The sequence below is a fragment of the Gymnoscopelus microlampas genome (genome assembly GCF_963454915.1).
Source record: "Gymnoscopelus microlampas genome assembly, chromosome: 17".
Lineage (NCBI taxonomy): Eukaryota > Metazoa > Chordata > Actinopteri > Myctophiformes > Myctophidae > Gymnoscopelus > Gymnoscopelus microlampas.
Window position 1 is genome coordinate 22378365 of NC_139954.1, and position 63906 is coordinate 22442270.

Genomic DNA, 63906 nt, shown 5'->3' on the forward strand with positions numbered 1-63906 from the left:
CAGCTGTTCTGTGCGCATGCGCACATGTAGGCGCGCGCGTGCATGTGACGTCATTAAAATATAAATAACATTCCGCCGAAGAAAAAAATCACCATTACACCACTGTACTTCACTCTAATGGTCCAGTTTAATGCTGGTTCAGCGTGACCTGCGTAAAATAGTCAAAGGGCAAAGGCTAAGGTTCACTCTTCTGGGCACAAAGGCAAGAGGTCAAAATTGTAAAACAGTGAAAACGAGGAAATCAGTCAGAGAGTGTTGAGTTGTGTTAGAGTTGGACAGCCAAGATCAATCTACTGTCCAGAGTACCAACAGATATGTCATAGGTGACATCATGGAGAGTTACATGTTACGGCCGATCTACACCAGACTTTTCAAAGCGTGCGAATGCGTGGCGCGTACAGCGCGTTTGTTTAGATCCAATTGATTATCAGTGATACCGGCTACACCAGGTGCGCGGATACGCGAGTCCCGCATATGCAGACTTTAAAATGGGACTGGATCTAAAAGCGCGTGTGTGCGTATATGCGTGTGTGTGTGCAAAAATTCTCTGGTGTAGATTGGCCGTTAGCCTGTAACAGGAAGTAGCTCAGGAATCTGTCTTGAGGGCCATCAATACTTGTCAGAAAGTGGGCCAATTTGTAACAAAAGAGGGCTCTCTTTGATGCTGATAACATGGTTTTACTGGCTTCAAAGCTGAGAGAGTGACTGTCCCAAGTGCCCCATGTTGGCAGCGGAAATGGGGTGAGCAATTTGGGAACTAATCGTTGGTACATTTTGGGGTTATGTGAGCTGATAGCCACACTCGTCAGCTCCCTGAGTGTCCTTCCTTCCCTGTTGACAATGTGACAGGGACATCGGGGACGTTGACCTCTCTGTTTGCCTTTGCAGATTCCAAGGTTGCCACACAGAGAACGGGAAAGGAGGCAGGAATGTGAAAGCCTTACAAAGGCTGATGTCATAAACTCATCTAAAGCTGGGACTGGACCGCGAGATGGCATCTCAGAAACTATTAAAGACAGGTTCTCAACATTACGTTGCTACGGCCATGGCCTCATTGCCTCAGCTCTATGATTGTAAAATGTGAACATGTTGTTATGCAAATACTTGAAACTGCAGCTATAGTCTGTCTCTTACTTTCTCTCCTTCTGTGCATGTGCTAACACACACACACACACACACACACACACAGAGAAAGGAGGGTGCCGAGAATGGTGCCTGAGAGTGGGTGACAAAGAGCATGAGACAGACTTTGACAAATGACAGACTACACAAAGATTGTTTCATAGGGTATAAATACAGCCATTAAAAACAATTCATTAAGAACAACACAGACACCCATATATACACATTCACATGCATACTGTCTGTGTATTCTGTCCACATGCCATTCAGTCTGCCTTCTGCTTGTTCCGATAGTTAATAACCGGTATATATATATTTTTTTTTACTTGGATCGAGTGAGTTGTTTTTGTTCGGCCTCTAAATAGCGCTCATATAGGGCACGCTCAGGCAAAAACACAAACACCTACTGTAGCTCTCATCAGGGGCCCTGGACAACGTCACACATAATACGCATCGTAAACTTTCTCAGGACACTGAGGAGGCATGCTGAGGGGTGGGAAAAAATGAAATTTGCGTGTGCGTTCGTGCGTGCATGTGTGTGAAGAATACATTGCACAATACTGAGTGTTAATTTCACAATCAATACACACAGTTACATATTAGTTACATATCTGTGTGTGTGTGTGTGTGTGTGTGTGTGTGTGTGTGTGTGTGTGTGTGTGTGTGTGTGTGTGTGTGTGTGTGTGTGTGTGTGTGTGTGTGTGCGTGCGTGCGTGCGTGCGTGCGTGCGTGCGTGCGTGCGCGCGCGCGTGCGTATATGCGTGCCTACGCTGTAAGATCAGGGTACATTTGGTTACATTTGTACACTCAGAGTTAAAAATGGATAAATTATCACTGAGGGATTTCAGCGTGTGTGGGCAAACGTGTGTGTGTGTGTGTGTGTGTGTGTGTGTGTGTGTGTGTGTGTGTGTGTGTGTGTGTGTGTGTGTGTGTGTGTGTGTGTGCGCGCATAAATACACGTAAGTGCATGCATGTGTGGATTCAGGGTCACCCGGGCATGGTCTGAGGGGCAGGCTGAGAGATTATAGGAATCCGATGACCGGAGCCTTCACACGGTCCCTTGCAGTGACTCAAACACAGCAGTGGAAAGTGAGTACATGTACTCAAGTACAATTTTGAGTTGTTTTTCTTTACTTCACTTGAATCTTTCCAATTTTTTATACTTTTACTTCTACCTTATCTCAGAGGAAAACACTCCAGACTCCACTACAATGATTTGAAAAGTTTAGTTACTAGTTACTTTGCGTATTTGAATGATTATGTTAAAAAACATAGTTAACCACCTACAGTAAGCCCTATTTCATACCTAGGATGTTTGAAAATAGCCCATCCATGGTACAAGCTCACAACGTGTCGTACATGTCTTATTCACATGGAGCCAGTGGTAGAAAAAGTACTCAAATGTTTTACTTAAGTAAAAAATACTGCAATGTAGAAGTACTCTGTTACAAGTAAAAGTCCGGAATTAAAAATGCACTTGAGTAAGAGTACCAAAGTATTAGTATCAAAATGTACTTAAAGTACCAAAAGTAAAAGTACTAAAATGTTTGAAAATAGCAGATCTACAAGCTCACAACGCGTCGCGATGCGACGCGTTGTGAGCTTGTAGATCGGCTATCTTCAAAAAGCCTACAGGTATAAAATAGGGCTAAAGTGGTCAATGTATGTTTTATAATGTAATAATTTATATTTGCAAAGTAAGTAGTAAATAAAGTTTTCAAATAATTGTAGTGGAGTAAAAGTACAATATTTGTCTCTGAGATGTAGTGGAGTAGAAGTAAAAGCACTGAAAATACCTCAAAATACCTCAAAGTTGTACTTAAAGGACAACTTTGTTTTTTTACAACCAATGTTTATATTTTAGATTGTAATTAAAGTAAATAAAAGATGAGTGTTAACATTTTTAAATTTACTGCTTTCTATAGTTTTAGCAATTTTCACAATCTTTTTTACAGTGTTTTCACAGTGGGCGGGGGCATTCTGTCCGGTGGCTAAATATGCATTTTTTTAACACATTAACCCAGCGTTTTCTTTATTATTATTTACAGTAGCTCTTCTAGCCCCCAATAACTCACATCTGGCCATCTCAGACAGCCAGACCTTTTTTATTGTGTAAAAAAGGCATATTTAGCCACCGGACAGAATGCCCCCGCCCACTGTATAAAATATCGCAAAAAATGCTAAAACTATAGAAAGCAGTAAATGAAAAAAAAATTACACTCATCATTTATTTACTTTAATTACAAGCTAAAATATAAACCTTGGTTGTAAAAAAACAAAGTTGTCCTTTAAGTACAGTAGTTGAGTAAATGTACTTGTAGTTACTTTATACCACTGAGTACAGTACAATACGGTACATACACAGTATATGTCTTATTCACATGGCGCAGAGTGCACAGTATACTGTGAGCCTGCCTGGTTCTCATTACTGCTCACACATGCTTCTAATCCCCTGGCTGTAGCCATGTGGGATACATACTGTACGGTTTCAGTCCTCTAATGTGATAATAAGCTGCTGAAACCTCCCCGATTGCCCTCAATACTCCTCTGTCTGCCCCCAATGCTTGAATGAAAGCTTCTAGTCTATCACCTCTTTTCTTTTCTTTGTTTTCTCAGAAGGCAGATCCCTCCTATATTAGCAACACGTCTAAATTGTCGCCACTGATCTTTGTTCGTGATCTTTTGTATGCCATTTTGCGATAGATCTATCTAATCTATCTAGATTCTACTCTATCTATCTATCTATCTATCTATCTATCTATCTATCTATCTATCTATCTATCTATCTATCTGCAGGTCGGTCTGTTTGTATTTTTTCTGTTTTTATGTGGTCAGCTAAGCTGTCCCACCTACACTGTACAGTACAAAGCACTAACTAAAAAGTCAACTGAGCTGAGTGCCTTGGATCTTTCGTAAGTTCACCTGTTTTTCACACTTGGATGTCAGCCTACTACAAGGGAAGGAACTTAAATGTGTTGATGCACTAATGTTTTGTTTGAATCATCTCTTGAACATCCTGAATGAATGAAGTAATGAATGACTGGGAAAGGTAGCAGTACATGTGAGAGATCACACTCTGGTCACTGTTATTATAAACACTGAACAGTGTCCAGCCAAAGCCTTGTGAGTCATCGGTGACTTCACTAGAACTTAGCAGACATAACCCACACTTTCTGTCATAACCATTATTAACAACCCATTAAGTACAAGTGGAGTTAGGAATGAGAGCTGCGAGACTCCAGTGTGGGTTGTACAGCAGAATGGGACAGGTGCAAGACTGATGGTATAGGAGGCCTGTGAGGCCAATTGAGGCTTCATTAATGACACAGGAAGAGAATTGAAGCACGACAAGAGCAAACATGCTAACTCATTACCCCTTGACTAACGTGTACCTTTCACACTGTTGCTCTAAAGTGTGTGTGTGTGTGTGTGTGTGTGTGTGTGTGTGTGTGTGTGTGTGTGTGTGTGTGTGTGTGTGTGTGTGTACCTTTGTATTTACTAGGCTATGTGACATTGCTCTGGTAGGTGATAATATAAACATGTAGCTTCATGGATGCAGTTAACAGGATTCTGTCTTGAATTGAATGGATGAACACTCATTTTATCCAGTTTTTTTTACTGACGTTCTTGACACAAAGAACAGATTATAGCGATTCAGCAGCTTGTTGGCAAATATAATTCCAGTATAACTAGGTCCAAAAGAATGACGTCATTGGCCAAACCTGAACAAGAGCAGCAAGCTGACTTAGCTGGCAGTTGGCTGTTGAAGATAGGACATGACAGACAGACACACACACACACACACACACACACACACACACACACACACACACACACACACACACACACACACACACACACACACACACACACACACACACACACACACACACACACACACACACACACAATCAGCCACCAACAGATGGGACACAGTGCTGGCCTCTGTGCTGTCTAAAAAACCATGATGGAAAAAGAAAAACAGCCCGAGCGGGTGAAGACATGGTCAGGAAAGGGAACACCTTTTCATAAACACATAGATGAGAAGAACCAAAAAGACAGACAGTAACAGAAGTATCGATGTACTCAGCAAAATTGACAATTTAACACTCTCAGTGTTACAAATGGGATTTTACGATGTAGAAAGTTGTCTGACACGTCTGAGAGTTACTCAGGTAGAGTGGCTGTTGCACACAGGTGTCAGAACCTCCCTGGAGAAAGTCTGTCATCAACAGCTGACAAAAAGTATTTTTGGAAACCTTTTTCTCTTTTTAACTACAGACTGGGCAATGTCTGCATACTGAACATCTGCTTTGTTTAATTTGTGACATGGGACATTATACTTTCTTCACAATGTCGAAAAATCTTTAATTGACCAAATGAACCTCAGCATCCCTTTTCTGTGCATTCATAATAGGTGAAAACAGCATATACTTATACAAGCTCACAACACATTAGATCTGCTACCTTCAGCTGAAGGTAGCAGATCTATGATCTGCTACCTCAATGAAGTATACAGTAAATGTAGAGTTTTAAGTGTTAAATACTGGTGGTAATTCTTCATTACTCTGTGACAGTGATTTCTGGCAGACTTCTTTGAAGAAGAAGAGTCTGATTGTTTCTTCATGTCACGTGTGACCACCCAGATTGAAACCCGGGTCGCCTGTTCGGGACACCTGTGTGTGTGTGTGTGTGTGTGTGTGTGTGTGTGTGTGTGTGTGTGTGTGTGTGTGTGTGTGTGTGTGTGTGTGTGTGTGTGTGTGTGTGTGTGTGTGTGTGTGTGTGTGTGTGACCCTGACTCAGCTATAGTTGCAATAGTTCAAAGGCAGCCTGTGCCAGAACAGGGGACTAGAGCACTGGTTCTCAACGTGGGGTCCATGAGGGGGTTCCAAGCTAAAATGTTGGATAGTTAGGAACCAAATGGGCCCATACTGGTCTGTAACTCTGAGAATGTACAGCTTTAACCAAATGAACAGGGTATTTTACAGTGTAGGTTGGGGTCACAGAGATGAAAAAAGTATCAAATGGGGGGTCCGTGCCGTGGCCTAATGCTTATCAGACTGGGGGTCCTTGAAATTGAAATGGTTAAGAGTAACTGGCTTGGAGCAACCAGGCCCAGGTGGTCAGAGTGTGTCTGGAGTCTGGACTCACTCTCAAGTTGATGAATCACCTCACTTTTTTAGTCCACACAGCAGTACACAATGGCCAGTAGACCGAGGCATTAATAATACCCTGTTTATCGTTACCATCCAGCACGGGCACCGATGCCTGGAAAATAAGCAGTATTTGCCTGAGGAGGTCGCATGATTCTTTTTGGGGGTTCTTGTCTGCTTTCACCACTCGAGGCCTCTCTCTCTCTCATAGCAACAATCAGCCTCTCTTGCTCTCCTCTCTCTCCGCCCCTCCCAGTGGCTCCACCCTGCAGCAGATATAACCACGGTCCATGCTGTGTAAGTCTGTTCAGAGCACGTATCCCAAGGTTCTCCTTATCTACTTGTCTGTCTAGCATTCTGGCTGTGGGTGTGTGTGTCTCTCTCTCTGCAGTGATTATTTCTCCATAAACGGCCCCTCACAGAGAAAGGTAAGTTCAGATCCACTATGTTTAGCATCACTCTCCTGTATAGTGTGGCATTGTAATGACATTATCACACAGAGGGCATAATGATGATTTGAATTTGAAATAGTTGTTTGTGTCTTTGTGTGATTTCTATTGGCATAGATGTAAATAGGCTGTTTAGATGTTGCTTCATTATTTTATCATTAGCTAATTTGTCAATCCAGTGGATTTCAAATGCCATCTGGTATTGTTGCTATTGTGTTCAACATCCCTTGTAATGTAGGCTCATTTCTCTAGTTGTGTTTTGTCAAAGGTGCATGGTAAAATCAAATGATTTGCACTGAAATCAGTGATCACACATTTGCAACTCTGCAATGTTCCAGACATTCATATTGTACGTAATTCCTTGAACCCTGTTTGTGGACTTTGTGGACAGTAATATCTTATGAAAAAAAGCCATTTGAAACTGAACTAAATTATAGCTAAGTTCTGGCTAATGTTTAGTGTATTCACCAATGTAATCATTATTGGTGTTTTGTGTATGACGGTATAAATATATGTTGTTGTATAATTGATCAGTGGCTAGACATTTGTCTGCTTGGATCTTTAGACAAGGACCAGTAGAGAACATCTTTCTAGCAGGAGATACAATAGTGTCTTCTTGGGTGTGTGTGTGTGTGTGTGTGTGTGTGTGTGTGTGTGTGTGTGTGTGTGTGTGTGTGTGTGTGTGTGTGTGTGTTTTTGTGTGTGTGTGTGTGTGTGCGTGTGCGTGTGCGTGTGCGTGTGCGTGTGCGTGTGCGTGTGCGTGTGTGTGTGTGTGTGTGTGTGTGTGTGTGTGTGTGTGTGTGTGTGTGTGTGTGTGTGCGCATGAGGCTGAAGCCAAACTGTCAGGTCTACAGTATGTGATGGGGCCAAGAGCATCAGCTTGGTGAGAAGAGAGAACAGAGTAAACACTGCCATTGGCTGTGAGCAGTTATTTCTCTCAGGGATTATGACAGCTCTTTGGTTGAACGATGATGATATCTCTGTGACTCTGTCTGAGAAAGTTCATTGGTTTACTGCAGTGTTTCTCAAACATAGGCTCACTGACCCTTTAACCTTTCCTACTATTGTATTTTATTTTATTTCCCCCCAAATATTATTTTTTCCCCCAAAAGAATAGTTAAAATAACAAATCTACACTATGCATTTTTTTTTATATCATGTCAAACAGTTTGAAAATCAGACAATGAACTCGTCAGGGTGTGGAAAAGATTTTTGTTACCTTGGTATATTCAAGATTAAAATGCTTGGGATATTCCCATTCCTCTCACAGTTGTTACTACAGATCCTCACCTGATTAGTACTATTAGTAGTTATAGTAATATGCAATCTATCTATGGTGGTGATATAGTGTGCACTGTGCACTCACTGACATTAGTCTCTAGCATTATTTCTTAACGTCGATGTTGGGTGGAAGCCAAACCCGTTTTCTTTTTTTCAGAAAATGTGTTCCAATGGACCATTATTGTAGTAATTATTATTTAGTCTCAAGCTTATGTTAATATTTTTCATTGGTTAAATATATACAAAACCCACAGAAAGACATAACCACTTTCATTTAAAAACAACATTTTAACTTTCAAAGATTTGAGATCTATAAGCTGGCAATTTTTTCACAACACTCTTGTACTGTACTGTACGATAAAATAGGCCATTCATTTTCCATATTACAAAAATGTAATATGGAGATACAAGGTTTCTGCCCGACAACAATATTATGTAATCGTCAAGGTACTCTATACCTCAAACACAGTGTGTGAATTAAATATATTATTTTAGTTTTCAAACAATTCATTCCCTCACTGCTTTTCTCTGGGACATGGTGTATTTTCCACAGTTCCTCTGATTATAAATTCCTCTCCACTTATTTATGCACATGGAGGCCAGGCCAGCTTCCTCTATTCTCTCTCTTTCCCCATTGGCTTGTGCTTAGGACAAAATATTCAGGCCGAGGTGTACCCCTGTGTTCACTTTATGCAGGTTATCTTGATTTATACGTGTAGATCGGTGACAATAGCTGATCTACAAGCTCACAACATTATGTGAGCTTGTAGATCTGCTATTTCCGGTGCCCGACACTGCGCACAACCAAGTATAAATCAGGGGTTAGTGTGCCAGAGCCCTACCAGGTGTGAGCAACGTGTGTTTAAGAACTACTTTTAAGCAGGTTAGTGTGCCAGACAGGGTATGAGAACCACAAACACAGCTGACCATTCTGTGTGCCTCCAGTTGGGCACAATGGGTGAAGGGTCAAAGAGGTTATGTGCGTATAATTGCGCACGCGCACCGTCGTGTGTGTGTGTGTGTGTGTGTGTGTGTGTGTGTGTGTGTGTGTGTGTGTGTGTGTGTGTGTGTGTGTGTGTGTGTGTGTGTGTGTGTGTGTGTGTGTGTGTGTGTGTGTGTGTGTACATTGCCTGTATTCATTCTTCAGAAAAACTTCAGGAATGCTGGATTCAAAGGAACAAAAGAACCCCAAAAGAAAGCGAGAATGATAGCGGACAAAAAGAGAGGGAAAGAATCCGTAAACAGCTTGGTCATTTAGGTTCACAGCTGTGTGTGTGTGTGTGTGTGTGTGTGTGTGTGTGTGTGTGTGTGTGTGTGTGTGTGTGTGTGTGTGTGTGTGTGGTGGTAGTAGTAGCCATATTACTACTCTTTGTGTATTTGGGTTTGTTTAAACAAGAGCTTTGCCGTGTGACTTGAAGAGGTGTTAATTTTACGGGGTGTGCTTTGTGATAAAGGCAGCGTTTAAGCAGCTTTGGAGCTGCAAAGGTTTTTCTCATTTCATTGAGACTCCAGAGCACCATGGCACTGTCAGTTTTTACCATGAAGAAATACAACCCTGAAAGAGGTGTGTTTAAGTGTGCGTGCGTGCGTGCGTGCGTGCGTGCGTGCGTGCGTGTGTGTGTGTACTGTATGTGTATTTTAGTGCTGGAGTGAGTATATTTGGAGGATCAACCAACAGTGAATGCATGGGTAGATTATGGGTGAGGTATCTGTGAAGGATTGTGGTGCAGGGAGCAGAATGAGAAGGCTCAGCGGTTTGCTAAACATGCTCAGTGGGATTGGAACATTGTCATTTTGGTCAGGCAGCAATTTTGCTGACATGCAGCAAGAAAAAGAGAGAACCTTTTTTTTTACTGAACTTAAATAATAATTGCAGCTCTCCTGATTCAACTGAACGAGTCAAGTTTGACTGAATAAGGCAATGTTTTAGATTTTAAAGACTGACGTCACACCACTCTCCAAACAAATGCAAAACGACAAACATACACAGACATAGGCTACAGTAAATTCATTGATACGTAAAGGCATACACACATACCCTTACATATAAGGCTTACAATACACACACACACACACACACACACACACACACACACACACACACACGCACACGCACACGCACACGCACGCACACGCATATGCACATATTCACATGCACACGTACTGTAGAGCAGGGTTTCACACAGAGTGCCGTGATGCCAGTCCATATAATATTTGGAATTCATCAATATAACTTATACAATTATTTTATGTGAGTTTAAGCGTTTCTCAATATCACTTGATTATTTTATGAGTTTAAATGTCAAGTACAACATAATTTTCAAACAGTTCTAAACAAAACAGATATTCTCTCTCAGTGGTGTGTTCTATGTTTTTTCGGAGGGCATACGATATGCTCGACATGCGTGTGGTTGTGGTCAATGAATGAAATGGTTAGTAGAGGCCTACGCTTTTTTTCAGCTGGTCATACTATGTATATACTGTAGCGTAACACGGTAGAACACACCACTGTTCTCTCTCAAGTTTTCCATAGTGATATACGCGCTCTTCCTAACATTACCTGTCCGTAGATAGATGAAAGGGAAATGTGGATAGGTATCTTAAGAGAACAAGTAACGCTGTACCCATTTGACACTGGAGGCCGTGTCTGATATGACACCCCGGGGCCCACCCAGCATACATGTCAAAGTGTCCCTGAGCAAGACACTTAACCCCTAACAGCTCCCCACCGAGCGCTCATCATGACCATCTGAGCAGCCATCAGCTGGCTGAAGCTGAATCTGTTTTTCCCTCGGCCTCGCAGCATTATTAAAGGTCTACCTTAACCAGGTGGTTTCTCTATCTCTCTCCCAATCAACCCCGGTAACAAGGTGGGTTCTCTGTGTTACTTCTAACTACACTGGCAACTAGGTGGTTTCACTTGCTTCCTCTTCCTTTCACCTCCATGGGGAACTGCCGGGTCATCGAGTGGCTTTAGGTCACTGACCAAGGATGTGTCCAATGGAGGAGGAGGCAAAGAGAGGTGGGAAGAGAGAGCTAGAGGAAGGAAGGTGGGTGGGGGGGCTATGGAACAGACATTGCTCTGTTCAAAATTGAGTAAGAGGAAGAAGCGGAGACAGCGAGAAGCGAAATGTTTGTATCTGAGAGGAGACAGGGAGGACAGACAGATGTGTCTGGAGGTGCAGCACTGGCGGCTGGGTATACAGAGATATCATTTCCATTACCGTCTAATGCATGAGTTAGAGGGAGGAAAAGGTATGTTTTTAGGGGAAATGTTTTACAGCGCTCAGTGGTGTGCTCTGACAAATCTGCTGATATTCCGCCATCAGTGTATGTGTGTGTTGGCTTGAGTGTTTTTGTGTCTGTGGGCAATAGTTTTAGTGTGCTCAATTTTAGAGTGTGTGCCTGGAAATTATAGATCCAGGTGTGTTTCCATAAGTTATACAGGAGCCACTCCCTTTTTAAACCTTGTACATAAAGGTGGTGTGTAAGTGATATTATTTTGTTCAAATTAGTGTTAAAAAGCTCTATATTCCAATAATAATTATTGTTATACAGTGTTTGTTTAGTGACAGTGTTCTTACCGTCTCTCAGCTCTTTAGTAAACAGAAAATACATTTCAAGTCGGGATACCAATTTCATCCAATCAGGAGACAGAACTAATACAGGATAAAACCAAAAAATAGCAGACAATATTGGAACTGGAATGCTATAAAGTTGAAGCTGATAAATGGGTTCTCTCTACGGATTGGATGAAATTGGTGACCCGCATGAAAATGTTTTCACTGTTTACTGAAGAGGTGGAGAGATGGGGTGACTGCTGTTACTTAACAAACACTATAGCAATAGAGTGCTTGTTTAACCACAATAGATAAATTAAGTACCTATAATAAAGGTGAAGTAAATATTCCATCAGCGGATAAACAGATTAATATTACCTTTCTGTAATATGACAGTAAGAGCCAACAATCATGATTGATGGTACTTTAAGCCTGTCTTTCTCTATTACTAAAATGAATGTGTCTGCATATACTGTACAGTACAGTGTACTAGATGTACCTTCTATACTCTACAAAGCAGAAATATTCCATATATAATTTACCAGTAGCTAATACGTCCCCAAACTATTTCCTTTCCCTCTCTTCATGACTCTTGCCACAGACTCCTGCCAGACTTTAGAATGATGAAATCACGAGTCTATCGCAGCCCAAATGTGACTTTTAATGAGACAGTGTGGTTCTGTGGAGCCATAAGCTCTGCATGGAATCTATCTTTAATGTTTTCAACGAGCATTCCTCCCTTAAGTTCATGACAGCCTAATGGAAATCCTGGTTGTCGAGATATGTCGTCCCATCCAACCGGCAATGGGGAAATCAGGAGCAATGCGAGGAAATGAGAAGCTCTGGCAGATTTAGATGTACTGTAGCAATGCCTTGCATCTCCCATGGTTTTGATACCATGGTGGAGACGGCAGCCTATATATAGCGCCTGAACACCTCTCGCATCTCCTGGGCAAAGCTTAACTCAGCACAAGAAGCAGCTTACAGACACATGCGACCCATGCGTGCTGTACATCACACACCTGATGGACAATTCCCTACACGTCTATTTATGTAAAATGTCAGAATGATGGACATCTGGAAGTAGTCATGGGAAGCACACACATGTGCACACACATGCACATGCACACAATGTAGACTACATGGAGAAGCTTTGCTTATTTTTTATTCTGTCTGGGCCAGGCGGGGCATGCTGAGAGCTCACTGGTGTGTGACCAACCACACATGGCTCTTGGCAACAGATGTCAAACCTCAGATATCTATGATCACCCCCCACCCCCCTATATCAGCCGTATCATCCAGTGGTTAATGGCAGCTTACTGGATCGGTTGTCAGAGTGTCAAACCTCATTGGCAGTTAGTGTGTGCATGCGTTTGTATGTACATGCATGCATGTGTGTGTGTGTGTGTGTGTGTGTGTGTGTGTGTGTGTGTGTGTGTGTGTGTGTGTGTGTGCGTGTGCGTGTGCGTGTGCGTGTGCGGGTGGGGGTGTGTGGGTGTGGGTGTGTGTGTGGAGGATAATTCTGTTAACTACTGTAAGAGTACTGTAGCAGTGTCTGTTACCCGGCCAGTATGGAAAGTGTGGTAAATAAATGTTGTAAAAAATACAGAACATCGTTCTTGTTCTTGTTCTCAGTTACACTCCATAAAGCCTGACTGCTTGTCAGAAAGTGGTGACAGAAAGTGTTCAAGTGCAACGGTCTGTAAAAGAAATCAACCCACTGAGTGAGATGTATATGAGAAACAGATCACATGACATCACCCATGCTGTGATTAATTTACACGTTACCAACCAAGTTATACATCGATTATTGTGTTTGCTATTAATATATAGATTTTTTCAACTTTTTCAATCAATTGAATAACGGATAACCGTGTTTTTATATCAACGAATTAACGTGAATACATTTGATTTTTTTTGTTATATTCGACTAAATCGGTTAACCACTTAAGCCTGTTTTATACTTTCTTGTACACCGGTGTTGTGCAAAAATAGAGGAAAATTGCCGACCTACAAGCTTAACGTATTGCATCGCGACTCGTTGTGAGCTTGTAGATCATCTATTTTCAAAATGATTTACTTTACTTTATTTGTTTATTTGGAGCAGAGCATACAGAGCATATTAATGGACGTCACATGGACGTAAATACACCGGATTTAGCAAAGACGCTAATTTTCATCCGCAGACCTCACACAAAACATACAATCTGAAAACATACAGACAAACGGTGGAATACATTTACATAACATTACATAGGGAACACAGCATAAAAATAAACCTAAAACATGATCACAAATGGTTGCAGCTTTGGTTTTCAAGCAACCATCTTTTCAGATTTAATTTAAAAGATGGAAATGTAGCACAATCCCTTATATGCAGAGGAAGGCCATTCCATGCTACACAACCCGGTACTGAGAGGACATTTTGACCGGAAAACTGGTACCAGCACTGAAAAGGCATTGGAAGCTATGTGAGATGTTCATTATGGTTAGAACCTTGAATAATAGACCACACCTTGTCAATTGTAAGTTAGTCGCAAAGCAGGCGACATTATGTTCAACAACATAAGGCTAGTTAAGTATTCTGGGTAAGAACATATGGTATTTCCATCAGCCTCATGTCTCTATGACAAAGTTACGTTGTCGTTATGTGACACTGAACAGAACCTTGCTTGTTCTTGACCGACAGTCACTATGATCTGTAACCCCATGTGCTGACAGAACATTTCTCCTCACTTCTACACACACCTATTCACACAGTCATAAATAGTTACACACATGCACACATGCACGCAATGGCAGCCGGCCAGGCCAGACTTTTGGCCAGATTGCATTTACTGTACGTACAGTATATCCACAGTATTAATGGTTTACACATTACGCTAACCCGATCAGTCCAAGTGTAGATGGCCAGGCCAGATTTTAAATATAGTTTTAATATTCTTATCTTATTTTGAATTGTTACTTTAATTGTTATCTCTCTTAAATGTATCTGCGTTTCATGCCTACTTTCGTGCTGCTATGACACCTCAATTCAATAAAGGTTCATCTACATAAAAGTTCAAATGGATCATTAAATTTGTATGATTTCAGTTATGGCAGATTTACAAGCTCACAATACATTGCAATGCAACTCGTTCCAAAGATATTTGAGGGTGAAATTAGGGGGGATAGTATAGAGCCCTGGGGGACCATGTCAAAAAAAAAATGTTTTATGTGCAGAGAGAAAGAGAATGATGTTTTTGATAATGAGTGATTGTTTTCTATGTTCATACTATATCAATTAGTTCCCAACCAGCCCACTCTCCCACAAAACACCAAGAAATTCATTCTAGCAGATTGATACTATTAGGAGATGGAATAAAACAAGATAAGGAGCATGAAGTCCCTGTTTAATATTGTTTTAGATTAATGACGTGAGTTGCGGCTATGGGGGAAAATGAATGGAGAGTCTATTGTGAACCTTACGTTTTTTGTGTTGTTGAATGATAATAAAGGACAAATATTGTTTAGATCAGTTTAGAAGCCATACCAACCCTCAACATCAAATTCACCATCAAATGTGTTAGTGCTAGAGTGCTAGTTAAATCCTGATTTTTTTTTATTTTTACACTTAAAGAGTAAAATTAACACTAAAGGATGTTACTGTGTAGCTGACTTCTGGGCCCATCCCTCTAACTTTGAAGCCTATAGGTGTATTGTTGACAAGGATATAAAGGCTGTTTTATGCTTTGTTGGGCACCAGTGTTGTACTCCGAGCAGATCTACAAGCTCACATGCTTATAAATCTGCTATTTTCGGCACGTGACACCGTCGTATGACGAGGTATAAATTAAAGACTTCAGGGGCAGAAATAGCTCCAGACCCTACTTGGGAAAACTGAGCAGCATTCCTTTGGACCTGTTGGCATGTCAGACTTCCATCTTTGCGGAAACGAGATGGGCCTCCTTCAAAGGCACGAGACGGCCAGCTCTCATGGGGGGAGAGAGAGTGGCACCGCCATGTTAAAATCACCAGCTGCCTGAGAAACGGCCAAAGGGCAAAAGCTGATGCTTGTCCATCTGTGGAGCTGACGGCAGAGCAGGCGATGAGGATGTGGCATGGATTCCAGATTAGAATTAGGGGCAGAGCACGTCGACTCTCTAAAGACTGATTTAAGCCTAATTCATTCTTTGTCACTTCCACCAAAAAATTGCGTCACATTTTTCATTTGAAAATCAGTTATTTTTGGTGAGTGACACATGGCACATTGACACTTTTTTTTACTCGAGGGATAAATCAGGTTTAAGTATGAACTGAAACAGGGGCTGGGACTGGAGAGTGATTGACACTGGATTGAGTCTGTGAGAAGAGCTTTGGCAGAGGCAGAGGCAGAGGATGGCTTGGCTGGGCATGGATGGGCTGGCTGGTATGACTTATAGGCTGGAGACAGGCTGTTTGTTTGAATCAGAACTAGACCTCAGAGGGTGAGATGGGCTTTCACACTACAGTACCAAACCAAAATCCTTCCACCTGGACCAGACAACCAAAGCAAACTGTGGCATCTTGTGTTACAGGCCATTTGAAAGGGAATGCACAGTGGTCGGATAATAGGTGTAAGACTAGAACGTGGTCTGGACGGCCCAGCTGCAGCATTATTCTGTTGGCTCACAGCTGTGCTGGTTGGACCTGACTTTTGTGTTCTGACTGGAAGGAATCAAGCAGTTGAGCAGGCAGACACACAGGGTTCAATTTGCTGTGGGTTGCCTCTGCTTTTGATATCTCCACTCTAGTAATTCATATTTATAGCCAGTGGGGATATGTTTTATCCTTGCTTCTGGTCTTATGGGAAATGTAGACTGTCTAATATGTTTGATATTTAAATTTGATGATATCACAATTGAACAATGTAATAAAAAACAACCCTGGCATCGGTATTTGGTGCAAATTTTCAAAATGAAAAAAGGCAAAACATTTCAAAATTACTGAATTGTTTTAAAACATTTTCAAAAATAGCAAAAATAGGCGATCAACAAGCTCATCAACTTGTAGATTGTCTAATTTGCTATTTGTTGTTATTTGTCTTTCAGTGAAGTATATAGGGCTTAAGTGGTTAAGAAAACTACCATTCTTTATGAATCGAACCCTGCAGAGTGCAGACACACATACACACATGACCCCATGAGGAGGCATTAGGTCAGTATTTTTTTTAAGATGATTTAGTCAAGTTTAGGTGCAATTTAAAGATCCTTATCGTTTATGCCGGATCGCAGCTGCAGCTATATAATGACATCTTAATGTCATCTTCTTTTTGTAATCTTGGATTTTTAAGCTGTTGTTTTTATGTTTTTATTGTAGTGGAGCTTCCCAGCTTAAGATTTTCACATGTAGGTCTATGTACCTTACCAGTGCAAAAGTGACATTAAAACTGAATCAGAATCTATCTTTTTGTATCAAAGTTGTGCCATGGTGGAGGGACAGCTTCTCGATTGTAGCTTAAGTGCAGACACAATTTTGTTCTGTCTTCCCTGCTTTCTTTGCTTAACACAAAGACATGACCAGATATGGAGGGGTTACATTCAAAATGTAATTGATTGGTAAAAGATTACTAATGATCTTATTGTAATTATAATCAGTAACCTAGTAGGTAATGTTTGTATTGCAAAAGTCAATAGAACACACCACCACATTAACATTTACTGAGTCTTTTGTATGCAACTCAGACAATTTACAAGTTGCTTGATTCAATATTCAGATATTTGATATACATTTTTTACAAGCCCCCTCCTATATAAACCCATTTAAACTTATTGAAAACACTCGTCCCTGGTTCTAGTGACTGATCGTTCTTCTAATGCATAATGGGGGGTGTGAATTACTCTTTTCATGGTTTTGTAATACAAAAAATAAGTTAAATATAAAAATATGAATTAAATACATGAAAAAAGGACTTGAAGAAACACATAGTTCTGGTGACTGATATCCTTCTTCTAATGATTAAAAGAAGGATTTCAGTCACCAGAACCAGGGTTTTGTGTTTTCGATGAGTCTAGTTGACTGCTTAAAATAGAGTTTAAAGTTCATAAAATGAATATCAAATATCTACATGTTGAATCAAGCAACTTAAAAACTGTCTGGGGTGCACACAAAAGCCAGAGTAGATGTTAAAATGACAGAAGTACATTCTGAATTGTACATTACCAATCCTGGAAATTATATAAGTGTGTTTTATTCAAAGAAACTATTACTTAATGAAATCACTGAATAAATGAACAAATATGTATTTAATCCAAGTATTTGGGGTAAAGAATACCTTTGCTTGGTTAGGAATACGATTAGTGGGCATGCTGTGGACGTGATTTGATCATAGGGTAATAGCTGACGGAAGGGATGCTCTCGCTGTACAAGCTAGTTCCTGCATGGCGCGCCAGTGAGTTAGCTGAGGGGTGACAGACATACTTCACACTCTTGTAAAATGACTTTTGAGTGGCAGGCAATGAATGCATGTTCACTCTCTTTTACTCGATACTTGTTTTGCCTTTTAATTTCAATGTTTTCATTGCTTAGTTTTTGCCTTTTAACTAGTTATTATCTTAATAAAGTCGTTTTTTTGTTTGTTCAGTCTTGTAAAGCGACTTTGAGTACCAAGAAAAGCGCTAAATAAATTGGATGAATCATTATTATTATTATGCTGTTCATACAAGCAATAAATGGCAATCATGTTCATGCCACGAGCGTGTACATAATAGCCATGAATCTGACAACATGTGTTGCACAGTGGGATAATGCTAGCCTGGTAAACCCCCCCCCCCCCCCACTTCCGGAAATCTCATTTGCATTTGATTAAATGAGATATCTGGAAGGAAGGGTTTACCAGGATAATGCAGGTACAGGCTACAGTGCATCCCGATGAGCGGTGTAGTTAAGCCCTATTATGCCCTGTTGTATGACAGTGTCATGCAAAAATAGCAGATCCACAAGCTTGATGTGACACGTTGTGAGCTTGTAGATTAGCTATTTTAACAATTTTCGAACATTTTATAATCTTAAAGTCTAAAATGACATGCCGACAGGTTGCAAGTGGTTGAGTTACTGTTAAGCTGTACTTCTTTTGGGAACCTGTTCATCATGGAAACCGACATACAGTTCTGTTTTGTGCTTAAAGGAAAGTAGCATCTGCCTGCAAGTAGCTGAGATTTTGTTAGAGGTCAGCACAGAGGGCAGCCTTAGCCTTGGATTTAGCAACGTTTAATGTGGCTCCCTCTGGTGTCTGGTTACTGTCTGTACAGGAATTAACCCAACTACTCAGACTTGGGCACAGGTAGGCTTAATGCAAAAGGGGGTCATGCATTCTCAAACATTATATTTCAGATTACTCAGCAGTAAATAAAACATTTCATGAATAATTTACGATGAAACTGCTGAGCCAGTAGAATATTGAATTTGAAGCCATTGGCTATAACCCGATCGCAAATAGAGAAAAAGGTGAGCTGCTGCTCTAGTAACTGAGTCATTTGTATATGCTAAAACTGAATATCAGTTGTTGCTGAGGTGGCATAGAGAGACGGCACTAGAAACAATATTAATTTAACAGCACTTTGATGGACTGAATAAAGGTGTCATCGTCTATTCTCTATGTCATCAGTTAGTCTTGATGGAGTATATTCACTTTAGCATTTGGGAAAGTTCAAAAGAATAATTTACATCAAAGGGCCTGGCCAGCAGACCATAGTGTGATTACGTCTTTCATTTGTTGAGGAGGGGGAGAGAAAACAGGAATGGGCCTGAACTCACATTACACAGAGAGGGGGGGGGGCAGGGAGAGCAAGGGGGAAAATCTAACAAGTAAAGAAAAACATGTCAAGGAGAGGAAAAAATCTAACATATCTACATAATATACACATAGCATAAACCAGAAAGTACAGTACGTACATGAGGTTAGACATAAAGTGTGAGGTGGTGACGCTTCAGTAGGTCCACATAAGCAGCAGGTATGTACATGAGATTAGACATTAAGGTGCAAAAGAGTATCAACGCATGCATTGTACATGAGATTAAACATATAATTATCAACGCATTGTCAGGTTCACATAGGATGGAAGTCCAAATAGGGTAATAACTCTCACAGGTAAAATCCACATTGTAGATCCACAAGGAAAAGTAAAATGGCCTGGTGACAGCAGGAAGTGGCCAGGCCATGTTCAACAGTCCTGATGGTAGCCTTTCATCTCAAGCTGCCTTCTCAGGATTCAAAAATGAATCGATTTTAGTTATTTGTTTGGTTAATCCTCAAAAACTCCTTGAAGGCAAAAGTATTAAAATTGCTTTGAAATTTCATTTACTTTTCTTTCTCTCTCTCTTTCTTTTTTTTTAGAAAGATAGGTGATATTCTCTTCCAAATGGTGAATAGCTCATTGTTGAATGAAACCTTTCAAAAATTAATTCAGCAGCAACAGATCACTTTGTTTCTTCAATGATGATTATAATAGTATTTGTAAATGCTTTTGAAGCATATTAAGAATTACTATACTAATAATTTGCCTGAACAACTAAGACGTTTTCCGAGTTCCAAATTGAGGAACCAAGGAACAACAAAAGTGGATTATTTTTGCATTGTAAAGAGTGTGAGAATGTGTCGAACAGCTCCATATTCCAAGTCTATGATATGTTGTTTTGTGTGACTCCTTGAGTCACTGGCCATATGAATCAAGGAGTCAAGGAATGCATATCTCCGTCCAGTTAGACTTAGGACTAAAGTAATAATGTAAATTGAAAAGCCTTCATCAATCCTGTGTATTTTGTTTAATACAGAATATTTGGTGTACAGAGAACAATTTTGTGGTGGAAAAGAGCAATGTACAAGTGTATAATCTGAACGCAGCTACAAAATAACCCAAATTGCCTAATCATGACTACTAATAGACGGGTTTCCTGTTAGTAAACATGAGAGGAATATGACCGCGCAGCTGCGGGGGGAAGCCTATGGGTGCGTTTGGAAATTACGCACCGGAGCACACTCGCCTATTAGTTTGTATTGGCCAGTGCGCTCACTGCCGCTCAGGGCTGTATTTTCGAACGCGCCTTTCCCCCAGGCATGCGCAGATTGCGCATTCTGCTCTGTGATGACGTCGCGCGGAAATCCGTCTATATTACAGACATAACATTGGAAAAAGATGGCACACAGACTCTGGCTTGTATTTTGTAGTTCTGTCTCTAGCAAATAAAAACAGAACATTGTTAGTTTAGTTTTAGTTAAGCAGTGACTTCCAGTTGATGGTACTTTAAAACAAAACTTGTCTTTTGTTGACACAATGGATATACAAATCAAATGAAGGCATGGTAGGGTTGTTCAATTGCAGAATTTTCGACAAAAGTGTTAAAAGAGTTCAATTCAACTACACATTTAGACTAATTGTTTGTCCTCTCTTTCCTTCCTTCAGGCTATTATGGCCATGCCTCCCCTCCTGAACCCCTTCCTCCTGGCACTGTTACAGCTGGTCGTGTTAACTCATGTTCATGGAGGGGCATACTATGGACACAAGCAGCATCCTCAGCAGCATCACCAGCCCATACAACACGTCACACAGCACATGGGCATGGTCAAAGAGGGCTACCCACAGCAACAGTACCTTGGCAAGGAGATGCCCTATATGCCATTATACCCCCAGTACAGGAAGGAGCCTCCCCAGATGCCTGTGCATATGGGCAAGGAGAACCCTCGTAAGGGTGGTATCTTTAATAAAGGTGGACAGGACAAAGGTGAGTCTACCTACCATTTCAAGCTATAAACTATCATCAACAGTCATTGGCTATATTAACCACATGAACCCTCGTGTCCCTATTCTGGGCCAAATATTCTGTGAAAATAGCAGATCTACAAGCTCACTACTTGTCTTCTTGTGAGTGAGCTTGTGTTCGGCTATTTTCTGTGAAGAGATTTGGTGTAGACAATACAAGTGGATCCAGTATAGAGCACTTGGGGAACCCCTGTCAAATATAGGGTGTAAAGACCAGCTGAAACTAAAACTTTTTTTCCCACACTTTTAGAACATATCCGTGGTCATAATGGGGACATAGTTAACAACATTTGATCAAAATAAAATATATATATATTTCAAAAGTCCAATCTTAATTACTTCCTGTCAAACAAATGTACAACGTAATGCTTGATAACATCGGCAGGTACTAACCAATTTCAATGAATAATATTATGACAAGTAGCACTAGTGCCGGTGTTTCTCTGTTGAATAATATCAAAGATGGTGCATGCAGCGCTTACAGCCTTCGCCAAATGTATAATTCCTCATTCTGGCAAGACCCACCCTTAGACCCACCCTACCTGCTGCCAATTGGCTTCTTGGCAGAAAGGGCCGTCCTAACCTTCAAATAACATCCAAAACTGTCACAGAACAGTGAGCTTGATAGCTCTTGATAGTAAAGAGAGTAGGTTTATGTTCCCAAGACTATGGTTATGAATCCCACCGCCGTGTACATTTCCACACAAATAAAAAAATTCAGTGAGTAAAGAGAAAGGTTTACGTTCCCAAGACTATGGTTATGAATCCCACTGCGGATGTACTTTTCCACACAATTACGTTAGTGTGATTAGGCATAGTTTTTCGTGAGGTTAAGGTTAGGGTTAAGGTTAGGGTGAGGCATATTGCAAAAGTGTAAGGAAGAAGTTGAATACAAGGAAGAAATATAGCTGCAAGCAGCGATAATACGGGGCCAGTGAATAGAGAGAGAGAGAGAGAGACATGGAAACGGAATAGATTGAAGAGAGAGAGAGTGACATGGAAACAATAGATTGATGAGAGAGAGAGATGGAAACATAATGGTTTGATTGGACATCTCAACCTACTGCCATTAACAGGATTCGAACTCTCAACCTTCAGACTAATAGGCTGCAACACTACCTATAGTGCTATAGCTTTGTCCAGGCTGATATTGTCTGTTGAAGATCATAAACTCTTGCCTTCTTTCATGAACCAAGCCCCTGTTTCACTAACACTAAGATCACTCGTTCACAAACCATTTACCAATGAAGAAATTGTACATCTCCTCAGAACCAAAACTAGTGAAAGTAGCCGATCTACAAGCTCACAAACCATGAGAAGTTGTGAGATTGTAGATCAGCTATTTTCAGAATGAAGTATGTCATACGTTGAAAAAACGTACTCTCAAATAAGCATTTCAGGTTATCTTTACCATTTGCATATGTATTCATTGATACAGTCATGTTGTTTGCAATTCAACTTAAATTAAGTCTGCATCAAGTGAGGCTTGAACTGGCAACCTTGAGATTGTGAGGCATTCATTTAAGGGAGACACCATTGGCCCAACAGACAAGTAACTGTGAAAAAGGAGATCACACAGATGATACAGTTTCACGCAAATAGCTGAAAAATCCTGGGTTTAAGTGTTTTTCAAACTGTTCAAAATTGCGGACAATCTAAGGGCGGCACTTACTGGTCAAAGCGATAGATGTGTTCCTCATAAGTCAAGGCACATGTGTAAGCAAGTTTCACGACTTTCGGCCAAACGAGGCATGACTTATGCCTGTTTAAAGTCTGCCTTTTCAAAAAATTGCTATAGCGCCCCCTTTTGGCCAATTGGAGTAAGATTGGTTTCAGTGATATTTGGAATGACCCTGTACATTTCTGCAAAGTTTCAAAGAAATGTGAGTCTGCATGTATGTTTTAGGCACAGATGAATAATTTTCATAAAACTGTAATAGTTAAAATCTATCTCCTCCTGGGATTTTTGAGCAATCTGCACGAAACGTTTAACACTTGAACTTTGGACCTCTGCATACAAAAATTTCCAACGGATTTTCCATAAGTGAAAAAATGCAGAAGTTAGGAGCCAATGACTGTTTTTCATATAATTCAAAATGGTGGGCGATCTAAAGGTCAGAGGTCAAAAGTCAGACCACGAAAGTTGTCGGGCATGAAGAGACGCATGTGTGTATCGAAGTTTCATGGTTGTAGGTCAAACAGGGCATGAGTTGTACCTGGTCAAAGTTTGCACTCTCAATTCAGTGCTATAGCGCCACCCTTTGACGAATGAGTGTGAGAATTATTTCTTGGTAGTTTTTCATGAGCATCTACCATATGGCCGAGTTTCGTAAAAAGCGTATGCACGGTTAAGCCAGAACTGGCAAAAACAAGTATTTTTCAAACTGCTCAAAATTGCGGAAAATCTAAGGGCGGAGCTTAATGGTCAAATCGATACGTGTGTTCCTCATGAGTCAAGGCACATGTGTAAGCAAGTTTCACGACTTTCGGCCAAACGAGGCATGACTTATGCCTGTTTAAAGTCTGCCTTTTAAAAAAATTGCTATAGCGCCCCCTTTTGGCCAATTGGAGTAAGATTGGTTTCAGTGATATTTGGAATGACCCTCTACATTTCTGCAAAGTTTCAAAGAAATGTGAGTCTGCATGTATGTTTTAGGCACAGATGAATAATTTTCATAAAACTGTAATAGTTAAAATCTATCTCCTCCTGGGATTTTTGAGCAATCTGCACGAAACGTTTCACACTTGAACTTTGGACCACTTTCTACAAAAAATTCCAACGGATTTTCCATAAGTGAAAAAATGCAGAAGTTAGGAGCCAATGACTGTTTTTCATATAATTCAAAATGGTGGGAGATCTAAAGGTCAGAGGTCAAAAGTCAGAGTGTGAAAGTTGTTCAGCATGAGGAGACGCATATGTGTATCCAAGTTTCATGGCTGTAGGTCAAACAGGGCATGAGTTGTACCTGTTCAAAGTTGGCATTTTTCAATTGAGTGCTATAGCGCCACCTTTTGACAAATGAGTGTGAGAATTATTTCTTGATCGTTTTTCATGACCATCTACCATATGGCCGAGTTTCGTAAAAAGCGACTACACGGTTCAGCCAGAACTGCGAAAAGTGGCAGAAGAAGTGACAGAATAATGCGAATAACAATACGTGTCCAGAGCAGAGCTCTGGCCCCGTAACTAGGAACAAGTGCCAGTCACAGAGACTACTGGCCAATCACAACAGGTCTTGCCAGAATGAGGGCTCAGAAAAGAATAACCCTTTACAAACAGACACAGCTAAATAAACGTTTATGTTACGGCAACCCCAAGGAAAAACTCTTTGAGGAAAAACTCCCCAAAGACAATGATCATGGGCGGGAAGCTGACAAGAGCTCATGTTCTCGTTTCTGTCCTAGAGACCCCTGCTGGTTGGTCAAGGTGCCTGTTCAATGAGGGGATCTGGGGAGAGATAGCGTGAACCACTGCACACATAATGCTTGTAATGGATTTTTTTTTTATCCATACAGGGTGAAGGCATTAGACAAACTTTTATTAACTCAGCCTCTTATTGCAGCTTATAGCCCAAAAAGGGCCTCATGGCCTAGAACAAGCTCCAACCCTTTCCTCTGTCTTGAGTCTTTCTCAGTTATCTCTGACTCCCAAAATGTGATGTCAAAGACTTCTTATAGTATCCCTTGCACACAGAGAAGCAGCCCTTAAATGGTCATATTCTATATGTAGGCAATAATAGACATCAATACATAAGTGGTTAAGCTGACAGGTTAAGTTGTGTATAGGAGTGTAGAGCAGTCCTTGTATGGAATCAGCCTGCGATCAGCCTGGGATCTATGCAGTGGATCAGAACAGTCTAGTCTAGTACCTCTAATACAAAGTTTTGCATAGAATGAATAGTTACACATACAAGTGAATACATAATGCGTGATTACATTGGTAGGTACTAACCAATTTCAATGAATTTATGACAAATAGCACTAGACTCTAGTGACTAGAGGATGGTGTTTTAGTTTTATACGGATTATACCATATTTAGATTGCAATAAAATAACACCTATCTAAATGTTTAACTGTGCATTGATGTGTAAATGATAAATATTTATATATTAAGTATTTCTGCCATTGCCAACAGGTCTCACTATCCCCAGCGGGCCTGAGGGAATTCCTCAAGGTGAACAAGGCCCAGTGGGACCAATTGGACCAAAGGGACCTGTTGGACCTCCAGGACCTCCAGGGATTGGACAGCCAGGACCTGCTGGACAACCGGGCACTCCTGGTCCACAAGGGGAACCTGGTGTAGGAAAACCAGGTTTACCAGGACCACCAGGAAACCCAGGAGTAAATGGTGAGCCAGGACCACAAGGAGAAATGGGCCCTGGTGGTGGAGAGGGGCCAGAGGGACAGCCAGGGTCTCAGGGCCCCCCTGGGCCTCCTGGACTGCCAGGGATAGGTAAACCAGGAGGTCAAGGACTACCAGGCCAGCCAGGTCCACGAGCAGAGCCAGGGCACAAAGGTCTGCCAGGACTTCCAGGGTTACCAGGACCAAAGGGAGACAAAGGACTTGGCCAGCCAGGGCAGCCTGGGCACAAAGGATTCCCTGGACCCCCAGGTCCACCTGGCCCAGGAGGTTTGCCTGGTGTGGGCAGACCCGGATTGAATGGGATGCCAGGTCCACAAGGCCCATCAGGGAAGCCTGGACCCCCAGGAGAGCAAGGACCATCTGGTCCACCTGGTGAAGGAGGTGAGCTTGGCCCACCAGGTCTGCCTGGTCAGGGAAAACCAGGTCAAAATGGCTTGCCAGGACAGCCAGGCATGCCAGGCGGGAAAGGACATCCAGGACCACCAGGTTTGCCAGGGAAGCCAGGACTTCCTGGATTTGGAAAACCAGGATTCCCAGGACCAAAGGGTGATAAGGGCTTGGGTGGTCCGCCTGGACCTTCCGGACCAAAGGGAGATAAAGGCCATGGAGGACTGCCTGGTATGCTTGGATCCCCTGGACCAAATGGTTCACCAGGCCCTTCTGGTCCAATGGGACCACCTGGAGGTATTGGTGCTCCTGGACCTAAAGGTGAAAGTGGAGAGGGAGGGCACAAGGGTCTTGATGGTGCCCCGGGTAAACCTGGTCCTTCTGGACTTCCTGGTAAAGATGGTCTAACTGGAGAAGATGGTGAGCCAGGGCCAAGAGGTCCAGCAGGACCGAGTGGTGGTAAAGGAGAAGGTGGACACAAAGGTTTACCTGGTCCTTCAGGTACTCCTGGACTTCCTGGGCCAAAGGGACAAGCTGGATTACCTGGTGCTGTGGGTCCCCAAGGCCCTAAAGGTATTCCAGGCCTGGGTGGTGCAGGAGGACCAATTGGACCTCCTGGGCCAAATGGGCCAAAAGGAGATAATGGCCTTCCCGGTCTCCCTGGCGTTGCTGGAGAGGGGATCCCAGGTGTTGTGGGTCCTACAGGACCCCCAGGGAAAGAGGGCCTAGCAGGTCCAGCTGGACAACCAGGTCAGCCTGGGCTCCCTGGGCCTCCTGGTCCAGCCGGAGCAACTGCTGTACCCGATAACGCGGCTGTCCTCCCTGTGATGGGCACACTGGATGGCGTAAAGGCTGGTGGCAAGCAGGGCAAGTATGGAGGCAATGGCGCAGAGGTAATGGGTGTCAGTGGCCTGGAAATGCCGGCGTTCACAGCTTTAGTGACCAAACCCTTCCCACCAGTGGGCACACCGGTAATCTTTGACAAGCTCCTGTATAACGGTCGTCAAAACTATAATCCCCAGACAGGTGTGTTCACCTGCGACATGCCCGGCATTTATTACTTTGCCTACCATGTTCACTGCAAAGGAGCCAATGTGTGGGTGGCCTTGATGAGGAACAATGAGCCAGTCATGTACACATATGATGAATACAAGAAGGGCTTCCTAGATCAAGCATCAGGCAGTGCAGTATTACCTCTACAGCCCGGGGATACAGTGTACATCCAACTGCCCTCAGATCAGGCCGCAGGACTTTATGCAGGCCAATACGTTCACTCCTCCTTCTCCGGGTACTTGTTATACCCAATGTAAAAACATTTATTTGAGTGGTGTGTGTTTTTGTTTTTGTTTTTTCAATAAAACATCTATAATCTGTTGCTCCGGTCAACAGAGTTGGGAGGACAAGACGGACTTTCTGTTGGCAAATCTGAAGTGTCTGTATATACCATACAGCAGAGTTCATAGCCATGTATTTGCTAGTACAAGGATTTTTGTACTTACAGCTCTGACAATTATGCAAGAATGTGTAAAACTGGACATTCAAAGAAGATGTTATATAATTTATTTGCATTTGGCAAGTAATGAATAATTTCAGACTCAGAGTTTGATTTATAATTTGGTATCAACAGGAATGCAGAATCCACACTAGGGAGGGTGTAAAATGGTGTAGTGTCATGTTATCTCCCTGCCCTAATTAGTTCTTATCAAAACTGGCAGCTGCCCTATGTGGCAAAGAATGTAAAACAGAAAACTTAAAGATATATTTCACTTTGGTTGGACAACTACATTTTAGCATGCATACGTTGATATTAATTAATGAACAGTCAATCCTCAATATTTGCTTACATTTGCAGAATCCAAGTTCCCTTGTCCATATATATATATAGTGTGTGTGTGTGTGTGTGTGTGTGTGTGTGTGTGTGTGTGTGTGTGTGTGTGTGTGTGTGTGTGTGTGTGTGTGTGTGTGTGTGTGTGTGTGTGTGTGTGTGTGTGTGTGTGCGCCTGCGTGCGTGCGTGCGTGCGTGCGTGCGTGCGTGCGTGCGTGCGTGCGTGCGTGCGTGCGTGCGTGCGTGCGTGCGTGCGTGCGTGCGTGTGTGTGTGTGTGTGTGTGTGAACACAATTTTGATACAGGTGAAATGAAACCTAAAAACGTACAACATGGAAAGCTGACAAAAATTGAGAAATCACTTGATTTTTGACTTGATTAAGTCATAAGTATAGAAGTCTGCTAGTAGTGTGCTACTATTGCTGCTTGTATGGATGTTAATGTCAACTATTATCTTCCACTATCTAATGCTAAGTGTTTGTAAGAGCTATGTCAATGAATTATACCAATGAAATGAGTGAAAGTTGTACACATATTTTTCAGTTTTAACAATGATGAGGTCAGATGAACATGGAATTGACCATACAGTGTGTATTCCTCAGCAATATTGGTGGTCAACCATTAATGGACTCAGGGTTTGCATACTAAAAGTTAAAAGGTGCATCTAAAGGAAAATATTTCTTTTGAATTTGATTAATGAAATGAATCAATTGCATGCGTTGAAAATTATCTGCGCAATTGTGATAATGAACTGCTCCTGTGAGTGAGATTGGAACTGTAACATCTTGTTCTAGGTTTTGTATTATGTTGGCATACTGGCACCAGCTATGATATTACAAAGGATTTGTCACTGGCCAAGTATGGGCAAATGTATGCCATAATGGTGTAATACATATCTTTCAGTAAACAAAGAATGGATTGAGAACAAACACACTGTTACCATGGAATATGAAAACCACTGCTGACATCAAAAAAGGTTGTTGTATTTGTCACCAGCATAATAAAGTATACTATAACTGATTTATGTTAAATATGAAAAAGCCATGAATTTGCAGCTGTTATTTTACTCATTTTCATAGTAATTTGGCTGTGTTCCAAATAGTATTTTTCCACTGCTGTCTGAAGATTTGAATAAGCTAATCAAATAACTTAAACCTATATTGTCACCTGATGTTTACTGCTCTGGTATTAAAAATTGAGTACAATTAATTATCTTATCTAAAATGATACTGTTAAAAGTGCCTTCACTTAGTTTACAGTGTAAATTATGATCCACAGTGAGTTTTAGTTTGATAATATTTAGTATTTCTGGTCACAGGTGTTTTGAAATGAGATAATAAATTAAGCGTGATTCCCAAAACATGCTTTGTATGCTAGATGTGCCTGAAAGCTAAATCAAGCACACAGTATATGAAATACATACAACTCAGGAATCTTTTGAAAATAAAATAAGTGTATATAAAAATACACTTGTCCCAGAATGATGCCTAAATAATGAATTGACAACACTATTTGTGTCTTTAATTTATTATTTTGTCTACTGGTTTCCAATGTCTAGTAGTGCAGGGGACTTCGGTAAGGATTTTTCAAAAGGAAAATAAATGTAATATGTTTCCCTTTTGAAGCAATGGTGCTAAATGTTCAGTGTAAACAAAAGAAAACCGTAGGTAAAGTTTTAAATTTGTAATTGTCTGTTGTTTTTCTAAATAAAGATGATTTAATTAAGAAAATCATTTGTTGTTTCTAACCTCTTTTTTTGTAGCCAAATTAGTGCCAAGAAGTTCTTAGTAGGTCTTCTAGGCTATAAACATTGCATATTAGGTTGACAGAGAAATGGCTGTCTGCATGCTGACTATAAGTGACAGTTCATAGCACCTCGAAATATTCATGTTCTGATTCCATACATCTTGTCTATTACGTGTGAATACACCTTGCAAATGGTGCATTTTATATAGCGACTTTATCCAAAGAAATATAGGCCATCTTGAAAATGGCCGGTTTCTGAAGTTAAATATCTGACCCAGAAGAATGTTCATGCAAAATGTCATGCTTCTATCATAAAATGAACGATTGTTCTTATTATCTAGACTATTAAAATGTGTTCCACATACGTACTGCAGTCTCTTGTTGCTGCACCCCCCACACCCTCTGTTGGCCTGGACAGGGCATAGACCAGTGGTGCACAAACTTTTTTAGCTATGACCCAGAATTATCGATCCATCCTTGTTGCAGTGAAACCTAATGTAGTATTCATTCATTGATCATTAATTGATAATTATGTAAAATGCCACAATTAGGCTGAATAAAAAAATAAAAAATAAAATACATGAAAATGCATGAAGGGTTCATTCCAAGTTCCAAATTGACTTATTTTTATTAGCAGCCAGTCACCATGTCCCGGTTGAGTCAGGTCAGTTACTAAATACAATCTTTTGGGAAATTAAATAATGTAATCATTTTCAATTACTGAAAAATCAAACATTGAAAATGTTGCACCAAAATGGATACATTCACAAAAACTCGCTCAGCCATTAACAGGCCATGCCCATGCCATCCCATAAGTATCCCATAATTAACGACTCCTCAACATTTCCCCCACAGAACCCACCCCACAACCTACCCCCTAGTCTTTCACAGGTGGAAAGAGTTTGCACACAGAGAGGCTGTGTTTACACAACATCAGTACATTGCTGAGAAAGAACTCTATCTAGCAGGGGAAGGGTGTCAGAAGCTGAGGTGTGATTAGGATGGCAGGGGATTGAAAAAGGGGACCCCCCACTGTTCTACTGAGCTCTCGGGTTGAAAATGGCCATATCTATAATGTAATTATAATATTGTCCCCACTCCTTTGGGGTATTTTTGTGTGTGATTTGTCCTGTGCTCTTAACTGTAAATTGTCACTATTAGGAGCAGCGGGCAAGTGCCATATACAGTGCCCGGGGAGCAGTTACTGCAGGGTTTAAGTGTCATGCTCATGACACTTACAAACCTGGCCGGGGTGTGAGCCATGAAGTCCGTGGACCTTCTGTTTCCCAGGCGGCCTCTCAACATTCAGCTATTTTTGTACTAAAAAAATTAAGCTTCCAATGCAACTGTTATCTAATTACACATTTTTCATATATAGTTGGGGCTGAAGTTAATATTTTTTTCATAATGTAATCAAGTATTTCATATTACATTTAGTCATTTAGGCTAGGATACTGTTGAGCATCCATAAAAAACAAACACAAACATTAATCTCTAAAAGGGTGCTGTTAACACTACGCATCAAATAAGACCTAATGACCAGAGCCGTCTGGGAGAAATGCGGGGCCCGGTGCGCGCGCGTGCGTGCGTGGAGTACGATTTTTTTGCGGTTTCTGTTGGATATATCCGAGTTTTGGGTGGTTATTTGCGGTTATTTTTGCCCTCAAAACATTAAGTTGGGTGTCATGTTGGGTGTCATGTTAAAAAAAAATGTTCCCGTTTTTTTGCGAGGCCCCCCCCAGCGCGGGGCCCGGTGCGACCGCACCGTTCGCACCACCCTTCCTGCGGCTCTGCTAATGACAGTGTTCCTGTCCTACTCAGCTGTGGGGTCATGAGAATAATTAACTAGGCTAATTGCCCATACTAATGTTTTGGTTTCATTCCTGGCCATTTGGTGTCGATAAGAAGTTGTCCAATGATCACAAACAAACGCCATCCATCACACTGAAACGTGATACTATCTCAAACGCCCAGCATCTATTCTTGCTCAAGGCGTGAATGAGGCCAGATGGCAGTGTTGCCAGGTTTCGTGAGAGAAATAAGCAAACTAGGTCTATGAAAACAAGCCCAAATTGGCAACTTGCAAATAGCCAGAAATCGCTTATAATAAGCGGACATGGCAACGCTGCCAGATGGGCCAGATGGCTCATTCAGATGCTGATGCTGCGATGGGAGGTCCTAAGGTTGCGTACACATGCGCATCCTGTCTCTTCTGCCGTTCATTCATTTTGCAGTGCACCTACAGTAGTATTGTGCGGTCAGATCACATTCAGAATAGCGCGAGCTTGACCTAAGAAAACACGACACGGTAAGCAATGCATGATCGTGAACATAATGTATTATTAATTATATTAATACTCTTCGACTATCTACTCTACTGTGTCATGTTGGTAATGATGACATAAACACAACGCTAGCGCAGCTAATAATAATGATGCGGTAATACGACTCGGGCTAGCGGATATAGCCGGGCTGCTCGCTGCCCCGTTTAGCATAGCTGTCGTGATTGTCTGTCTGTGGCTCAATACAAAATGTCTGATGTAAATGTTGGCCTCTTTGCTAAATAGGCTGTAGCCTACCTCGGGCTGCATTGTGTTGCTGTTTTGTTGTTATGCTCCGTCCTCCCCTAGCCTCCCCTTATGTAGCCCCGGGACTCAGTGGTACGGAAAGCAATATAAGTACATTTACTCAAGTATTGTACCTAAGTACAATTTTGAGGTATTTTTTACTTTACTGAAGTATTTCCAATTTTCAGTAGGCCTACGTTTACTTCTACTCCACTACATCTCAGAGGAAGATATTATACTTTTACTCCACTACAATTATTTTAAAACTTTAGTTACTAGTTACTTTGTAGATTTTGATTATCATTACAAAACATGCATTAACCCCTTCAGCCCTATATACATTTCGGCCATTTGAAAATAGCAGATCTACAAGCTCACAATGCGTCGCGAGATTGTGAGCTTGTAGATCTGCTATTTTCAACTAACTTAGTCTGGGGTGCCTGGCGACAGTTAAGTTGTTGGATTTATTGGTCGTATGATCGTATCGCATATTTGAACGCATTGATATTTCACTTCGGATGTGTATTGTAATAGCAAAATTGGGGTGGTAATGATATAGCATAAAACAACTGAAAGAAACACAACACACAGAAGTGCTGACTTCGCTCCCGATCAGCTGCAGTGGCAGTCTGGCAGATGGGATACAGGAAAAGTAGGCACTTGAGACGTCTGGGCACTGGGCACCTCAATGTGAAATTGGCATTTTTTTCCAAAATGTGAAAAAGTTAAGAATAAAGGTAGACTATGCTTTGAAAAATGGTCTGAATTAATGTAAAGTATAGGCCTACATGATTTGAACATGCTTGGTACATCATTGTCAGACCTATAAATGTACCCATCAATTTATTGTTTATGCCTTAATGACTGGCTATCCACAGGGTTTATAGCAATTTGCAGCAATTGTTGAAATGTTAGGACTTAAATGTCAAACGTTCAAGCATGTTCAAAATAAATCATGTATAGCCTACTTCACCTTAGTTCAACTTCAGACCATTTTCCAAAGCATAGGCTTACATCTATTTTTTTATTTTGTAAAAAAAGAAAGAAAAAAGATTTAACAGACTTCTCAGTTCCCGTTCTTTCTACAGACATCCGGAGAAACATGTCAATACCTTCAAATTTGCAATATGATGTTGGAAAAATAAAATAGGTTAAAAAAAATACACTTTTCACCCGCCAACTGCAGTCAGTCCTGGATGGCAATGATATGTGACGCAACTCACACAAGTCACAGAGCTACAGGGACTGGGGAGATCAGATGGGGATATCCTAGCCCAGCCAGTGCCTCTCATGCAATAGTTTTGTATTTTTTATGTTTGTTTTGATATAATCAATGCCAAAATATATATATATATTTTTTAATTGTTTTGGTTGAAATTGTGAAAAAGTGTGTGTGGAAGTGAGTGAGTAGGCTAGATTGACCTCAACATGACATCTCGCGGAGGACCCAGACCTGGTGGTGGTACTAATGGAAGTGACTTCAAACCCAGACCTGGTGGTGGTACTAATGGAAGTGACTTCAAACCCAGACCTGGTGGTGGTACTAATGGAAGTGACTTCAAACCCAGACCTGGTGGTGGTACTAATGGATACGACTTCAAACATAAGGAGAAGGCCTCACTCTACAAGGAGAAGGTCCCAGATTACCAGATGAGGCAAGTGTACTTTATATCTGTTTAGTTAACCTTTTCATTATGTATAACATTTTTGTATATATAATAACAAGCTGTCGTTGCCATTGGTCAGAAAAAGATGTCTTTAAAAACAGTCAATATCTGCAATCATACACTCTAAGTAAATACAATCTTGTTCCTTGCAGTGCTTCCCTGAAGTCTGAGATTTGGAAGTTGAACTTGGTCCATATTCTGCTCTGGCTCCTGGTAGCAGCCCATGCGACTGTCAGCAACTTGAACCTTGTGCCACATGACACAGTCTCCATGCCATTCCAGTGGGAGTACCCTTACTTGTTGAGCCTCCTTCCACTGCTCACCAGCTGCCTGTCATTGCCAAGTAGCAACATTAGTTACTTAGTAATATCCATGATCAGCGCTGGACTGTTCTCTATGGCGCCTCTCATCTATGGATGTATGGAGATGTTCCCTGTAGCCCAGCAGCTCTACCGCCATGGCAAGGCCTACCGTTTCATCTTTGGCTTCTCTGCTGTGACTGTTATGTACTTAGTCATGGTGGTAGCTGTGCAAGTGCATGCCTGGCAGATATACTACAGCAAGAAGCTATTAGACGCATGGTTCGATGCCACTCAAGAGAAGAAGAAGAAATAGTGGAATAACAAATATTTATTACTGCATCCCCCCCCCCTCTATAATCTTTTTTCCCCATCATTATTATTGCAATTCAGGGGTCATTTGCAGCCAACAGTAAGAAGTGATTAGATACACGGAGGATTTTTATGTTTTGTTTCTTCAAACATTTGTTGAAGCTTAAGCAATATTGCTGGTAAATAATGTGAATGTGGTGTCCAGTCCACTCAATGGGGGTGTGACAAAGTCAGGGAGTACCAGGCCAGCAAACATGACCTGCTATTATCACTCTGCACAATGGAGCTGCTTCAATCACAACAAATCCACCTTTCTCTTTGCTATTCAGAGGTGTCATTATTCTAGGAGAGTTCTGTTCTGTTCTGTTTAGGAGCAGGGTATTACTACCCTGCTCCTAAACAGCGTCATAGTTTGGCATGATAAGAAATTATGACGAAAATAAACACTTACACATGTACACTGCTAAAGGCATGCATCATACATCTTTTGCTTGACAGTTATTTATTAAAGGAAGCACCTTTGTCTCCACACTGCTATTGTCTACCATAGTCATAACCCTACCTCTCATGATTGAATCGGTCTGTTTTGGTTTCTCCTATATGTATTTGTATAATATACATTTAATAAAAAGTGGTTATTACAGTTATTGCCAATATTATTGTTACATCATCCAGCTATATGGCCCTTTAATGAAGCATCATACGATTTGTTTTATAGCTATTCTGGATCTCAACCAATTAGGCCCTATAGGCCTATGTCATATATAATATATAATAAGACAAATGTGCACTGCGAAAATAGAAATGATGAGCTTGTAGATCTGCATTTTTTTTTGCAATATATACTTATTTTCTTAAAATGTTATCCTATAATGACATGCCCAAAATATTGACAAGAGTGAGGTTGATATTGGTTAAAATATTTATTGTTAACCACTTAAACCACAGCATCCTAGAAAATAGCAGGTCGACAAGCTCACAACGAGGCATAGTGTGAGCTTGTCAATCGGCTATTTTCTGCGAAAGCTTTCCCCACAATAACAGAAAACAGAAAATACACTAGTTTAGAGCCCTGAGGGACTCCGCTCAACCATAATGGGGTTTAAGTGGAAAGTGGATCCTCATGCAATTCTGTCACCCCTGTCACCCTGCTCATGATGCAAACCAATTGCGCATGCGCACGGCCGTGTGTGCCACGTACTGCTGACGTTGCCAGTCGGGTCGGGATACTTCCTGATGTTGGGACATTGTTGCTACATAGCTAACAGGTTTGATATCTACCACGGTATCGTCCAAACCTGTAACTCAGAGCGAGGTCAGCTCGTCTGTTTCAGGTGAGAGGACGGATATTTAGAGAAATATACTTTGTTAGTATCCACGAAGCTCCTATGTGTTGTGTGTGAACCAATGGATAGTTAGCTGTTAGCTTCGCTACATTAGCTACACAGTGAGCAAGCGTTTACTCACCCCAAACAGGTGTCGGGATAATGTCTCATAGAAAGTAGAGACATAGAATACTTTAATGTTGGTCTGCTTTAATGCGTTTTTTAATTACTTAGGTTTTACTGTTAAGTGTTCTATTGATGTGTCATTGCGAATCGGCTTGTACACAAGCCGTTTAGCCGGTTGTTTTGCCTAAAAGTGTCATTTTAGGGGGATATTTTGGGGAACCCAACATCTACCATAATATCATCGCTCCGTGTTATTGTCATGCACGGTTTAGCAGAATAGCAGATAAGTGACACAGGAACATGGCCTATATAGCTAATGTTGGTTAAACCTTAGCCTCGGATCAAGACTATCATAGATCCAAGGCTAGTTAAACCTATTGCGATGTATACGCCATTGACAGACCGATGACACAGCCTTTAGATTAGAATAAGTATGTTGTTGACTGTTTTAAATAGTTAATTTGAGCGTCCTGACATAAAACTGTAAGGAAAATGTTGTTTTTGTATTTTGCAAGCGTTATGTAGTTAAATGTAGCTATTGGGCTAAAACGTCGGTAGCTATAGCCACACAAATCCCTAGCATCCAGCCAATTATTCATCTGGCAACCACTACATTGGCTCGCCTTGGTTTACATGTTATTCAGCATTGCCGGCACGTCACCGGGTGGCGTTCATCAGACTGGGGCAAATAAACGACAGATTATCTCCTAAAAACCCAAATGATAGGCTAACTCCTAGATAGATGTCATATGCCAAGGCCAGTGTTTATTCTGACTGCAAAGTGCCTACCAACAATCACATTTTCACATAGCACAATCACATAGCCTCCCTGTTAACTACACACTTTCCATTCATTCATTCATCTTGATAACAGTTAATCCCTTATCAATTGGATTGGTGTTTTTGCAACACACACACACTTACACACCAAAAGTGAATCCATAAGGAGTCAGGTCCCAAAGTTGCCACCTCACCTGGTGATATCTGACCCTTAGACTTTGGAAGCAGAGTGTTATAACATAGCTGAACTAGGAGACCGGATTCCCTGCTTTTCCTTACTTAACTACCTTGATTGGATTTTGTTCTTCTCACAGTAAAGGTTAGTAACACAAAGTTGATTTATCAGGCAACAGTCCAGTACCTGAGGGTAGTGGTGGCTTAATCTTGTTTGAACATAGCTTTGCGACTGAAACATCACACATTCAGATTATGTGGATTTACATTATATTATTGGTAATGTGCGATTGTTGACCTCACCAACGGAAAATAAATAACAGATGGCTATTGAGTCGTTGCATTAGAATCATTGCAAACAAACACAACTCACAGCAATGACAGATTTTAGTTCTACATTACCGATCTCCTCAGAAAGCATGACAGCATGTCTCCATGTAAAGATCCATGCCAATATGACTTCAGTCAACTTGCCTCGATAAATAGGATAAAATCCATGCACTCACTGTAGAGCACATAATTTGCTTAGCATTGCATGAAACCTTATTTTGTCTAATCAGAATGCTCAAATAAACCTAGTAGCATTGTTGTCATAGCTTTACAGTAATATAGAAAATACCCCCCCCCCCCCCCCCAGCAAAAACAAAAAAACTTCACATCTAGCAAGTGTTGTGTTCTTTGTGTTTTTTTTAATCCCCCTTTATCATTCCAACAATTTCGTCCGTAAGTGGTGGGAGCAGAAGAGGGCAGACTGCACCATGAACGGCCAGCTGGACCTGAGTGGGAAGCTGATCATCAAAGCTCAGCTGGGTGACGACATCAGACGCATCCCCATCCACAATGAGGACATCACCTATGATGAGCTGGTGCTGATGATGCAGCGTGTGTTCCGGGGAAAGCTGCAGAGCAACGACGAAGTCACCATCAAGTACAAGGACGAGGGTAAAGCCTGATTTATACTTAATAGTATTGTGGTGTCGATTGTGGTGTACTGAAAGGAACTTATTTTCAAGCTAATGTGTCAGTTCTTTTCGGACCTGTGAAAACCTCTGCCAGCCTCTTCAGACTCCATCTCATCCAGTAGTACTACTCCTCAACATATTACTAGGCCCTCCAAATATTCTTCTATCAGACAGAAGGCAAGTGACACAGTTTTAGTTCGGTAAAATGTGCTAAATATTGAAAAATATTACGCGCATGCACACTGAAACTAGGAAGGGCCGTGCCCTTTTGGCGACAGCCTATTTAGGGCCATGCTTGTCGGGAACATTGCCAGTTGTTCCATTTATACTGCTATGTGGCACAAATGTTAGGCGAAGTTTGGCCAATCAGTTAAGCTGACGGGTCGGGTTAGCCAATCTGGGACTTATACTGGCTTAGCGGCACAAACGTGACGTGACGCCAATCCGTGAAGCCGATGGTTTTGGGTTGGCCAATCAGGGAAGCCAATGAATACAATCTCCAGAACACACCGTGCATTTCATTTCTGCATCTTTCTCAGACGATACACATATTTGTGATTTTTCGGTTCTCGGAAACCGTTGGTTCGAATTGCCATACGGCTCTGCACACCTCTGGGTTATATGAAACACACGCTCAAAGTTTGACACCGGACGGTCAGGACAGGGATGAAGTTTGTGTGACACACATGCAGAGATTCTGTGAATTATAGTGTGTATATATATATATAAAATATATAAACAGATGATGATATAGATTGATAGATAAGGGCACTGTCACTTTAAGACTAAAACGAGAGGTCGCATATTTGATGATGTTGTGGGTGATGTCATTGGTAGGCGATACTACAAACTAACAATGTGTTACATTAGTGATATGTTGTTAGCTTGTAGATCTGTTCTTTTTGGACGCGAGTCATGCAACACTGTCGTACTACGTATACTTTCTGATGTGCAACGCCAAAATTCTCTCGACACATGACGTCTCTTACCAGCCTGCTAGATCTGATAAGAGTCTCTAAACCCAAATCTTATAGATTCTTGGGTCTCAATAACTTCAGAACCGGGTCCGAACCAGAACTGGGTTTTTGTTGATCGGATGAATGGGCCTCGAGATATGTGAAGGACAGACAGACATACAGACAGAATTTATATTTAGTTGTTGTTTACTTGTTCACGGATGTAAGTATGTTACTTAGTTTAGCCTCTTTCCCATATGAACTACCATATGAACATTGTCCAGTGTTGCCCTTTCCCTTTCACACATGGAGCACACAACAGGATGTCTATTTCAGAGAATTCAAACTACAAGCTCTCACATAGTTGTAATTGTCTGTTTGATTTGGCAAGGGGTGGTGTCTGGGTGGACGCACGCGTTAACTCTCCCACTTCAGAGTGCGAGGGAGAGATGCATGCAAGGATTAAATGCAATCTTTTTTTTATTAATTTCCTTCCACAGAATATGACATATGTGAAAATAAAATATGAAATACGCATAGGAATTAAACTATTTGACATGCAGTCTCCCATTGATGCACCCGCTATTAGGACTGTAAATAAAGATCAGTCAAACCATTTTCGAAAGTGTATTGACACGCTCAAATGTTTGTAATGAGGCTACAAAGGGGCAGTATGGGAATACAGAAAGGGCGGATATGTTTCATTCATGAAAATAAAGATATGAAGCGTGTTCATCGGAAATGTAACTACGGTAAAGAGACTTCCATAATCAATAGCTAATAAGCGAAACATTGTTAAAACACAAACAACACCTCTTTATTGCTGTAGTAATGTTGACGACAAGGTGCAACCTAATTTTCCTATGAGCTGGACAAAGCTTTGTCTACATTACTATGATGGCCAGGAGGTGTCATTTGTGAAGTTCAAATGTGAATATATTTCCAATTCCAGTATCTCTTGCTCCAAACAACTCGGAAAGACTCTGCATGTTGCTGGCAGAATTTCACCGAATGCATTGGGAATTGTTATTTCAGAGTCTTTGCAGGGCAAGTCACAGAATGCATTGGGAAGTGTTATGTCAGAGTTTCACATGTCCTTACAGTAGTACAATAGTATACATACCAGTGATGCGTGGGCCGACCCGTAGCCCGCAGGTCTCTATCCCCCTCTCTCTCTCTCTATCGCTCCCTCTGTCCCCCCCTCTCTCTCTTTCTCTGGAAAGCAATTGAATGGACTTATTTTTGTGTTTTTTTTTGTTGTTGTTTTTTGACGGGTTGCGGGACGGGCTGGGTCGTTGATTTATATTCATTTTTGTGGGTTGGGGCTGGTTGTGCTCCCGTGCGTGGCGGGCAGGGCTGGTTATGAAAAAACCTGACCCGCGCATCACTAATACATACAGTATATGTTAGAAATCATCAAAAGAATAATTTGAACATAGTTATCATAAAGTACAACATATTGGCCAAGTGTCCCATAATCCCAGTAAAGGATATAGGCGGCTGCTCTCGTATATATATTCCTTTACTTTCTATTTAGTATAACATAACGTTTTCTATTTATAGTATAACATAAAGTCTGTTCTGTGTTCCCTCTTCTCTCCTCTTGCAGATGATGATCTCATCACCATATTTGACAGCTCTGACCTGTCCTTCGCCATCCAGTGCAGTAGAATACTCAAACTCACTTTGTTTGGTAAGATATGAGAGTATTTCCAAAGTTTAACATCTCACAGACACAGATTTGCTCTTCATTGTTTGTCAAAAACATGTTGATAAACTGAATATACTGTACCATATGTACCAGAATAATCAAATGTACTCTTATAATCTTTTTAAACATAAATGTATTTTAATTGTGATACAATTACTTAATCCTTTATATTGATGATTATGTCCTCTATACATTTATGTTTGAAGTTAGCAGAAACCTGCCACTGGAGGGCAGTGTAAGCATGTGTTTCAGCCCACTCAATTGCCTGACAGCTTTTCCCCTCCCTCCTGAGTAATGCCAAAGCTCCAGCTCATATTATGAGTTGGAGCTTTGGTATTGTTTTTGCTGCAGCTTGCCAGGCAAACAAATGGATATATTCAGCAAAGACTAGTTACTCTGCCAGTTATACTTGTTCTTGCTCTCTGTTTAAATATTTTGACAGATATAGACCAGTGCATTGCATTAAAGGGGTAGTTCACCCAAAACATTTTATTTCTATGTTTTACTCACTCCATGATGAATACAAGGAGAATTTTTGTTTGTATAACATTCCTTAAAGTTGAAGGAAAAATCAAAAAACTAAGAAAATACTTAGAAGTAAACGGCAGCTGCGATTAACAACAAAACTATATCAAAATATTTGAATAAACTCCAAAACAAGTGTAATCTCACTAGCGCTAGTGGTGTTTGCCTTTCTAAAATATAACCGTTACAAGAAAAAAATAAACATTTAAACTACTTCCGGGCAAAATCGCCTCATACACAAGTAAAGAACGCGCCTGGGCGTACTCGTGGGGTTCAACTGGAGCTCATTCACACACACACACGAGTGCCCAAGTGCGTGTGTGATTTGTGCACGAGGCGATTCGTCTCTAGCGTTAGCAAGATAGTTTGGATACACTATGAGTGTTTTTTCGAGTATATAAACTGTTTTTGGATTTCTTCATTCGCCGTTAAAGAAATGTTACACAAATGAAAATTCACCTTGTATTCCTCACATCATGGGGTGAGTAAAAGTTATAAATAAAGACATATTTTGGGTGAACTTAAGTCTGTCAGTGTCTTTACGTGTCAGACACACCTCTGTGATCTCTTATGGAAATGTGATGTAATTTCCTTTTCTCCACTCTCAATTACTCCACTGTACAGTCCACCGTCCCTGCTATTATTAGCTAGGGAGCACAGAGAAGTCAAAATAAAAGCAATGAGGGAGAAAAATGAATGCTCTGTTGTATTATTTTTGCTCCATCCCAATTACAGTTGAGCTCTGGAGCATTGACACATGTCATGACCTCACATGGAAGCGCTTTTCCCAGACGTGTGTTGAGATTCGGAGCGGGTGGAAATAGCTGGAATCTCCCAGCAGTCCATGTCTCCATCCAATGCCTCCTGAACCCCCCACCCCAACCCCTAAAGGCTGTGACAGACTAAGCCATAGTCAGATCAGATGGCCGAAACTCATTTGTAGAATGTCTGGTGTGTACACTGTCGTCTGTGGTAGTGGGGCGTCTGCGTTAGTCGTGCACCCGACCATCAAGCACAATCACCGGTGGCAATAATGGGGGGGGGGGGGAGCTCTCAGGTTGTGTGTGTATGTGAGAGAGAGCGCACGCAAGAGGGATGTACGGATGTTTAATGTCAGTAGCTAGGCAGAAGGCAAGTTTGTGTGAGAGAGACTGCAAAGTTGCAATGTTAGGTGCCGTTTCCACTGAGAACGCCTTTTGAGCTGGCAGCACCAGTCCGCCATGCATTTCTATGGTGGTGCACTCCTCTTCCCACCGTCCGAGCATCGCGCTTCAGCGCTCCCGGCCTTTTGGCCGCAGCGCCCTGGGCGCTTCAAGCCGGAAACGGTTCAACTTTTTGGAAGGTGTGCCGGTCATTTGATCCTCCTGATCGTATGTGACAATCCCAGTAATTTACAACCTGACATTGAATCATTACTACAACCACAAGAAGTCCATGTTTAAAAAAAAACGGGACACGCAATAACCCCACGTTTGCAACTACTTTCGCCTGCGCACTCCACCGGGTATGGACTAGTTAGCTAGTGAGCTTGTAGATGTGCTATTTTTGATATTACAGTAATCGTATGGCAGTAGTATACTGTATAGGGCTTAAGTGGTTAACTGTATTTGTAGTGCCTACAAAAATACATTGAATGCAGTTGTTGCAGCCACAGTGGTGCAGGTCACACGGTCACCAGGGTCATCCTCAGACCTCAGACCAGTGCCCTGCCGCACCCATGTTTCCGTGGTTTCATGGTCTGTTGGACTCCTATTGTAGCTGGCAGGGTGTGGTGGTGATGAGGCTGCCATCCCGTCTCTTTTGCAGCCCGGCTCTTGGACTATTGCTGTAACCTCGAGTCTGCAATGTGAAGAGCCCTGAGGAAGGAGCACTGGGCTATAAATAGTAGACGTATTGCATTGCGACACGATGTGAACTTGTAGATCGGATATTTTCGATATTGTAAGTAAAAATTAAAGCTTAACATATTAGTAAACTGTGAATAATACACGTTCCTTAGAGCAAACATGACCTCTCAAACATTCCTTTTACATGACAAGCACTCAGGCTGCTCCCATGATCGCAGTATGTGGTCAACTGTTGGCAACAGGAAACACCTACACGGATGTGAGCAGCATGAACCAATGCAGCTTGGTTAGTTTGCCATGTACTATGACAGATGCCCTGACATTTAAGCACAGTAAATGTTAATCCCAAAAACACACACTCTCATGGTTTGGTTTGGAACTTGTTCAGTTTTATCCCCAGGAATGTTCCCTGAATCACGGAGCTCAATTCTGCAACTCATCCATTTTGATGTCACCCACAGGTTCAAGTTCAAGGCCTCATTGTCCCCAACAGAACATTTGTCTTGCAGCAAAGTGTGCACAGTAATACATATAATTTCTTTTTAAATACATGAACATACACCACATGAATAAGAGAAGACTGTATTATGCAAGTCTTCTGTTAGAGTGATCAAGGATCGTGTTCTATCCATCACTGTCCAGGAGGTCCAACACAGTGGGATGGCTGCTGTGTGGAGACGGAGAAATGTTTGGCTTGGCTTAACTGAATTCCCTTCAATAAATATAACTGTGATGATTTGCTCACTTTCTCTTCTCTCTCTTTCTTTATCCTCAGTAAATGGTCAGCCACGACCCCTGGAATCCAGTCAGGTGAAATACCTGCGCCGGGAGCTCATTGAGCTCAGGAACAAAGTCAACAGCCTCCTGGACAGCTTGGAACCCCCCACAGATCCTGGCCTGGCTGCGACAGCACCAGACAGTGGTAAATGCACACAAACTTGCCAAAACAAAATCACACTTATTTGTTAAATGTTTTGGTATGTGGAAATACTGTTGAACCAAATTAGTTTAACAGGTTATTTTACTGCAGACTGTGGAAGATAACCACACAGCGGCATACTTGATATGAAATGAAGAATACCCATTGTACGACAAGTGTGCCATGGTACCTTATCACCACCCCCACCCCCGATACAATAGACTGGCTGACTCCACGGCAGTGCTAAAACATCGTTAGACAGTAATACTCGTTTTACAGACTAGAGTGTTTTTTACTTTTAGATGAGGTTGTAAACCTTCGCTGTTATGTTTCTAATGACTGCTAATGGAGATGGCATTAACAATAACGCTAATAACACTTCTTCTTAATCCATACACCCCCAGCCAAAATCATAAAATCGGCACCAACGTTTTGTGTGTGATCCGGCACGCGGCAAGCATGACCAAACAGGTGGATTTGTTTTTCCTGGACTCGGGTAGAAGAGTCTTTTACTAGGCATTTGTTGTATTAACGCCCAAAACCAGAGGTTTGTGACGAACAGCCCAAATCTCTCAAAAGCCCTCGTAAGATGTACTCATGCGATGGTTTTATAGTTTAATAACAATGGATCTGTTTCCAATGAACGCCCCTCCACAGATGACTCCACACTAGTGCTAGTTCTGCTATATTTGCTATTTTCTCTCTGCCTGTATCTATTTTCTGTATCTACTTTTCCATGTAGCATCATGGTTTTGATTACTTCTTTCTAAAAACATACCCCCCTTTTACTCCTCTCTAGAGTCAATGGACGGGCGAGAGGGGAAGATGGTGATGGCTGACCCAGTAGTGAAGCAGGCCACCCCGGTCAGTGCTGCTAGCATGTCAGCCTTCGACCCCCTGAAGAACCAGGATGAGGTCAACAAGAATGTCATCTCAGCCTTCGGCTTGAGCGAGGACCATGCGTCAGGTAGTACAGATATCACTGAATTAATCTCAGGATTCAATGTTGAAAGTTAACTTGTTTTGGGTTTGTTTGAGTTCCTGAGTTTGAGTTCCTTGAGTTCCTGTCTGCTGTAGAAACATTAGTTAATATAAATAACACATAAGTATTAGTTATAAATAATTAGATATAGATAATGCGTACACATACAGTATCAGTTAATGTATGTAGGAATATCTCACTCTAGCTCCCCCTGGTGTTGCAGCTGAGGAGCGCTCAGGAACCCCAGACAGTATTGCCTCTTCCTCGTCTGCAGCTCCACCACCTGCTGTGGCCCCTCAGCCCCAGGCTCCCTATGCAGGAGTACAGCAGGGAGCCCCAGCATCCATGGATGGTGAGACACACACACACACACACACACACACACACACACACACACACACACCCACCACACACACCACACACACCACACACACACACACACACACACACACACACACACACACACACACACACACACACACACACACACACACACACACACACACACACACTCTTATCCTGTATTGTTCTAGTGTATAATGGATTATTAAGGTGTACACATTTGTTTTACCACTGCAAGTACACACAGAGACACACTCCAAGGAGGAACGTGCATATGTGAGTAGGAACCTATAAAAGCATAATGCAGAGAGTCTGAGACTAGCTGTTGGGCTGGTTTAGCACCTCTGACTATCTATAAATAAATGGTAGCAGTCCACTGAGACCTCCTGCACACATGTGTGTATGTGTGTGTGTTTGCTGTGGTCAGTGTGGTGCAACATTGGGTGTAATTCCAGAATTGCTGCCAATTCTGCCTCACTAAAATCTCCCCCCCTACTGAGAGAGGAAGTTGGAATATGTTTCACCTGGACACTGATCCAAGGCCAAAGCACAGTTATGGCTCTAACCTAATAATACTGGGGTTGTATACCATTAGCTGAGGCTAAATCTGAACCTTATGATAACCTCTACCAGGAATGTCTGTAAAGGTTCGGTTGGAGTGTCATTGGAGTGGTCGGCTCCAGTAGTATTGGTCCCTAGCACAAATGTCATCGTCCAGTGGTTCTCAACCTGTGGGTCGAGACCCACGCGGGGGGTCCCCAAATGATTTTGGCGGGTCCCCAGATGATTAGCTTAATGTGCAACTTTGTTTACTCAATCAACAGTAAACAAACCAACATACAGCATATGAGTGTACACTGTACATGGTATCTGGATATTTCTAAAGTGACAATTTAAGGACTTTTAAGACCTTTTTAACACCTGAAACACCTCAAAAGTAATCAACGAACTATAATAGGAAAAATTGTCAAACTTAGGCCAAATTGTGAAATATTACCAAACAAACAAAATGTAATGCCTCAACTCCTACAATTCCAAGTGCTTGTAAGGGTGGGGTGTCCAGTTCCCTGACAAGCAAAATAATCATATTATGATTATTTTGGGGGGTCGCAGCCTGATAAGGTTGAGAACCAATGCTACACCACCCAGGAGTGTTTTTCCTTCTCTGTTCCCCACGCAGTTTTTTACTACTACTTTTTTATATGAATGAGTCAGTGTCACAATAATTGAATCCCTATTTTTCTTATGAAAATTGGTCCAGAGTTATAGACGCTACAAATAAATGTTTTATTATATTGTGCAAGCATCTGAATTCAGCTTAGGCTTATTTTGGTAAAACACACATCTCTCACTCTTTCTTACACGCTGCTTTTTCTTGTCACCCAGACATAACTGTGACTAAAGCATTTACTCCAGGAACGCACTTAGCCGTGATATTATCGCTGTAGATGGTTTTATTGAATCTAGATGCGTGCCATAGTGCCACTCTCGCTCAGTCTGCCCGTTATTCACCGTGAGATGTAATTTCATGCCCCTCTATGTTTGCCCATTCTTAAATCAATTTCATTTGTGTGCATGGAAGATTAGCAGACTGTCTGTAGGCTGCTTGACATAACTAAGATCTACGAACAGGCAGCAATGGTAATGGCTACACACTCACAGCACACTGTTGTTACAGTTCTACTTAACAGCTGCTCATTCCTACATTGGACATATTCTTGTAGAGCCTCAGTAGGTTCCATTAAATGAGGAATGAGCCCTGTGGTTCACCACAGAGGAATCTTAATCAGCGTTGTGTAAACAACACTGTCCGGCCGGCCGAGCATTCATCTTAGTTAGTGGAGGCCTTATCACGGCCCCCTCCTTGTCTTATCGCTTAACACTGACATGTTGGACCCGGACCCAAGGCTACACAGAAAAGGGGTTTGTCTCCGAGGGAGAGATAAATGAACGAGGGATCAGAAATACTGTATTGGAGAAGGAATGAAAATAAACAGCCCCAACTCCCCTCCATCTCCTCGGCACTGATCCACTCCAGGATGCAGGTCAGACAGAAAGCAGTTTTCCACGCTAATCTCGTCTGTCCGTGCTCTCCGCCCGAAATGTGCAATTAGGAGCGGGCTTTTCACGTTCTCACTCATGTCTTCATACAGAGGCGCAGGTGCAGCCCTGTAAGTGAAGCATTGCCTGGTGTATACCACCTCGATCTTGGACAGCGTTGAGCATTTCTCACTTGTGGCTCAGCTCAGTCGGCCGCAGAGGCAAGTTAAATGTAGGAGAAACTCTCCAGTGGTACCCTTAGAGAGCCATAACTTAGCCACACAGCACCCTAGAGCCACCATGCAGTGGCATGGTGACTCCCTTAACCACACCTGCAACACTGGAAAATCAGCACACACATGGTTGTTGTGAAAACCATCAGTTTGCGGTTTGGCCCAGGCAAAGGCTCTATATAGGGTCTGGTTTGCGCTTAGTACATCCAGGTGGTGGGGATGGCTCAGTCACATTATTCAGGCGTAGTCTGACAGAAACATAACTAGCCTTAAAAAAAATGGCAAGCTCAGCAGAAAGCACCCAATGTATTTCTTTGTATTCCCGTAACACCAGAGCTGCCTTAAAAGCCAGACCTTTTCTCATGACAACGACTCGTTGCGCTTGCCACTTTGATGTTCACATTTGACTGTTTTTCCAGGCAGAGGCAGGTATGCCTGCTGCAGCAGCCAACGAGATAACAGCACGGAGGTCTGATGGGCTTGTCTGCATGAGCCTTTCAAGTCTCCTGAAACACAGAGGCACATGATTTCCAGGAATTGTAGTTGTGGTGGGGTTCATATGCCCCCACCACGTCTGCATTGATACCCCTCTCGTGTTTGTGTGCATGTCTTCATCCAATAGATTCAGCACTGAGCCACTGACCTTGGGTCTGTTGGTGACTTTGGCCAAATTATGTCTTGCCATGCATTGGTGGGCCGACCAGATGCAATAACGAACACGGCAGAGTTTTCTGGAAATCCATGGAATAGACTATCGTCCTCTTGTTTGTTCCCTCTTCGGTCCCTCCCTTCCTCTTTCTCTTGATTTCCAAAGCTGCAGATGGTCGGCACACGGCTGTAGTTGCCGACATATTTCTCCTAGCCAGGCATTCCCGTGGCGTGCAGGGCCCCTTCTCCTACTTCACCCTGTCCTCCTCGATGGTCCTCACTACTCTCCTGTGTCTAGCTGCAGAGAGACTGTTAGTCAGCATGCCAACTTCTAGCTTCACCATTATAGCAGGACAGTAAATGTCTGTAGGCTATTGAATAATGGGCTAAAACAAAGACCTGCCAATGTATGAGAAGTTATATAAGGAAATAGCTGAGGTTTGATTCCAAATGAGCATATGTGGTCTTTTAAAGATACCCTCAGGCTCACTTCAATGCCAGCATAGGTTACTGGTGGCCACAAGAATGCTGCTAATTAGATCCATAAGCAGATGGTATAGATTTTTTTCCCTTTAGTGTAAAAGATGCTGATGAATTTAGGCAGTAGATTGTTAAGGCAAATGGTGAAATGCGCACGTGTGCAAGAATGGATCGGACAGTTGCGTGAGGCTCTTTTTTTTTATCAGATGGGCAGACGTGTGTTTGGTGGGATTTAGTTCTTAGTTTCCAAACAGGCCCGTGTTTTCTCATGACTCCCTTATTAAGGCATCCCTAGAAGTCGGACGAATTACAGGCAAACTGCGTTTTCCACGGAATCATTTTTCCAGTTCTGTTTTCGCTTCTCCAAAAGCGATGGGCCAACTGCCTACCTCTCCACAGACCTCCAGTCATTTCTCTGTTCCCTGAGCAGGCTGATGGCCCGCATATTGTATTCACTGAAGAGAAATGAACTCCCCAGGCCAATGAGGCCTGACGGCAGCCCATCCTTCCATCACTGTTGCATAACACACATGATGGATCGCAGACTGGAGACAACATGCGAAGCAGCCAATTTCACACACACATGTGCACCGACTCACACAGTAAAGATCATGGCGTTCATGTTTTGAGTCATTGTCAGTGGGCTGACAGATGGTTGCCACATCATGACTGACACCAGTGCACTGCAAAGCTATACTTTTGCTAAATACATATTTTGTTGTAAGTATTTCATATCATCAATTAGCATAATGTGAAGTTTCCATGACTTAGTAGTTCATACTTTATTTTCATTTTAAGTTTATGAGTTTTCTTTTTGTCTTCCATTGGATTTCTGACACATAAAGCTTCAGCTGCTAGAACTTGGCATGCATTCCATTGTGCGCATGCAACTGGAATTCCCATAAGGGGAATAAACGGTATCGTATCACATGCATCTCGGCATTATCTCTGAATTATCGTAATGTGACTGTGCTACTGTGAAACTGCTGTGTGAGTTGCTGCATTACTGCAAGGGTTCCCAAACCTTTCAGGCTGCGACCCCCCGAAAATAATCTTATTTGAACTGGGGACCCCCCACCCTGACGAGCTCGAATTGTAGGCATTCCGTTTAGTTTGACTCGGTTCCACAGATAATTATTGTGAAAATAGCCGAACTACAAGCCAAATAGCCGATCTACAAGTAGATCTGCTATTTTCACTATGTCTGCCTCTTTCTTACGTAATATTTCACAATATGGCCAATTTGGTATGAAAGAGATCTTAAAAGTAATTAAATTGTAACTTAAGAAATGTGCAGATACCCTGTATACACATATACACTTATGTTGGTTTGTTTACTGTTTAGTGAGAAAATGTTGCACATTAAGCTAATGATCTGGGGACGCCCCCCAAAATAATTTGTGGACCCCCCTTGGGAGTCCCGACCCACAGTTTGGGAACCACTCTATTACTGGACTGTAGTGCCAGCTCGCTAAACTGACCTTTTCTGACTAAATTAGTCCTTTGAAGAATTACGTTAGTTGTCTCTCCCGCAGGCCATAGGCCTCTTTAAACTCTCAGGAGTTCCATAGGGCTCCATTATCATCCTTCTCAAAGTATGGAAAATCGGCACTCGGGTTTTACTGGCACATGAAAAACCAGTGAACCCTGGTACAGCCTTCTCTCATTTGTCTTTACCCTTTGTGCATTTTATGTGTTGTCGCCCTACTTTACATGCCAGGCAGGAGATCTTGGAGTGTGTTTGGGCCTTGTAAAGGGGAAAAAAACGTTTTGCCAAGTCTTTGCATGTTTGCTGAACATGCAGACATTAGTTGGAAAACTTTGCCTGCTGGTTTTCAGAGGGGGAAGAAAAAAGTTTCCATGTTTTCTGAACACAAAATGGAACCATAATTGTGTCAAGAGAGTATTGATTAGTGCTACGATAATCAAAGAGACTCCTCATCTAATATGATGTTCCAGACTAGGCTCACTTTAGTGTTCACCCTGAAGAGTGTGTTATTGAGAAGGTTGTAGTGGGATGACTGGGATCATCCTCCACATGTGGACATAGACAATGTGGACTGGTGAAGTCATGGTTAATAAAAGCATTGAAGGAAGTCGCTGTCTACAGACTTAGACAGGCCTGTTTGCACAGACGGCAGTCTCTCTGCACCGATTCAGAGACGTGTTTGGATTATGCATGTGTTTGTGTACATTTCTTTATGGTGGGTGGTTATATGGGTCTGTTTAGTGAGAGTGAGAGTCTTTGTATGTACAGTATGGAGCCCCCCCCCCCCTCATGTATTTCTGTCTGCAGAGGCACCTGTCCTGTGTGCTGTGCTGTTTAGCTTGGAGCTCCAAAGCTGACTGTATGTGCCATAAAGAGTTGCGTCTCGGCACTAGGCTTTTGGGAACAAATGGTTTTATAATGGTGCTTGCAGCTGTTTGCGCTGAGGCACTGCTTTTCTATTCTGTCCTGATGCACAGGTGTAGATGTGTGTGCAAGTAGAGGCATGTTGCACATGGCATTGGATAAAGGCGCATATTAATGATGCGTAGACTAATTGTATATTTGCTTTTTTAAGTACTGTCTATCAGAATTTCCGCTAGGAACTTATGATGCCGGCCAACATGTCTGGAAAGATTTGAGGTCGTCATAAAACAAAAAATAGTCATTTGGACTAAATAAGCCCAAGGGGGATGAGAGTTAAAACAAATATACATTTAATAGACATAGTCAATTTCATAAAATGACTGGCCATGTTAAGTTATTTATTCTCATAGTTTAATAGCTTCCGTTCATATCTGAAGAACTCTTAGATCTGTGCATGCACCCTTGCTCATCTCATCAGAGTAAAGAAATGATGAAACTTCACTTTGAGTGTATTTTCTTTTACCACACATTATGTCCAACAGGATTTTTATTTTGCAGGTAATTACTGGCTAATGGAAACGCAGCTGTCTACATGTGGTATGGTAACAAGCTGTAAAATTGTAAGTGCTTGTGTCCTGAGACTGTGTTTGTGTATGCGTCTTTAGGCCAGGTGTACCAGCAATACCAGGCTCCAGGTGGATACCCCCCTCAGCAGCCAGCTGCTCCACAACAGCAGCAGTATGGTATGCAGTACTCGGGTAAGAAGAAAATATACTCACAGTTAACTTACCACATGCACACAGTGGACATTTTCCTCTTAGTTTGAGTATTTTGCTCTTAATATGAACAAAATGGCCACCACTAATGTTTATTGCAACGTCAGTTCTTATTCCTTTTGGTCAGGGTGACTTAAAGTGAATACAAAAATCTTTTGTCTCTCTTAGCAGGATACAGCTCCCAGCCTGGAGCCCCCCAGCCTGGTCCTCCACAGCCCCAGCAGCAACAGCAGCAGTTCCAGAACTACCCACCCCCTGCCTCCCAGGCACCTGCCCCTGGTCAGGCACCAACCCCAGGTTTCCAGGGTGGCCAGCAGCAGCAGCAGCAGCAACCACCACCACAGGGAGCCCAGCAGTATCCCCCGGGAGCCTACCCTGCCCAAAACTACACTTCCCAGGCTTCCCAGCCTGCCAACTACAGCATGCCCCCCAGCTCCCAACCTGGCCAAGGGTACCAGCCCCGCCCAGGGTACACCCCTCCTCCAGGTGGCACCCCTCCGCCAGGGGCCGCTAACCCCTACGCCCGCAACCGTCCTCCTTACGGCCACACTCAGGGCTACACTCAGCCAGGCCCTGGATACCGGTAAAAGAGAAATGGAACGTTAAAATCCTCATATACAACCGACCCCCCCTGCCCCCCCCCTACACGGCGTGCAGATCTGCCCTCTTGCCCCACCCCCGCTCCACCCGTACAAATATCAAAATGTCCAAATACGCCAAACCCCTGTCCTTACCTTCAGTCTGATCTTGTATGTATGTATGCCGTCTCTCCAACACACCACTGTGCTCTGTCCCTGCTGTGGGACATGTTTTCAATTTTCTGCTCCCACCATACACACACACACACACACTCTCTCACTCTGTCTCTACTACCCCCCCCCCCCCCCCCCCCCCCCCCACCACCACACCACTCTCCTCTCTGTCTGTCGTTGTAAAGATGTTAATGAGTCTGTATCTGCACACACTGAAACCAGGCTGTCGTTTGAACTGTCGTTGGTGGTTTTCTTTGCGGTAAGCGCACGCGTTTGGCTGATGTGACCGACATCCACGTCTTCAGTCGTGCTCGTCAATGCAGAGATGAAGTTTGATGCTCTTAAGCGTTCAGCTGAACTACATATGGGTTCACACAGAGCACTTGGTTAGGCGTTTCTAAGACACTATCCTAATGAAGTCATCCCCCCCCCCCCCTTTTGTCGTCGTCATTTTGTTTTATTTGATCATATCCCATCACCATGTTGGTATTAATGATGTTCCATTGAAACTACCCTATGTTGGGAACACTACTAGCTGAGGGACGTGTAGGTCAATGCACTCAGAAGGATCCTACAATGTTTAGCCTTTTAGATCACCTCCAGCATGGCTTATTGCTAATGCTGTCTCTCTCTCTCTCTATCTCTATCTCTATCTCTTTCTGTCTCTTGTTTTACTAATATATAAATCAGAAATTCCACCTTCAAGTGATATTGTTTGTTAATGTATAAACTGTAACATTTTTTTTCTCCTATGAAACCTAATAAAGGACTGAGACCCAGTTTGAAGTTTGTGTTGATATTTGGTTCCTGTTGGCACTGCTCTTTGTTGTTCCCTCTGTCTCTCTCTCTCTCTCTCCACACTTTGCTCACGTTGTGGTTTGTGAGTTCATGTCTCTTGTGTTGAGCTTGGCTTACCAATGCCCTCTCTCTCCCACCCGGATTTGGAAAACTGTGGTAATGCTGGTATTCATATTTGTTTTCCTGATGGAGGGTTGTGGTTGGCCGGGTCCGATGGCAAGGGAACATGTGGCTGGTCCCTCATGTCAAACTGTCTAAACTGAGCAAGGAAAAACTGTGCACAGAGTTTATTATGGATGATTTGGTTTTGTGTCTGTATTATGTAATCTGTACATACATTTAGTGCTGTATGTTTCAACAAGAAATATCACATTTTGGATGTTTGTTTTCGTTACTTTTAATGTATAGCCAACATGCAGAGAACAGTGATGTGATGTGAAATGTAAATAAGTGTAGAGGGCTGTCCCTCCACACCAAGAACGATAACTGTAAATGGTTCTATGGCTATAGAGTCTATACCACAACTAATGGTAATGACAGTAGACAAGCACACTAAGCCTTTGTACATTGACATTACATAAACGTGATGTCATTCCCACGTCCCCCCATGTCCATTGCCACATTGACAATGCATTGGGCGCTTAAAGTTAAATATCTCAAACTACAAATGATTTCAAAGACAAAATCTCAAGCATGCATGTCCACAGTAAGGTGGAATTCTTGAACTGTGAATGGAGTTTCTTGGTGAAAGTGTTTTTTTGAGGTCCCAAAACCTTCCATCCGCCTCCATTCTAAATCTCTGAACTTTTAAAGGAGTACAATTCTAAAACTATGCAACATTTCAAAGATTCCTTTTCAGGCAAACATGTCCAGAGTAAGATCAACATTTTAAAGTATGAATGAGGTTACTAGGCGTAAGTATGTAGTTGTAAGCCTGCCTTTAAATGTCCATTGCCGCATCGACAATGAATGGGGCGCTTAAAGTTAAATATCTCCAAAACTACAAATGATTTCAAAAGAAAAAATCTCAAGCATGCATGTCCACAGTAAGGTGGAATTTTTGAACTGTGAATGGAGTTTCTAGGTGAAAGTGTTTTTTTGAGGTCCCAAATTCGTCCATCGACCTCCATTATAAATCTCTGAACTTTTAAAGGAGTACAATTCTAAAACTATTAAACATTTCAAAGATTCCCTTTCAGGCAAACATGTCCACAGTAAGATGAACATTTTAAAGTTTGAATGGGGTTTCTATTCTATATATGACATTTTGAATCATTACAGTCAGTTCACCTTCTTTTGGGTCTTGAGTCTTGGGAAAGAAAAAAAAAGTGTGGCAGTTGGATTTGAACCAGGAATCTTCTGGTTGCAAGTCCTGTATCTAAACCACTGCACATCAGAGGTCCTCACATATTCTGTTGACTTGCGTGGAATTTGTCTGAAAGATTATATAAAGGTAAAAGCCCCAGGTAAAAGTTAGAAAGATGTCCTTGTGAGATATGAACTCAGGACCTTCAGTGTGTAAGGCCTGAATCTTAACCACTGCTCCATCATGGTACATACTTTCTATGGTGTCTTACACGCTGTCCAGTGAAAGATCAGATAAAGTGCAAGAGTCAGGTATTTGTTGGAAACCTGTCCTGGTCGGATTTGAACCGGTAACCTTCTGGTTGCAGGTCCTGTAACTAAACCACTGCACCACAGAGGTTCTGACTTGTTCTGTTAACTTAGCCTTCAAAACTTTGTACCCTTTTCCCTTTAAATATCCATTGCCATTGACAATGCATTAGGCGCTTAAAGTTAAATATTTCAAAAACTACAAATCTTTACAAGGTAAAACATCTCAAGGATGCATGTCCACAGTAAGGGGGAATTTTTGAACTGTGAATGGAGTTTCTAGGTGAAAGTGTTTTTTTGAGGTCCCAAAACCTTCCATCCGCCTCCATTCTAAATCTCTGAACTTTTAAAGGAGTACAATTCTAAAACTATGCAACATTTCAAAGATTCCTTTTCAGGCAAACATGTCCAGAGTAAGATCAACATTTTAAAGTATGAATGAGGTTACTAGACGTAAGTATGTAGTTGTAAGCCTGCCTTTAAATGTCCATTGCCGCATCGACAATGAATGGGGCGCTTAAAGTTAAATATCTCCAAAACTACAAATGATTTCAAAAGAAAAAATCTCAAGCATGCATGTCCACAGTAAGGTGGAATTTTTGAACTGTGAATGGAGTTTCTAGGTGAACGTGTTTTTTTGAGGTCCCTATACCCTAACCCTAACCTTCCATCCGCCTCCATTCTAAATCTCTGAACTTTTAAAGGAGTACAATTCTAAAACTATGCAACATTTCAAAGATTCCTTTTCAGGCAAACATGTCCAGAGTAAGATCAACATTTTAAAGTATGAATGAGGTTACTAGGCGTAAGTATGTAGTTGTAAGCCTGCCTTTAAATGTCCATTGCCGCATCGACAATGAATGGGGCGCTTAAAGTTAAATATCTCCAAAACTACAAATGATTTCAAAAGAAAAAATCTCAAGCATGCATGTCCACAGTAAGGTGGAATTTTTGAACTGTGAATGGAGTTTCTAGGTGAACGTGTTTTTTTGAGGTCCCTATACCCTAACCCTAACCTTCCATCCGCCTCCATTCTAAATCTCTGAACTTTTAAAGGAGTACAATTCTAAAACTATGCAACATTTCAAAGATTCCTTTTCAGGCAAACATGTCCAGAGTAAGATCAACATTTTAAAGTATGAATGAGGTTACTAGGCGTAAGTATGTAGTTGTAAGCCTGCCTTTAAATGTCCATTGCCGCATCGACAATGAATGGGGCGCTTAAAGTTAAATATCTCCAAAACTACAAATGATTTCAAAAGAAAAAATCTCAAGCATGCATGTCCACAGTAAGGTGGAATTTTTGAACTGTGAATGGAGTTTCTAGGTGAAAGTGTTTTTTTGAGGTCCCAAATTCGTCCATCGACCTCCATTATAAATCTCTGAACTTTTAAAGGAGTACAATTCTAAAACTATTAAACATTTCAAAGATTCCCTTTCAGGCAAACATGTCCACAGTAAGATGAACATTTTAAAGTTTGAATGGGGTTTCTATTCTATATATGACATTTTGAATCATTACAGTCAGTTCACCTTCTTTTGGGTCTTGAGTCTTGGGAAAGAAAAAAAAAGTGTGGCAGTTGGATTTGAACCAGGAATCTTCTGGTTGCAAGTCCTGTATCTAAACCACTGCACATCAGAGGTCCTCACATGTTCTGTTGACTTGCGTGGAATTTGTCTGAAAGATTATATAAAGGTAAAAGCCCCAGGTAAAAGTTAGAAAGATGTCCTTGTGAGATTTGAACTCAGGACCTTCAGTGTGTAAGGCCTGAATCTTAACCACTGCTCCATCATGGTACATACTTTCTATGGTGTCTTACACGCTGTCCAGTGAAAGATCAGATAAAGTGCAAAAGTCAGGTATTTGTTGGAAACCTGTCCTGGTCGGATTTGAACCGGTAACCTTCTGGTTGCAGGTCCTGTAACTAAACCACTGCACCACAGAGGTTCTGACTTGTTCTGTTAACTTAGCCTTCAAAACTTTGTACCCTTTTCCCTTTAAATATCCATTGCCATTGACAATGCATTAGGCGCTTAAAGTTAAATATTTCAAAAACTACAAATCTTTACAAGGTAAAACATCTCAAGGATGCATGTCCACAGTAAGGGGGAATTTTTGAACTGTGAATGGAGTTTCTAGGTGAAAGTGTTTTTTTGAGGTCCCAAAACCTTCCATCCGCCTCCATTCTAAATCTCTGAACTTTTAAAGGAGTACAATTCTAAAACTATGCAACATTTCAAAGATTCCTTTTCAGGCAAACATGTCCAGAGTAAGATCAACATTTTAAAGTATGAATGAGGTTACTAGACGTAAGTATGTAGTTGTAAGCCTGCCTTTAAATGTCCATTGCCGCATCGACAATGAATGGGGCGCTTAAAGTTAAATATCTCCAAAACTACAAATGATTTCAAAAGAAAAAATCTCAAGCATGCATGTCCACAGTAAGGTGGAATTTTTGAACTGTGAATGGAGTTTCTAGGTGAACGTGTTTTTTTGAGGTCCCTATACCCTAACCCTAACCTTCCATCCGCCTCCATTCTAAATCTCTGAACTTTTAAAGGAGTACAATTCTAAAACTATGCAACATTTCAAAGATTCCTTTTCAGGCAAACATGTCCAGAGTAAGATCAACATTTTAAAGTATGAATGAGGTTACTAGGCGTAAGTATGTAGTTGTAAGCCTGCCTTTAAATGTCCATTGCCGCATCGACAATGAATGGGGCGCTTAAAGTTAAATATCTCCAAAACTACAAATGATTTCAAAAGAAAAAATCTCAAGCATGCATGTCCACAGTAAGGTGGAATTTTTGAACTGTGAATGGAGTTTCTAGGTGAACGTGTTTTTTTGAGTTCCCTATACCCTAACCCTAACCTTCCATCCACCTCCATTCTAAATCTCTGAACTTTTAAAGGAGTACAATTCTAAAACTATGCAACATTTCAAAGATTCCTTTTCAGGCAAACATGTCCAGAGTAAGATCAACATTTTAAAGTATGAATGAGGTTACTAGGCGTAAGTATGTAGTTGTAAGCCTGCCTTTAAATGTCCATTGCCGCATCGACAATGAATGGGGCGCTTAAAGTTAAATATCTCCAAAACTACAAATAATTTCAAAAGAAAAAATCTCAAGCATGCATGTCCACAGTAAGGTGGAATTTTTGAACTGTGAATGGAATTTCTAGGTGAAAGTGTTTTTTTGAGGTCCCAAAACCTTCCATCCGCCTTCATTATAAATCTATGAACTTTTAAAGGAGTACAATTCTAAAACTATGCAACATTTCAAAGATTCCTTTTCAGGCAAACATGTCCACAGTAAGATGAACATTTTAAAGTATGAATGACGTTACTCAAGTCAAGTCAAGTCATGTTATTGGACAGACGCTCTACCAGTCGAGCTATGCTGTTGGCTGAGAGTTACAGGTTTCCTGGTGGTTTTAACTTGTTTTCTAGAAGTTAGTCTGCAAAGGGGGGTGCAATACGTTAGTCCGACAGCACATTCCTCCGACAGCGCAGTGCTCCGACATTAAACAGTAAACCCGAACCAAACCCGCACCCTAACCCTAACCGCACGCGGATGCCACATAGTCGGAGAAAAGGTCTGTCGGATTAACGCATGCCTCCCTGCAAAGGGAAGCATCACTAAGGATATCAGTCAATTTATCCGTTGCCCCAAGTTACCGGGGACACATGCCTCGGAGTGGGAATCGAACCCACTCAAGGAAAGAATCATAGGAAAGACATCAATGGGATTTGAACTCATGGCCTCTGGATCATGAATACTGCGTCTCAACCCATTGAGCTAACAGATGGCTGACAAGTACAGCCTTCCTGGTAGTTTTCAGTTGATATTCTGGAAGCCAGTCTGCAAAGGAAAGAATCATAGGAACGACATCAATGGGATTTGAACTCATGGCCTCTGGATCATGTATACTGCATCTCAACCCATTGAGCTAACAGTTGGATGACAAATATAGCCTTCCTGGTACTTTTCAGTTGATCTTCTGGAAGCCAGTCTGCAAAGGAAAGAATCATAGGAAAGACATCAATGGGATTTGAACTCATGGCCTCTGGATCATGAATACTGCGTCTCAACCCATTGAGCTAACAGATGGCTGACAAGTACAGCCTTCCTGGTCCTTTGACTTGAACAACAAACAAGACAAATAACTTTAAAAAAATGTGTTACAGCATAAATATAAATCTTTTTCATGGGGGGCCCTGACACTACATCTTTTCACATTGGGGTCCACTGCCCAAATACATGTCAATTTGGGGGGTTGACAACAAAACGTTTCAGAACCACAGATTCCAAGGAAACAGCTTTAGGTGAATGGATAGTCACTGACTAGTGAGCCGCAGGTAACAGGTTCAAGCCTCAGCTACAGCAGCAAGTCAGGATGTCAAATCAAATAGGTATCAGTAGGAGTGAAATGGTTGTGTTTCTTCACCCCAACTGCACATGACAGCAGTTTTATATCAGTTTACATGTACGTTATTTTCAGTGATGAAGACAAACCGCACAGACGTTCACTGTACTTTAGTACATTTTGTAAACTTATGACTCGTGAGTAGAGTAAAATATCTATAAATCCTTAGTACATGTTATTATGTGCCCTATAGTAAAGTGAAGACAGTTCATCATTTACAACTGTCTGTTAATGTGACTTTCTCCTTTCTCCTGTTGCAAACTACCTGGCTTTCATGAATGCAGATGCCAAACAATTACTAGAATTATCTTTCATGTTTAATATATGATTCGTAAGACATTCGTAAAGAGTGTGTTGACCATTTGCTAACGTTATCATGGGCCTTGTTGTAAAGTGAAGACTATGCATTATTATTTCATGTTTAACAGTGATTAGTAAAACATGTGACATCAAAAAGTGGCAAAAGTAACGTTATATAGTATACAAGTATACAACAATTTATTAAGATATAAAATGTAGCAACTCTTGGCCACAGCACACACACTGACATTTAAACACAGAAATTAATCACAACAGAATCACAGAGTAGCAGCTTGGAGCCTCTGCAGTCACCACCTCCCAGTGCAAGTTAGCTTTAGCTGCTAAGCTAAACTGCTAAGCATGGAGGACATTACTAGCCTACACATCAAAACAAACATTGTGGATACAAACAGCCAACATCAAAATACCCCCTAGTCATAATGCTACTTCATGTGTGTAAGATTAGCCATTTTATGTTACCTCGATCACCTGCAACAAGACAGTTAAAACACATAAAACATGAATTAGACATATTTCTGTCCAGTCTGCAACTGCATCACTGTTCACTTCCTCCCTAGTAGGCTACTGCAGGTGTAATGCAGGTAGTCAGTTTGTTGCCAGATTTTGCAAAAGAAACAAGCGGACAGGTCTATGAAAACAAGCCCAAAAGAAGCAACTATAGGCTCAGGCTCATGATAACGTCTGCAAATGGTTTACATACTCTTTACGAATGTCTTACGCATCATTTGCTTAACATGAATGATAATTCTAGTAATTGTTTGGTGTCTGCATTCATGAAAGCCAGGTAGTTTGCAACAGGTAAGGAGAAAGTCCACATTAACAGACAGTCATAAATGATGAACTGTCTTCACTTTACTGTAGGGCACATAATAACATGTACAAAGGATTTATAGATATTTTAGGAATGTTTTACAAAGCATGTTAAACATGAACAAACACATTAACAGACAGTTGTAAATGATGAACTGTCTTCACTTTACTATAGGGCACATAATAACATGTACTAAGGATTTATAGATACTTTAGGAATGTTTAACAAAGCATATGTTAAACATGAACAAGCTACCAATAGCTTGTATATATTATGTAACATCAGTTACAAATGATTTAATAATCATTTACAGATGTATTATACATGGCTTATTCATGAATAGTTACTAATACCTTTATAGATGATTTGTAACCGTAGTTATAAAGGTTTTAGTAATCATTTACGAATGTCAATAAACAGGTTGTTAATGATTTGTTAATAGTTTACAAACTGCTTATAAACGTTTATAAATGCTTTAGAATGGGTCGTTACAAATGATTTAATAATCTTTTACAGATGTATATAAATGGCTTATTCATGAATAGCTCACTACTTACTAATACTTTACAAATGATTTGTAACTGTAGTTATAAAGGTTTTAGTAATCATTTACAAATGTCAACAAACAGGTTGTTAATTATTTGTTAATAGTCTACAAACTACTTATAAACGTTTATAAATGCTTTATAACGGGTCATTATTGTAAAGTGCTACCGTCATTTTTTCCCCGTTTCGGTAGTGACACAATGGTGTCACTACCGAAACGGAAAAAAAAAATGTTCCCCCAAAAACCTGTTAGGAGTACGTTTCAGGCAATTTAAAGTTGATTGGTAGTGACTTTTTTTTTGGTCCCTAACATTCATCGAGCTCTGGACTTAGTAATTTTTTTTCCGTTTCGGTAGTGACACCACCGAAACGAAAAAAAAAATGTTCCCCCAAAAACCTGTTAGGAGTACGTTTCAGGCAATTTAAAGTTGATTGGTAGTGACTTTTTTTTGGGTCCCTAACATTCATCGAGCTCTGGACTTAGTAATTTTTTTTCCGTTTCGGTAGTGACACAATGGTGTCACTACCGAAACAAAAAAAAAATGTTCCCCCAAAAACCTGCTAGGAGTACGTTTCAGGCAATTTAAAATTGTTTGGTAGTGACTTTTTTTCTGGTCCCTGACATTCATCGAGCTCTGGACTTAGTAATTTTTTTTCCGTTTCGGTAGTGACACAATGGTGTCACTACCGAAACGAAAAAAAAATTATCCCCCAAAAACCTGTTAGGAGTACGTTTCAGGCAATTTAAAGTTGATTGGTAGTGACTTTTTTTTTGGTCCCTAACATTCATCGATCTCTTTCCTTTCCTTTGCAGACTGGCTTCCAGAAGATCAACTGAAAATTACCAGGAAGGCTGTACTTGTCAGCCATCTGTTAGCTCAATGGGTTGAGACGCAGTATTCATGATCCAGAGGCCATGAGTTCAAATCCCATTGATGTCATTCCTATGATTCTTTCCTTTGCAGACTGGCTTCCAGAAGATCAACTGAAAACTACCAGGAAGGCTATATTTGTCATCCAACTGTTAGCTCAATGGGTTGAGACGCAGTATACATGATCCAGAGGCCCTGAGTTCAAATCCCATTGATGTCTTTCCTATGATTCTTTCCTTTGCAGACTGGCTTCCAGAAGATCAACTGAAAACTACCAGGAAGGCTGTACTTGTCAGCCATCTGTTAGCTCAATGGGTTGAGACGCAGTATTCATGATCCAGAGGCCATGAGTTCAAATCCCATTGATGTCTTTCCTATGATTCTTTCCTTTGCAGACTGGCTTCCAGAAGATCAACTGAAAACTACCAGGAAGGCTGTACTTGTCAGCCATCTGTTAGCTCAATGGGTTGAGACGCAGTATACATGATCCAGAGGCCATGAGTTCAAATCCCACTGGTGTCTTTACTGTGATGCTTTTGCAGACTAACTTCTAGAAAAACAAGTTAAAACCACCAAAAAACCTGTAACTCTCAGCCAACAGCATAGCTCGACTGGTAGATAACATGTCCAATAACATGACTTGACTTGAGTGGGTTCGATTCCCACTCGAGTCAAGTGTCCCAGGTAACTTGGGGCAACGGATAAATTGACTGATATCCGTAGAATAACTTGTAGGAGTGTGCTGGTTCAAATCCAGTACAACCCAGGACCGAGCGGTCCTGGGTTCGATTCCCACTAACGTCAAGTCCCTGGTAAATTGGGGCAGGGGATAAATTGACTGATATCTGTAGAATAACTTGTAGGAGTGTCCTGGTTCAAATCCAGTCACCACCTTAGTAACTAAAACCGAATCTGGCCAATTCGGTCTCAGTTACTGAGATAGATAGAGGGTGTGTAGAGTAGGCGGACTTTTACCGGGGACTTGACGTTAGTGGGAATCGAACCCAGGAACTGGATTTGAACCAGCACACTCCTACAAGTTATTCTACGGATATCAGTCAATTTATCCGTTGCCCCAAGTTACCGGGGACACTTGACTCGAGTGGGAATCGAACCCACTCAAGTCAAGTCAAGTCATGTTATTGGACAGACGCTCTACCAGTTGAGCTATGCTGTTGGCTGAGAGTTACAGGTTTCCTGGTGGTTTTAACTTGTTTTTCTAGAAGTTATTCTGCAAAGGGAAGCATCACGAAGGATATCAGTCAATTTATCCGTTGCCCCAAGTTACCGGGGACACATGACTCGGAGTGGGAATCGAACCCACTCAAGTCAAGTCAAGTCATGTTATTGGACAGACGCTCTACCAGTTGAGCTAAGCTGTTGGCTGAGAGTTCCAGGTTTCCTGGTGGTTTTAACTTGTTTTTCTAGAAGTTAGTCTGCAAAGGGAAGCATCACAGTAAAGACACCAGTGGGATTTGAACTCATGGCCTCTGGATCATGTATACTGCGTCTCAACCCATTGAGCTAACAGATGGCTGACAATTACAGCCTTCCTGGTAGTTTTCAGTTGATCTTCTGGAAGCCAGTCTGCAAAGGAAAGAATCATAGGAAAGACATCAATGGGATTTGAACTCATGGCCTCTGGATCATGAATACTGCGTCTCAACCCATTGAGCTAACAGATGGCTGACAAGTACAGCCTTCCTGGTAATTTTCAGTTGATCTTCTGGAAGCCAGTCTGCAAAGGAAAGAATCATAGGAAAGACATCAATGGGATTTGAACTCATGGCCTCTGGATCATGAATACTGCGTCTCAACCCATTGAGCTAACAGATGGCTGACAAGTACAGCCTTCCTGGTGGTTTGACTTGAACAACAAACAAGACAAATAACTTTAAAAAAATGTGTTACAGCATAAATATAAATCTTTTTCATGGGGGGCCCTGACACTACATCTTTTCACATTGGGGTCCACTGCCCAAATACATGTCAATTTGGGGGGTTGACAACAAATCGTTTCAGAACCACAGATTCCAAGGAAACAGCTGTAGGTGAATGGATAGAGTCACTAACTAGT

General features: G+C 41.6%; 3 protein-coding genes across 5 annotated transcripts; all 3 read left to right on the plus strand.

Moving 5' to 3' along the window:
- The first annotated feature begins 6595 nt into the window (after nucleotides 1–6595).
- Nucleotides 6596–27963, plus strand: col8a1a (collagen, type VIII, alpha 1a). Its single transcript, XM_084083631.1, has 3 exons — nucleotides 6596–6703; nucleotides 20985–21303; nucleotides 25478–27963. Exons 2-3 carry the CDS (start codon nucleotides 20991–20993, stop codon nucleotides 27400–27402), a joined length of 2238 nt encoding a protein of 745 aa, XP_083939757.1. The 5' UTR covers nucleotides 6596–6703; nucleotides 20985–20990; the 3' UTR covers nucleotides 27403–27963.
- A 3876-nt stretch (nucleotides 27964–31839) lies between these two features.
- On the plus strand, nucleotides 31840–35136 carry jagn1a (jagunal homolog 1a). The gene is made up of 3 exons (XM_084084019.1): nucleotides 31840–31970; nucleotides 33618–33884; nucleotides 34049–35136. Exons 2-3 carry the CDS (start codon nucleotides 33658–33660, stop codon nucleotides 34509–34511), a joined length of 690 nt encoding a protein of 229 aa, XP_083940145.1. The 5' UTR covers nucleotides 31840–31970; nucleotides 33618–33657; the 3' UTR covers nucleotides 34512–35136.
- Nucleotides 35137–35702: 566 nt separating this feature from the next.
- On the plus strand, nucleotides 35703–53218 carry tfg (trafficking from ER to golgi regulator). Of its 3 annotated transcripts, none has more exons than XM_084084636.1 (8): nucleotides 35703–35841; nucleotides 37641–37854; nucleotides 40440–40523; nucleotides 43689–43835; nucleotides 44632–44799; nucleotides 45020–45166; nucleotides 51576–51668; nucleotides 51855–53218. In XM_084084636.1, the coding sequence occupies exons 2-8, from the start codon at nucleotides 37671–37673 to the stop codon at nucleotides 52271–52273; spliced, it is 1242 nt and encodes a 413-aa protein (XP_083940762.1). In that variant the 5' UTR covers nucleotides 35703–35841; nucleotides 37641–37670; the 3' UTR covers nucleotides 52274–53218. The 3 variants fall into 3 exon arrangements, with proteins under 3 accessions (XP_083940762.1, XP_083940763.1, XP_083940764.1); XM_084084637.1 differs by having other exon boundaries at nucleotides 51858–53218; XM_084084638.1 differs by having other exon boundaries at nucleotides 45038–45166.
- The last annotated feature ends 10688 nt before the right edge of the window (nucleotides 53219–63906 follow it).

Excerpts from the sequence above, each read along its gene's own strand:
- tfg (XM_084084636.1), top strand. The coding sequence starts at position 37,671 with ATGAACGGCCAGCTGGACCTGAGTGGGAAGCTGATCATCAAAGCTCAG. Across the intron at positions 40,524-43,688 it reads ACTCAAACTCACTTTGTTTG|TAAATGGTCAGCCACGACCC; the intron begins GTAAGATATGAG and ends CTTTATCCTCAG. Across the intron at positions 51,669-51,854 it reads GTATGGTATGCAGTACTCGG|CAGGATACAGCTCCCAGCCT; the intron begins GTAAGAAGAAAA and ends TGTCTCTCTTAG.
- col8a1a (XM_084083631.1), top strand. The coding sequence starts at position 20,991 with ATGGCCATGCCTCCCCTCCTGAACCCCTTCCTCCTGGCACTGTTACAG. Across the intron at positions 21,304-25,477 it reads TAAAGGTGGACAGGACAAAG|GTCTCACTATCCCCAGCGGG; the intron begins GTGAGTCTACCT and ends CATTGCCAACAG.
- jagn1a (XM_084084019.1), top strand. The coding sequence starts at position 33,658 with ATGACATCTCGCGGAGGACCCAGACCTGGTGGTGGTACTAATGGAAGT. Across the intron at positions 33,885-34,048 it reads GTCCCAGATTACCAGATGAG|TGCTTCCCTGAAGTCTGAGA; the intron begins GCAAGTGTACTT and ends TGTTCCTTGCAG.